The sequence below is a fragment of the Drosophila biarmipes genome, chromosome X, assembly GCF_025231255.1.
Source record: "Drosophila biarmipes strain raj3 chromosome X, RU_DBia_V1.1, whole genome shotgun sequence".
Taxonomy (NCBI): Eukaryota; Metazoa; Arthropoda; class Insecta; order Diptera; family Drosophilidae; genus Drosophila; species Drosophila biarmipes.
This window is the reverse complement of record NC_066611.1, coordinates 15999500-16060447: the sequence shown is the minus strand read 5'-3', so window position 1 is coordinate 16060447 and position 60948 is coordinate 15999500. Positions and strand designations below refer to the sequence as shown.

Here is a 60948-nt window from a genome sequence, read left to right as displayed (position 1 = left end):
TTATATTCAAATAATATATATAAGAATATCCGAGAGAATTACAATCAATTAAAATATTTTTCAATTTATTATCAAATTTTTTCCAACCAAACCAAATATTTTGTTACAATATTAAGGAGCAGATTAAAAAATCTGTAGATATAATATACTAATAGCCTTTGCTTAAAACATAAGACTTCAATAAAAAAGTAAAATAAATAAAGAACCTTTTTAAAATATTTTATATCAATAAAATTATTTATATATAATGTATAATAAAAAATAAGAGTTTTTCAAAAAAAATCAAAAAATAAACCTTACTACATAGGGTTAATTTAAAATAGAAATCAATTGCATTACATATTAAAGTTCGGTAGATATTTTAAATACCCTTTTTTCTCTATCTAAAAATCTCTTAATTTTCAACTTCACCCCAACTTTTTCGCCAAGTGTGCGAAATTCGCAGGACTCTGTGCATTAAGTAAGACACAAATCATAATCGTATGCGTGGTGGGGGGCGGCGGAGCTCCGGGCGAAGGAGTGGCTGGATCTAGGTGCCAGCTGGGCAAGGATCTGTGGCTCGGCCTCGTCCTCGTTTCGCTCCTCGTCCTGTTAGGAAATGCAAAATTTCAAATATGAATTGAACTGATATATTAATGGCCACTTGAGTTGCACTCTCCCCAGGTCCTGGGGACGTTTGTCAGCCGAAAGTAACTGCAGTTTCCTGGGGGAAATTTCGGGCAGGGCTGGGGTGGGTGGTGCTGCTATAAGGTATAACCTGCCCGCTCGGTGTTGGCATTTATAAATCAAAATTTTGGGCCAACAACCTGCAAACAAACGCACACAGACACAGCCACAGCCACAGCCACACAGCGAAGGACATCTTGCATCCTTGTATCTTTGTATCTGTGCTTGTGTAATTGCCAGGACCTGGACTGCATCCTGTTTGGAGGGGAGGTTGGCGAGGTTTTGGGCCCACTTTGGGGGGAGGTGGCACAATTGCAGCAACTTATCTCTCGCCTGCCCATATAAATAATGACAAGCACGACGACAAATAATAACCAAACGCACACAGGACATGCCGCAGGACAATAGGCCGGGGAGAAAAATAGGGTCGAGGCAAGGACGACGACGACGACCACTGTCTGTGAGTGAGTGTGCATAATATGAAAATTTATGTGCGGAAAGGATTGAAAATAAATTTATGAATTATATTGGTTAGAAAATTGCATCTACTCAAGGATATCCTTAATGTCTCCAGGATATGCATGCCAGGGCCCATTGTTTCTGGCCCTATCTGTTACATTCAACAATGTCCTGATTCAATTTATTGTTTGTTTGTTTGATTTGCATTCTGGCCGGAGACACTCGCCAGATTTGTGCCTGCCTATATCAGCCATGGAAATATGCACCACACATCTGCGGAGTCCTGCGTCCTTTATGCCATCTGATCGGCGATAACAGCTGCAATTTGCGCCGAAAGTGCTTTTCGAAGAATCCTAAAAAAAAGAGACACGCAGCCAGGCTTATCGTAAAAAGCCAATAAAAGTGGGCCACCGTCTTCGGTTTGGGGACTTTTATGATTTCCTCCCCCGTTTCTGCCGGCATTAGGTAGTTTATGACTGCGAAACACTGTAAAAAATATAACTAGCTTTATAGAATATTTACAAACTGTATATAATAACTTATGAATATAAAAAACCATCAGGATGTTCCACTAAAAAGTAGATAAATAATTACTACCTGAAGTTATAGATTAATGCCCTAAAAATATCACATATTCAAGCATTTTGGCTGTAAAAATTTATTTTCAATTCCATATACTCGTATATTGGAATAAAATATTATGAGTCAAACTGTTTTCTCTCTCTGTGGCAATTATGTCAAAGTTCAGTCGCACGATTCGATGGTGGATTTGGCGCAAGGTAAAAGGAACTGGTCATAAAACTTTCCCGACACGTTTATGCCTATCTGGATGGTGGCATCTGCAATCCCAATGCCAATCCAAATACATGTCCACATCCTGTGGCAGTTCATCAAATGCCTGGCGACAAGTCACGAGTGCCGCAATCTTGAGTGGCTTACGGCATTAGTTATTGGTCGGGGGTGGTTGATATATCCGCTCTTAAGGGCACATCTATTCATTGCGGCTCTTAGCAAGCTGTCAGAAAATAGGGAATGAGTGCTAAATTATTGAAAAGTTATGTTTTAGAAGGCAGACAGAAATGGAGAGCAAATACAATGGGCATTCAAAGACAACCTCGACCTAGAGGCAAACTGCAGGCCAAACATAGAGGGCTCCAGTGCACAAGTTAATTGCGCTCGTATTGAAATAATATTATTGCAAAGTCAACACCTGAATTAGACATTTAATGCGACGAACCAATTACGCGAGTAATTACAGACCCACTGCCCATACGGATTTAGGTAAACAACCGGGCCCATAAAAGCGGGCCTTTCGAGGCCAATGCCAATCATTCCACATCAAGATGCGCTTCTGTCTGCTTTTCTTTTTGGCCCTGAGCTGCTGTCTGCTGGTAAATGAAAAATTCTAATAAGTATAATAACTATAATATAATATAAATAATATAATATAATATAAATAAAAAATATTTCAATATTCCTAAAGCAATCATCCATGGCTGCAGTTAGCTTGGTGCGCGGCCTGGAGTCCGCCGGTCACCATCGCAACTCCACTGGCTCACCACCGCCGCGTGGTGCTCCTCCACCACCCCGCACCACCACCGCCAGCTCCTCGGGTTAAATGGATACCACAAATCTATATAAATACTGGCTTTTGCCCTTTGACGATCCTTCAAAACGAACTCTATTGTGAATCCTATATCTATGTAGTTCTTCAGCCTTAAAATAAAAAAAAACTATTCCAGCAAAAAAAAATTTGTTTAATTATCTAAAAAATAGTAATAGATATCTGAAATAAATTAAATATAGATTACGTTCAACTTGCTCATTATATTGATTCCAATTTAAAAATTGTATTTATGTAAAATATGTATTTTATTGTAGGTAATAAAAAGACAAAAATATTTACAAAGAGCATCATTCCTTTTTTGCAATTTCCTTATAAAGGTTAATACTTATTATAATATTTCTGGTCAGCGTAGTATCAAATAAATCAATTTATTAGTTATTTACAAAGGGGTTTTTTTTAGACGTTTAAAAAAGCTTTATCTAAGTAAGCAAATATGTAGTAAAAATATTTTTAAGTAATTAAATGGGTTAAAATATATATTAAAATACTGTATAAAGCCCTAAATCTCTTATATTATCGTAATCTGTAGAAATCAAACGAATTTGTCACCCCGGAATCTCACGAAACGAAAGGCGAAAATAGCCCATAAAAGCGCATAAAAGAGCTCAATAAAAAAATATTCATTTAAATTACCGTTCCCAAGTTTTGTGCATTTTATAATGACTCACTATCCGAAATCTTGAAGCCTTTGTGCGGTTTTCATTATTGAATTTCAAACTTCTAAACCGATTTTCCGGGCTTCCCGCCGCACGGCGATTAGCATCGGCATTAATGCGACAAAAGTTCAGCGACAATAAATGAAATTAGGGCTATCTGATGTTGGGGAATACATAGCCCACAGTATGTATCGGATAGGCCAGATCAGCCGGCCCATGGCCAGAGGTGAGGCTGCAATTTGCGATCGCATTTGTTGATACAGCATATCCAATTGTCCGTCGTCATTGTGGCCAATTGAATGGGGCTGCAAGAAGAGCGAACTATAAAAATGAATGGGGCCCCCACGGAGCTCGATCAGTTGTTCGGGGAAGTTCTGCGGCCGAGGATCACGATGAGGCAGTCCATCAAGTACATGTTCGCCCTGCTGATTGCCCTGGAGTGCCTGGCCCTCGGCGACACGGCGCCCATCGGCGAGCATCCGGGTCACGCCGGCTGCATACGGATAACGATCATCAAGCGACCTTTGACCACCAGCACCACCACAACGACGACCACAACCACCACGACCACGACTACCAGAGCCACAACCACAGTGGCCGCTGGCTAGGAGGGAAAGTTACCAAGATATCTTAACATTTTGTTGGTACTTAAGGACTAACTAAGCCAGGTTTCGACAAAGTGTACTTAACCGGTGGTGAAAAAGAAAATCTCTAGGGTAACCATTCCTTTTTTTATGAATAAAAAATAAAACATAATACCCGAACAATAAGATGGTTGCCTAAACTTAACCCTGGGTTAAGTACTGGTTACAAAAAAATACATTTATATCATAAAGTCCTAAGAAACAGACATTTGGATTAACAAACATTCGATTAAATAATACTTTTGAAATAGCTAAAAATACATAATCTCTGGTTAAATAGAAAAGATCATTTTTGGAGGAAAATCTTTAACCTGCACTTTTCTGTCTAACCCCTTGTAATCGCTGTGAGCCACTTTCAAAGGGAAATCATTGCATACTTTGAGGCAGGCACTCAAATTGCAATTCCGGCCACGCCCACTCCCCAAGGTGATGTAAAATGGGCTAAAAGGGCTGTGAAAGGCCACCGCACAATGCACAAACGAAGCTGCCGAATATAATTAAATATTTTATCGCATAAAAGTGCCAAAAATGAAACGACAACAAGAAAATGAGCAGCCGGCATGCGTTTTTCCATCTGGCTCCTCCGACCATTGTGTTTGTGTGCACAGAGGATAATTTCGGAATACTTGAAAGGGATTAAAAGGGGATTTTTATAGTTTTGGAAATAGTAAAGAATGTAAGTTTCTCTTCAATTTAAATATTATATATAATAATATAAGAGGCCACAGATCACAGCCAGAAAAGAACACATAACTCTCCCTTTTAAAAATATATTTTAAATAAATTTCTTAAGATAATAGGGATATATTTCTGAATCTTTATTTAAGCAGCCCCCTTTTTTTCAGTGTTCTTATATATTTGAGTGCGGTGCACAGGTAGAGGCCACCACCGCCCGCGTCTAAGTCGCCCCTTGTAACCCCTTTCATCGCTCTTCTAATTCTGTAAGCTGACATTGTTTTGGCAGGCAAAGATTGGGGGAAACCCCAGAAAGTGGGGCTGGGGGCGGGTCTCCGGGAGAACACATGTTCCCCGCAAACAATAAACCCGCAGCTCAACGCCCCTCCCTTCGACCACTGCATTTCTTGGGTCTCTTTTAGATGAAATCTTTTGGTCAACAACAACGTCGGGGGGCCATTGTTCTCGCCTGCCATTTTGTAGTGGCTGCTTTTTTCGACAATTTCCATATGAATTTTAATTATAATTTTTCTATGCTCATTTTCATGAAAACAATCAAAAATGACTTTTGTGCCTGCCCGAAAAAAGGAGGGGAGTTGGGGGGCCAAGGGTTTTTGGGGTTGCCCCTTGCAAATTGTCACTGGCATTTATATGGCCAGCAGGCATCTGGAAATTGTGAAAATTAGGAAAGGAACTACACACGCGAAGGCTTTGTTGTGCGGAAATCTCAGAGGTGCAAGTGTATTATTTAAGATACACTTACTAATAGTTATATTGGGAAAGTACAGGATGAAATTCGGTAATTCAAAATGTGTTAAAAGACTTAAACACAAAGTTCTTTCGCAGCATTAATTCTAAACTAGGTAATTTATGCAAAAACAAAATAAAAACTAATTATTAAAATTATTTAAAAATAAAAACCACATTTTATTTCATATTTTCCCATACTTCTTATAATATTTAAGCCAAAATCTATATAACCCTTTGACTTTTTGTAAGAAAAAAGGGTATTGGGTGGCAGAATGGGCTGGGGAGTGGGCAAATTATATTCGGGCATAAAAAGCAACTCAAAAGCAACACGGCGACATAAACAAGTTAACAGAGCGGGGAGTAGTTGGCTTTTGTAGTTGGCAGTTTGGCACGTTAGCGCTGCCAGCTTCCGCTTCCTGCCGTGGCCAAAAAACAATCCGCCCATATGACAACTGTCGCTGGCCCCCAGCCCCTTAACCCCTGACCCCTAACCCCTTAACCCCTGAGCCCCTTAACCCTCAGCCCCTGTCACCGGCCATGCATACAGCGTAGTTTTTGAATATGCCGCGAGGTGGCGCACCTGTGCCATCTCCGCCTTTGTCCAGATTTTCAAAAAACGGCCAAAGGGAAAAGCTGAAAACCCACACAGTCCGGAAACTGTCATTATGCATTCTGATGACATTTTCGCCGCTGTCTCTCTTTTGTGCGAAATTATTTTTGCAGTCGGCTAATTAAGAGACACAAATCCAGGGGAGTGGCTAACAAGTTTTACCTGCACCGGCACACCTATATTATGCACATACGTCGTCTTCATCATCGATAAAAGTTGGGGCAAGCAACTATGCCCCATGTGAAGGAGTTGTTGTGAGCCCCGACTGAGGCAAAAACTAATTTCGCAAACATTTGTCAGCTCATTAACAATTCAATTTGCTGCATAAACGACCTAAACATACAAACAGGGCTGGGCTGACCCCGGCAGAATAGTTGGGCTGCAGACTGAGCTGACCACACATGAAAAGCAGTAAATATTCAATTAACGGCGCAGGGCAAGACTAATGTGAAAACGGAACCCTTTGGGTTGGCCACACCCCCTGCGCCCTTTCCGGCCCCCCACCGCCCACCGCCCACCGCCCACTCGACCTTGGCCAGACAGAGTTCAGAGCCCAATCACTTGTGCCTGGCACTTGAAAGCGGAACCCTCACTCGGAGCAGGGGCTCTAGTTTGGAACCTTTTTTCTTTTATTTTTACACTACTTCAGGGGATATGGTATCAAAGGTTGGGTCTTATAAAATATTCAAAGTCCGCCTTTGAGCCCCCTGTATTTTGTAAAGGATTTTCCAATCTATTTAAAATTTTCAAGACTTTGTTTAAAAATTTAAGACGTTCTCCGAACATTTTCTTTATATTTTAAATACCTATCATAACATTTTTAATTGTTTGTATTTTTTTATATTTAAAAAATAGGTTTTTCAGTGGAATTACTATATTTCTCCTATTTATTTCTTATATTTTTACCCATTCTGATCCTTTTTCTTCTCCATTATTTAGAGTATACCCATCGTCTGTTTTATAACCCATATTTTCTTACCCTTATTATTTTTTTTTGTGATTTTCCTAGTATTTGGGCAGCCGGCGCTTTGATTTGCGGGTCGGGTTATATGTGCCCATCCCCGCCCCCTTTCGAGTCCTGGACCATAACTGCGGGCTTTTTTCTAATTACAGAGAAGGCAGCGCAGGAAACTGCTTTGAACCCATCTCGCGGAGGACAAACGGGCGCCCAAATAATTATGAATTGTGTTTTATTTTAAATATTTGCTAAGCTACCGAAAGGAACATTGCCAGGATGATGCCGGTCAGCCCTCTCCGTCTCCATCTGCCCGAGCCGCCGCCTCATCCCCTTCACGTCTTCGTCTCCTGTTTGCTGCCCGGCTTCTGGCCGAGATCTGGAATCTCCGATCGGCGATGACGACGTCGCTCCAGCCAGCGCCTCACGAACGGTGTGAGCAGACGCGTGTCCACGCCATCCAAATCCGATTCGCGGAGCAGGAGACTGGTGACCAGGGCCACCACAATGGTCACCAGGGCGCCGAAGAGGGTGAAGTAGAGATACGAGATGCGGTACAGCTGGAAGGGGGCACTCGGGCTGGAGCTGCAGATAAATATACCAAAATATATTAAAAAAAAAAGTTATAGAAGAAAAACACGCGAATTCTTCAGCTTTATGTTCTAACTATGTTATAAGGAAAGGGGTTTGCTGGACAGTCATTTAACGGACAGAGAACAAAGAAATATTATAGTAAAGGTAACGCGAATTCTTGAGAATAATGTAATAGGCCTTACGTCTTTTAAATACAATAGAGAGGTAGCTAACAAATAAATAAAAGTATCACGCGAATTCTTTAGAAATAGGCATACGAATTTCTAACCTCAAAAGCTTGTTAAATTCCCGCGAATTCTTTAGAATGACGCAAAAGCTCTTTTCTACATTTTAAACTTCAAAAACATTTGTAAATATATTAATTTAAATATCCAAATATAAACAGACTACATACAGACTTTCCATATATTTAGTACTAGAAAACTTCGGAAACCCATGTTAAATCAAGCATTTCTCACCTGAAGTCACCATCCAGCCGCAGACTGGCGAACTCCCTTGGCTCCCCGGCAAACGTGTAGTTGCAGCCCATCGTGGAGTACGGCTTCCTCTTATAGACGAGATCCCCGGTGACCAGATCCCGCTGGGCACTCACGCACATCCAGGCCATCACCAGCAACGAGCTGAAGCCTCCGAGCAGGGCTCCCTTGGAGTTAACCCATGGCAACATGACGCCGGCGGTGAAGATGCCCAAAAGTGGTCCATTGGCCACCGACGAAAGCGTGATGGTCAGCTGCAAAACGGCGCCCAATTTCTCAACGGCAAAAACTAGAGCCACAAAAATAATGCCAAAGACGACGACCACACTGCGCATCACAAAAGCGGTTTGTCCCTCGCTCAGGGGACTCTTCCTGAAGGTCTTCACGAAGTCCTCCAGGACGACGGCGGACAGGGAGTTCAGTCCCGTCGACAGAGAAGACAGAGCCGCACTGAAAACTCCGGCCACGAAGACACCAGGTAGTCCCGGATAGGCGCCCAGGGTTTCCATCACCAGGAGCGGCAACAGCTGATCATTCCTCTGGGCCAACTTGGTCTCCAGCGGATCGCACTGCGCATACGTGGCGTAGATCAGCAGGCCCGTGTAGCCGCAGATCATGAGGAAGGCCAGCACGCCGGCTATGAAGGTCCAGATGGCAATCCGGGCATCGCGGAGCGTTGGCAGCGACAGATACCGCTGTATCATATTCTGGCTGATCGCATTCGACTTGAGCCAGTGGGCTACACCGCCCAAAACCAGGGAGTAGAACGTGTACCGCTCACTCAGATCCCCGCTGAAGTTGGGCCTCTCCAGGCGCGCCGTCTCCTGGGCCCTTTGCCACACAACGCCGGGTCCGCCGATGTCCAGGGTTCCCTTGACCAAAACCAGGGCCATGGCCCCGAACATGATCAGAGTTTGGATGACATCCGTCCAAACCACCGCCTTCAGGCCCCCGATGCAGGTGTAGAAGATGCAGACCACGCACACAATCGGGGTTACTATGTGGATATTCACTCCGGTGGCCTGGTTGAAGGCTATGGCCGGCACGTAGATCACAATGGGTAGCCAAAGGAGCTGGGAAAAATGGAATAGGCATGTCATAAGTCTGGGTTTAGGGAGAAACTTAAATCAATTTTTTAAAATTTTAATTGAATTTATAAAAATAAACATGATTTCTGTTCAAGTATGTTTATAAGACATACATAGCATGGCTTATTATATGGTATATCAACATATTTAGATACCAAACTAACTTACCGAAGCCACTATAAACATGACAGAACCAAAGAGCCTCAAGCTTCTGTTATACCGCTGCTCCAAGTACTACAAAAAATAATCAAAATAATATATAAGATATAAGATATAGTGAAAATCCTAATACAACCCCACCTTATATGTGGATATCAAGTTGAGTTCATGGAAGACTGGCAGGAAGAAGTAGTACATGCAAAAGCCCATGAGCACCAAAGATCCCATGATGTACATGTACTGAGCACCATAAAGGTAGACCTCCGTGGGAGTGCCCAGAAGCGTAATGCCAGATATAAAACTGGAAAATACAATGGCATTATAATATATTATAATAGTGAAATGTAATATAATATAGCCTAATACGATAAGCCCAATTACGCGTGATTTTAATGATATATACATATTCTGTTGTCTAGTTTTAAGACTCATTGAGTGGACTTTCTTCCAGTGTAGCATCGCCTTGACCTTCGCCAAAAACCTCACACCTCACAGCCTCGCTGGGAGATCAAAGTGCGTTTTATACAATTCAATTAGCACCAATGTCGTCGTAATTCCCTGGTTTCCAAGTCAAGTTTCGCCACACATTCTTACCGGCTCTGGGGACTCGGAGACCGTGGCTGGGGGATCGGGAGCTCGGGCATCGGAGATTGGGGCAGTCGCCAACGTGGAAGCCAATTATTAATTATGAAACATTTTGATTTGGTGCGTTGATAGGAGAGAGCCGTGCAAGTATGCTAAAAATAAGCGACCGAAACTGGAGCAAGCTGCGACCTACACTATGTCGGCGCTTTTTAATGGTGGCTTGGATCCAGAGCCACGAGAGCCCGAGTCGAGGAACTTTGATTAATTCCCCCTTATCGCTGGCCATAAAGTACTTAGCAGCGAGAAGAAAGGGGTTTTCCAGCTGGATTATACTATACCCCAAGCAAGTGCCTGAATTTGAAAGAAATTGCTTCTAATTCGGTTTAAGTAGAGCTCTGAGTGTGTAATGAATAGCTTTATAGAGTTTATTTTAGTATTTCTAACTTCCTTATCAGATCATTGTTAGGGTTGGAAAAATGTGATCCAGGCAGGTCTGTATATCAATGATTATTTTGATACAATATAATTGAGGCAGTGTATTCTAAAAACACTTTGTAAATATAAGGGTTTTTAAAAAAAAGTTCGGGAAGCTCTAATAAGCTTAAGTTGTTCAAAATACATTTAAAAATAAAGTTTACAAGAACTGTTAGTCATTATTTTATGGTTATAATTATTATTTTATATTTAAATTTAAAGTTTGGTTATATTTTTGCTATTCAAGGTTCAAGATCTTATACAAAGAGGCTAGTTTTAATAAATTTACAACATTTAGCATGTATTTTTGTAAAATGTTGTGGAGCTGTTAACCCCTTTTTAAACTAAGATACCAGAGTTTAATTTAACATTTTTTTTAAATATCCTATTAATCGAATTTTAAGGCATTACTGCCCAAAAGTGTGCTACACAACATATATCAATAAAATTTTTCAACTTATTATCTGAGTGATTTCTAGCTTTAAAAAATAAGTTTTAATCGCATAATATGTCTTAATATTAATCCCAACTTCTTCTCACCTGGATATCAGCGACATGGTGATGGGGAAGATCTTCATCTGCCTGCCGCCCACCAGGTAGGAGGCCGCGCTGCACGCCGCCTCCTCGGAGCCATGGACCTTCTGCTTCCTGGACTCCCTCCGCAACTGGAGGCAGAAGTATATCCCAATCACGGCGCAAATGGCCAGCATCAGGCAGAAGACGACGTAGTCCAGCCAGCCGAAGCTCTGCAGACTAGACCTCAGCTCCTCCACGTGCATTTTCCCGGCACTTTTCCGCTTTTCCACTCAACTCACAGGCACCAAACAAAACAAAAAATAAACGTAGGAAACAGGAGGAAAGTGGGAAATGCGCACCGATCGCACCGCTCGGAGGCACGCATCAGAGGTGACTGGTGGCTTTCGCCTCGGATTTCAGTTTTTAGATTTCTGATTTCGAGATCTCTGAGGGAAGTGCAATTGTGCTGTTGCCACACAGCAGAGCCACCACCAGCGACTATTATTGTTTTATATTTTTATTAATGATATTATGACACACACACAGGCACTCGACTGCCGGCTTTCGGCGAGATCGTCGTCACTTTTCGCGTGGCGGCTGCGCTGGCGACTGAACCTTTTGCCTGGATCTGGAGCAACAGCTGACCGCCAGCCAAGCAGCTGATTTGAGAAAGAAAAATAAAAACACAACCACCCATCCATTGTCCCCACCACCCACTCGGCTAATTGAGTCAGTGGTTGGGTAGCAAATTGAGTCGCCAGCGGGGCACTTGGGCCAACGCGTTGTCTTTGCCTTGTAGAACCCACATCGAGGGATTCCGGGAGCAAATTGGTTACACATAAACAACAGGTTCTTAAGTATAATAACTTAACTTAATATAATAAATAAAAAAAATCAGGCAAATGTCATTGGAGTTAGCCCAATATCAGCAATTTTTCATTTATTTTTAAGGAAATATATAGAAAAAAAAAAGACAAATTGTCCAAAAAAAAGAGAATATACCTATAAATACAATTTGACAAATATGTTAATAAATTATACTTCGAAATTTTAAAGATATTCTTAAAAAAAACTTAAAATTAAATTACAAAATTACCCATATGATATAACATTTTAAGACACTGTTAATAAAAAATACTTTAGAATTTTTAGAGATATTCTTTTGACGACTCCCAATTTTTAGAACTCTTAAAAATATTTTCCCTGATATTTCTTTTGACTCTTTTGACATATCCTCTGCATTTATTTTTTCACGTGTAGGAGGAATGGGGTGCGACTGTGTAAATTAACTTGATTAGATTTAGCCGGCAATTTGCGACTGCCCCTCCTGCCCTGCACTCCAATTTCCTATGAAACACGATCGGCACTTGGATTGCGGCCTGGGATTTGCTTATGTAAACTGCGGGTGTCAAACAAGCCAAAGACAAAGTAAGATTTTTGAATGCGAAGACGAATTTCTACCCAAAAATATGAGGGGAATGAGTACGTTTATATTGGGCTTTTATTTAACCAAAAGAAAAAAAAGAAATCACATAAAAATAAACTGCAGAGCTGCTAAACGCGATTTAGTAGACCGAGCCAACTGGATTTAACCCAAACCTAGGCTTGAAAATCTTCAGGCCAGCCATTATTGACCTTTCTATCGCCAGGAGTAAAACCTGCAAAAAAAATGATAATAAAGTACATAAGGATATATTGATGTTTATAAGCCTACCAGGCGTAGCTCCACTCATGGCCAGAATCGAACTGGTCAGCTCCTTGATGGTTCGCTCCATTTCCCCGAATTTGGCCAAATCATCGGCCGAGGGAGCAGCCCAGCAGTCCTGGCCCATAAGCAGGACCAGTGTCAGGGCCAGAAAGAAGCAAACTGTGTACTTCATGGCTGGAAATGTAGCCAACTGTGCTGCGGATTTTGGCGGGCTTTCCCCATTTATAGATAAGCTTTAATCAAGATCTTTTCAGGGTCCATTACTGAATTTAAGTGCTCTACTTGCCATGCTTCAATACTTGTCAAATGACCTGTGACGGGAAAATCTGAATACGATTTTATCTTGCCGCAACATGTTGGGCAGCATTCGCATCTCTCTCTGAAAGAATGGTTTGAGATAATCAAACCCATCATTTTTTTTTTGATCAGCTCTAAAAACTTTATAAAAGAAATATTTAATTTTTGAAAAATTATCGCATTTTAGACATGAATTTTTTGGGATTCATTTTTAAGCGTTTCTTCGATAGTAGTTCTTTTTTTGCGAAAAATTACAGCGAAAAGACCGACTGCTTTGGAAAGCTTGCTAAATTTGCTAACGATCTGCATCACTTTGGGGAAAATTTATTTTTTGAAAATTTTTTTCATTTTTTTTGACGGGGTACATCAGAATTTTTTGTGATTCCGATTTTTGCGAAAAATTGACACTTTTTAGTGGTTTTTTGATCGTAGCTTAGCCAAATCGAGGCGTACAGCGAAAAGACCGACTGCTTTGGAAAGCTTGCTAAATTTGCTAACGATCTGCATCACTTTGGGGAAAATTTATTTTTTGAACATTTTTTTCATTTTTTTTGAGGGGGTACATCAGAATTTTTTGGGATTCCGATTTTTGCGAAAAATTGACACTTTTTAGTGGTTTTGTGATCGTAGCTTAGCCAAATCGAGGCGTACAGCGAAAAGACCGACTGCTTTGGAATACTTGCTAAATTTGCTAACGATCTGCATCACTTTGGGGAAAATTTATTTTTTGAACATTTTTTTCATTTTTTTTTGAGGGGGTACATCAGAATTTTTTGAGATTCCGATTTTTGCGAAAAATTGACACTTTTTAGTGGTTTTTTGATCGTAGCTTAGCCAAATCGAGGCGTACAGCGAAAAGACCGACCGCTTTGGAAAGCTTGCTAAATTTGCTAACGATCTGCATCACTTTGGGGAAAATTTATTTTTTGAAAATTTTTTTCATTTTTTTTGAGGGGGTACCTTAGAATTTTTTGGGTCTCAGATTTTTGCAAAAAATTGACACTTTTTAGTGGTTTTTTGATCGTAGCTTAGCCAAATCGAGGCGTACAGCGAAAAGACCGACTGCTTTGGAAAGCTTGCTAAATTTGCTAACGATCTGCATCACTTTGGGGAAAATTTATTTTTTGAAAATTTTTTTCATTTTTTTTGAGGGGGTACATCAGAATTTTTTGGGATTCCGATTTTTGCGAAAAATTGACACTTTTTAGTGGTTTTTTGATCGTAGCTTAGCCAAATCGAGGCGTACAGCGAAAAGACCGACTGCTTTGGAAAGCTTGCTAAATTTGCTAACGATCTGCATCACTTTGGGGAAAATTAATTTTTGAAAATTTTTTTCATTTTTTTTGAGGGGGTACCTTAGAATTTTTTGGGTCTCAGATTTTTGCGAAAAATTGACACTTTTTAGTGGTTTTTTGATCGTAGCTTAGCCAAATCGAGGCGTACAGCGAAAAGACCGACTGCTTTGGAAAGCTTGCTAAATTTGCTAACGATCTGCATCACTTTGGGGAAAATTTATTTTTTGAAATTTTTTTTCATTTTTTTTGAGGGGGTACCTTAGAATTTTTTGGGTCTCAGATTTTTGCGAAAAATTGACACTTTTTAGTGGTTTTGTGATCGTAGCTTAGCCAAATCGAGGCGTACAGCGAAAAGACCGACTGCTTTGGAATACTTGCTAAATTTGCTAACGATCTGCATCACTTTGGGGAAAATTTATTTTTTGAACATTTTTTTCATTTTTTTTGAGGGGGTAATCAGAATTTTTTGTGATTCCGATTTTTGCGAAAAATTGACACTTTTTAGTGGTTTTTTGATCGTAGCTTAGCCAAATCGAGGCGTACAGCTTGCTAAATTTGCTAACGATCTGCATCACTTTGGGGAAAAATAATTTTTTTACCAATTTTTTCATTTTTTATAATTGTATCCAGGGGGTTTATTTGCATTATTTTTCAAGCGAAAAATGCCAGGAAAATATTCTAAGATATGCTTGTTTTAAATTGGTCTGAACCAGTTTAGTTATTTACCTTGTTTTACAGACCAAGAGATATATATATTATATATATTTTTCGAAAAATGCTTTTCAGCTGAAAAAGCCGAAGGAAAAAGGCAGATTCCGTGAGCTTCGGCTTTCAGTTTTCAGCTTCAGCTGTGGCAAAAAGCGTCTGCACTCCAGCGGCAATCGAAGCATAAAATGAGCAGCAAGTGCCACTACACACACAGCTGGAGACACACTCACACAAATGCAGTGGCACCCACACCCACACGCAGGCGAATCAGAATCAAAAATTGTATGCGTTTTGCACCTTGAAAATGCGTTGCAGTTGGAACCCAGTGAGTTTTATTCACGCCCTTCGCCAAATGAGTGCGGAAAATACTCAGAATGCGCTACATTTTCATAGTTGGCTCTGTCGCCATTTAAAATATTCGAAAGGGGAATTTCTGAGGGAAAGTAACGAGAAGTTTTAGACCATAAAAAAGAGATAATTTAATTTCAACTCATTACTCGGTTATAATATTTTCCAACTTTCTCTTTATCAAATTGACAATTATGAAGATTATATTTTAAGGAGTGAGCATAAATAATTTGAAGTTAGGTTTTTTAATCGTGATATCATTTGATAAAGCGCCATTTCAATTCGCCCAAAACTATGTGATTTCTAGATTGTGCATATGCGTGGGTTTATATATCTTTTTTTGTGATTTCACTGGCTGATTTTCCTCTCGCATTTCTTGTTTATTTTATATATGTATTTTTTTGCGCTACAGCGTCAACGGCAAATTAATTAATTCCAGTGGAGCGATTTTTCAAGAAAAAGCCCTTTTCCAACACACATCCTCGCACATAGTATGTGTTTATATATCCGCATCCGACCCCCACTTTTGGTGGGCCACTCAAAACCGTTTCGCAGGTGTTGTAATATTATTTGGAATTATGCTGGAATTTCTTGTTTTCTTTGGCCCCCGTGTGCGATGGTTGCTTTTTTTTCTATTTTTTGCGTCCCTGCTGGTCGGGAAATGCCATGAAAATTATTTGCTTTTTAATTTTGTTTCAAGTTGCATATGTCTCTCTGCACGTGTGTGGGTGTGTACGAGTGTTTGGTTCGTTGTTTATAGCCAACTTTACAGTTGAGAAAGCATTTGTTAAGTGGTTTTAATTAGTTGCCCCGACTTTCCCCACACCCGATTTTTCCTAAGCCTCCCCTGGCCATGTTTGTGATGCTGCCGAATTCCCGCTGAAGTGTGCATTATGATATGCCATAAATAAATAAATACTCGGCTTAGGGTTCCTATTTTTACGCAATTTTTGTAAATAAGTCTTGAAAGTTTAAAGAAATAAAAAATTCAAAATAAAAGATACCAGAAATCCACTAGTATATCTGAGACATAAGATGTAGTATTAAAATACCAGAACTATGTAGTATTATCCCTTTTAGAGTCGAAACTATTTTTTAGAACATTTCTAAGCCCTAATTAGCATCTGCTATGTCATCGAACCCCATTGTATGAGGCCTCTGTATAGCACAGAACTAACCTAATCAATTTTCCTGGATATTAACTCACCTGAACGCAACTTAGGCTGCAGCAATTAGATATGGAAACACACCCTGCCGCAGTGACACTCTACGTATGCAAATGTCCACCCCTGGAAGTCCACCCCCCTTTTCAGCGAGCCACTGTCATTCACACTTCGGTCGTCATCAGTGGGAAAGGCATGTAATGGGTGCTGCCATTTACAATATTTATCAAGTGCGCGAAACACACCCAAAAACCGGGATAGCGATTAGCCGGTGGAACTGAAAATGGAAAGTGTGGAGTGGAGTACTTCGGAACTGGGACCGGGCACTGGGAGCAGGACTCATATATTATGGGCTTTGGCATCGTCATCCGGCCTATGCGTGGCCCCTAATTACATCGCATTGTCATAACAAAATTGAGCGCATTTGACACGCAATTGCCCCACAGTGGGAGGGGCACTGAGAGAAAATGATAAGTTAGTTAAGGAAAGAAATTATTTTATTTCAAAAAATAGAACTCTGGTTTCATTAAATTAAACATTAAGATTATAAGTTTATTTAGTGATGATGTTATATGTAATTAAAAGGTTATACATATCTTTTTCAGGGATCATAAAATGTTTAATTATTATGAAAAAAGGGAATTTTTTTTAAATTGTTATTGGTGATAGAATGTGATTTAATTAAGGCTTATACAAAATATTTTCTATACTGTTTTTTCTTATAAAAAACACGTAATTTCATAGTTTTTGTGTCATAAAAATATTTATTTAACTTAAAGCAATATTTCCTGGACATTTTCTCTCCGTGTCTTCCACGATGACATGTGAGAAATGCCACCGAGGTCGGCCGCCAGGAGTCAGGAGTCAGGGGTCAGGGGTCAAAAGTCGGAGGGACTGTTGCATCAGCCCAACTAGATAAGAATTAATTGTTCAATGGCACGCATTGCACTAAATATTTGAATATATACACCCGTTGGTTGGCTCTTCCCGTTAATCGGATAAAATTCATAATTATTGTTATTACTGTCATTTTTCTAATGACCCGCCCGCGCACCCGAATTGCGTGTACTTTTCTATTAAGATGAGCTATCAAACGCACTTTTCCGACTGCGCTTGACTTGTTTGTTTTAGTTTTTTATTCTTTTTTTTTTGGCCAGGCTTTGAGCAGGAATCCCGATTTGGAGGACTAATGTAACCATAACCATCCCTCGGATCTTCGATGGCCACGCAACGCACGCGTAAATTATGTAATTAAAATTCCGCACCTTAATTCGGGCAATTTATTACACGAGCTTTTGACTAATTGGATAACGATCTTTAACTATGTCCACTAAATACGGGGCACTGTGTGTGCTATAGAGGTCGGCCAGGTGGAGGGCGCTGATGTGCTTATGAGTTCATAGGCGATTGCATTCGCCGATAGAGCCCGCAATTAATTGAATTTTTACCGAAAGTCGCTCTGAAGGTGTGTGGAATCCAGCCGAGTGATTAACTATATGGAAATTTTTGGTTAAAAAGGGGGTAATAGGTAATTTGGAAAGGTTTCCACTGGTCGTTTACCTAATAAATCATTAAATTAATTATCTAGCTAGCTGGTCTCTTGCCTATAACTCGGTAAGGAAAATCTTCTTTTTAATAAAATAAGCAATACAATTTTTGCAATTTTATATTCGGAAAGTGTTTATTAGGGGAATTGGCATGCCAGGCGCAAAAAGTAAGGGATAAATTTCACAATAATATACATGAAGCCAGGAAACCTTTGATTTTCAGATCAATCGAATAGTTCAGGTGGTACTACAAGTTGGTGGAGTTACCAGCAGTTCCATTTCCAGGAGCTGCAGTTCCATTTCCACCACTCGATCCTCCTGATCCACCAGAACCAGATCCATCTGAGCCCTTGTCCTTGCTGGGACACAAAATGAAATCGGGAAAAAAAGTGCAGAAAATGGTTGACGGCCTTTCAAAGAAAAACTGAGGGATGTCCAAAATAAATAATACAATAATTGAGTAAAGCATTTACAAGACGTCTTGAGCACTTACAGCTGAGGTAATGACTTGCGAACTGCAGAAGAAAGCCAGGAAAAGTCCAATAACAGCTAAGGAAATCTTCATTTTGCCTTGGAAGGGTTTAGACTGATTTTGAAAGTTCAGAACTGCGATATTTATGGGGGGAAATTCGTACTTCGCTCTATGGCGATAAAAGTTTTTACTGAAGTCGTGTCCCAATAATTAATGACATTTTTTCTTGGACTCAAAGCTCATTCACGAAGTAAATTAGCTCTTAAATGGTTAAAGATAATAAATAATATATGATAATTAATATTGTATAATAAATAATGTTATATAATAAATAAAATTATATTAACAATTTGTCTTAACAAAGATAAATCCGCCACTAGGATGAAAAGTAAAAGAAAATGTGGTGTCTAAAATATTTAAATAAAAAATTGAATCTCCAAAATAATTCGGCTTTGTTTTCTAATAATCAAAATCATATATTATTAAGTTTGACTTATTATGTTCATTATATTCATTCAAGTTAAAATAAAATATATAAAAAATATATAAGTTTGATTTATAATGTTTTTAATATTCTTCCAAAATATAACTGAACATGGTAACTCGCAGACCTTTTTTCTGCAATTCAACAACTAAACTAATCTAAAATATTGTTTTTTTATCTACAACACTTCAAGAAAAACGTTCCCCTTTTTCTTGTTTTACACTGGCTTTTATTTTACACCTTTTAAAAACCGATCAGAAAAATGTTCCTTAAAGTGATGGTGATTATTAGCATAAGGCAAAAACAAAATCTGGATCCTATTATTTTTAAAACTTTTTACATTCGATTCCCCTGATTATTAAAAGACATACGTTTTCTAATTAAAAAATTTTCCAAACTATTAATAATATGTAATGCAATTATGCGGAGATTTAAGATTTTATTTATAATCGCAAGTGCAAGACTAACTTTCAAAACAACCAAAGTATCTGAAACCCCTTCCTTTGTACATTTAAATACTTTAAAAATTTTGCAATGCTAGGTAAATATATTTAATGGCTGGCATGCCAAAGTGAAAAGGAAAATAAGGTGTTATAAATTCAATTTTCCGGCTTAGTTGATTTGCAGTTGCCCAGGCCGTTTAAGGCACGGTCTCCTAAAAGAGTCCTCCTTGAGAAAGAACTTCAGGAACTGCAAAAGTATGTGTTGAGCCTGCAATGGATTTTTCGATAGAAGTCGAGATATTCTGATTAGCTGAAATCAGGGATGCAAAATCGCAGAGTTTGCAAATTTCTGAAAAAAAGGGTAGAGAACAAAATAATTTTTCTTGATTTTGGAGCTCTGTCAAGAGGTTTTGGTTGCTGAGACCCTAAAAGAACAAAGTATTAGTGTAAGGATATTAAAAATACATTTTCAAGCCCCATCTTACCGAAGACAATTTTGAGCAAAATTCTAGATTGAAGAAGGCCAATGTTTCACAAAACTCGGCGGATTTATTAAATAGCAATTGGATATTACACTAGTTGGAAAAATATAAGCAAATATCGTTGCTTTTTTTAAAGGAATATTTTTAGTCTTAAAGGTTACATACATCTTCGGCCATAGTCGGCGTTTGTAGGACGCAGAAAAGAACCATAAAAAGTCCTGGAATTGCAATGGTGACCTTCATCTTGAGGTTGGACAATGGAAACTAGTTTTAGAAAGCTCTAATGAATGGTATTTATATGAAATATAGGGTTTTCCTTTGTGTATATATTGGTAAAAAGATAAGTATAGTGTTGAAGTCGTGCAGGTTCTTTAAGCATTCTTTTAAGAACTCACGATATAAATCATCTTTATCAAGTAATGAACATTTAATGAAGCTTTAGATATTAAACATTTAAATTTTGAACTCGAAAAGGTATGATGTTAGGGATATTTTTCCCTTCGCATTATAAACTAAAAGTAAAGTCCTCTAGACTCATAACCTCCATTAAGTTGAAGGTAATAAAGCTATCAATTTTTTAATGTTTCTGTAATGTTGATTTGATTTTTAATGTGGTGCTGCCATATTTTGGCGATTAACAGTGGCCAGTGGTCATAATTCACAGCCAAACACGACAGCTGACACTTTTTGTGCCCCAACATCACACACAAATTGCTCACTGTTTTTATTTTATTTGCCTTTTTTTTTGTTTTGGTTTTTCTCATTCACGTTCTGGTCAATAATTCGCACAGCCATTGATGGAAATTAAAACACAAATCAAACGGCAGCAGCGGCGGGCGGCATAAAAAAGCAATTTCCATCATTAAGGCGGGCAATTGAATGAGTCAACAGTGCCGACAGGTGAATCGCAAAGGTGAGAAGTGGGCGGAGGGCTTGACGCCGCGGGCTAAAAATAAAGCCCCCTATACTATAGGCCATAAACAGTAGTAGCCCAGTAGTATAAGGCAGGGTCAGCGGAGCTTTTTCGGTATGCCGCACACGTGGGTCCCCGATTATAATGCCTTTCAGGCGATTTGCTCGGCTCAATTCGCTGGCGTTTTTGCGATTTCAGTTCGTACTCGCCGCTCAACGTAAAATGTTGTGAGGCATTTTACCGCCAACGGAATATCTATATTTTTTACCGATTCCCCCGACTTTGGCCATGGTTTTCCTTCTCAAGCTATTGGCCCTCTTGGCAGTGGCCGCCATTTCTATCCATATGGTAAGTGGAAAATCAATAGGAAAGTGTGTCTTTCTTGTAAAAAATTGGATGAGCCACAAAAGAATAAATACTTTTTGAAAATGCTTACAAACAAAGCAGAAATAAATTCTCGCCCTTTGTAATTTTTTTAAATATATTTATAGTCGTAGAAACACTTTTAAAAAAAATTCAGCAAAAAATATAAATTATATATACCATTAAAAAAAAATTAAAAATATCTATAATTTGTAAAATGAGTTTAAGAAAAAAAATTTATACTATATACCATATTAAAAAACCTTTCCTTTATGCAGACCCTTGCCCTGGAGTTCATGGATGAGGGACACGATGAGGGTCATCATTTCGATGAGGAATCCTCCGCGGAGGTGCCTGGAATTTTAACTGGTTACACCAGAGATACGATCGCACATTTCAATCCCCGAAAGGCAGACGCTGGATTTCGACAATTATGGGAACGTGTTCCCCTTCAAAAAGTGGATGTGATTAAGCGGAGATAGAGGAACTTACTCATAGCTACGTTTACTCACTCAAAGTCATGAACAAAAACCAATTACCTGAAAGGAACACCTAAAAAATAATGTGAATAATTCATTACTATTACTATACTATACTATTTTTTTAATGAAAGTGTAGATTTGTTTAAAAAATTAAACATACTTTAAAAGTGAAACATCTTAAAAAAACACTGACTTATTGATATAAATAAATAATGCAATAAGGGCGACATTAAATAAAAAGTATACAAATAAATGGAAATCTAAACTATTTCAACGCAATGGAATTGTACTTTTAACTGGCAAGGAACAATTCATAAGAAACCATAAATGTGGTAGGAGAACAATTCCCCTCGAGGTTTTTTGGGTCAAACCTTTTTACCCTCGGCCCAGGGGCTAAACCAACCTCCCGCCAATAACCCACCGAACTTTGTGGTTTCCCGCCCCATCAAAAACCAAGGCAACCTTCAGCCCAAGTAGTTCTTAGAAATGTAATAAAAAAAAAGCCGTGGAAAAAAGCGGCCCTTCTAGGCTAAAACTTTTTATTTGCATTTTGTTTTAAGCAATGGAAGGAGACAGGGAAAAAAGTGAGACCAACTCTGTTTCTGTTTCGGGTGTTTTTTATCCACTTTTTTTTTGCTTCTGCTGATTGTTTCTTCTTTGTTTTGTAGAAAAATGCACAAGTTTTATGGTAGCATAAAAGTTTTTGTGGGGAAAACTTTGCACTTGTCTTGCCGAAAGGGTTTTACAATGATGCGCTATATGCGACACGCCCCCCTCGAACTGTCCAAGTGGGCGTGTCGAGCACTTAATATTTCAGGCATATCATTAGGCGAACACAATATCCCCGAAAACTGATTTTGGGGTGCTCTAGAAACTTTTGTTCTTTTTTCCTTTTTCTTTGGGCCCGAATGTGACACTCAGTCAGTCTGCTAAGCATGGCGGTTACTTAACCCCAGAAAGCAACTTTCGGCTGACCACTCCGAATGACTAGCATGCATTATCATTAAAATAAATTATTAGAGTCCAGTGTGGCCACAAACTAAAACGCATTTTGCACGTTTTGTGTGCGAGAATTTTTTACACGATTTTTACAACTTTTTTTGCGGTTGCGCTAAGTACACAAAAGCATTCTGACTGCAAGGAGGGGGAAGTGAGTCCGGGGTTGGTGGGTATAGTGGGTATGGTGTATGGGGTGGTTAAAGATAAAAAGTCAAGTTGAATGCGTTTAGAGTTAGGATGTAGCATTTAGTTAACCCACAAGACGCACACAAGAAATAACTTTGCATACTTTTAGGCGGCGGCAGTGGCAGCAGAAGCTCATGTTAAATACTAATGCAGGAAACGGGCCTCGCCACCATCACCATCAAAAGACAATGAAAACGGGGCGGCAAGTGGAAAGTGCGCTGGTAGCCACGTAATTTCTCAAGTAACCTAACCACGTAAAGCATAAAATATTTGCCTTTGAGTCGGGGGCAAAAGTATGTCCAAGAAGTTGCCCAGTTGCCGCAAAAACAAGTTGCAAGCCGCTCATTTGAATACCCGGCTACGGACTCGGACATGCAAACAACTTTGACCACGCATTTGTTGGAGGCTGTAGATGCAAGTCGTAAACAGGGTACTAGTGGACTGACTTTCTTAATACCCTAGTTTGGGAGATATGAAAATAAAAAAATCAACCAGGAAAAGTTGGTACCTTTTCACTTAGAAACATCATAGTATTAATGGCCAGGACCCGCATTTAGCTACTACCCACATAAGCATCAACATAGTTATAATAGTTTAGACCGTCATATTGTATTTGAAATCCTATTATTAAAAGTATTATATTTAATAGAAAAATAAAAAGTTATTTGGGTAGAAAATGTAGTTATAGTTCTTATATGAATAAAAATATATATAGAGAATGCTCTAGTTACGATGTCTTGGTATTGTAAATAAAAGTGTAGTATTATATTAGCTAGTTTTTAGCATAATAATCAAAACATTCTTTATAAAACATGCAAAAGTCGTCATACCCTCTGGCAAAATCATTAAAAATAGGCAAAAGGAGCCGGACGTAGGTGACGATGCCAAGTCAGGGACACAAGAGCAGCATCCTCGGCAGGAGTCAGCCAGTTGACTGGCCACATGCTTCATGCTGCCAGGCACATGCAATTTGTAAGCCAAAGCGCATAATTTACAACGGGGAGAGCCCCGTCTTCGGGGTCTTGAGACACAGCTAGGAACTCAAACTCAAACCCAGACTCGAGCCCAAAACCGAAAGACCATATCCTCTGGCCCGTTTGCCGTCTTGGCCAATGAAGTGCCGGTTGCGGCCAGTTCCTCTTGGGTCCCCGAAGGAGAATCATTCGAAGTTTTGACCCAAGGAGGCGGCTAACACCGATAGTGGTTGCCCTCAAGAAAAACAGTGCTTAAGTTGGCAAAAGAGCTGTGATTAATAGACCAAAATAAAATAAATATTTGCTTAGTTTATCTCAAAGAGATTTAGTGATTTGGTTTTAATGCGAAATCTTTTCTCAGAGCAATTTGATTCTAAAAAATCAGAAAGGCTTTGAAATTCCTTATTAAGGTGTCTAAAAGTATGCATTAAACAAGTAAAGGTTTATTGTTGGATACTTTTAGATACTTTTTTGGACTTCAATTAATTTAAAAAAGGTTAAGGTAAAATTTTCGAATTCAAGACGAAAAGCTGAAACAAAATCGTAAGACTTAACAAGCAAGTTCTCATTTATGTTTAGTTCTTAAAAACTATCTGGAAATGTAAGTCCTGGACTCGCACTCATTTGCATGCCAGTGAATTGTCCCCCTGTCACAGGACTACTTACCGGGGGCCTATCTACCGACTTAGTTCTTGAGTTTATTCTTTTTCGGGGATTCTGCGACCCTCGTGTTTCGGCGCAGCGAGCTCTCGAGGAGAAGTGGAGGCCAGGATTCGCGTGGGCTTAAGTGTCCTGGCCGAAAGGAGTGGCGAGTCAAGTGGCCATGGTCATAAAAAGACGGGCCCGGCGGTTGTGGAAGTACGAGTAAGCGGTGTCCGCAAGAAAATAACTTGTAGCAAATTAAGTTTGTTAGTAATTAGAACACCACTAAGGACACCTGAGCGCCGGTTGAATTTATACCCGTGCCCGGGCCGAAAGGCAGGACAACACACAACAATTAAACTTGCCGCCTCTAATTCCACCTCCTTTTTCGGTTGCCGAGTCGAGTCCTTCGTCCTGTCTCAGGTAAAAGGTAAAGTAACAAAAGTTCCTCCAAGTCCGAGCCTGCCTTGTCGAAAATTCCTCAACTCGAAAGTTGGCAACTTTGATGTACCAAGAAGAAGACTGGCCGAAGGAGATGCATTTTTTGGGGCGGGAAGAGCAACCGTCAAGTGCATGCCTGGACATCGGCCAGTTGCTCCCTTCCGCTTAACCCATTGAGTGCCAGTAGCCGAAAATGCCAACAGTAATTTCACAGCTTTTTTTTTTTTTTTTTTTTTTTTTTTTTTTTTTTTAATTAACATCTTTATTTAATATAATCCAGGAACAGATCTAATTAAAGCCTTTAACCTAAATGTTTTCTTAAGTAAATAATCTCTTAATTATAAATTATAATTAGTTTTCAACTTGGTATATAGGAGTAGATCAAATTACGACTAGTTTCAAGTAAATAATATATTCATATTAGTCTCTTAGGAGCAGCCCAAAATGTCTTCTTTTGAGCCTGCGAATTGGGATAGCCCCCTGTAATCTCCGGGCTAGACGATTACGGTGGGCAGTTAGACGGTCGTTGTACCTGCTTGAGAAGAACGATATTTGGTCTTCAACAAGACTCAGGTTTAGGTCATTGTGAAGCGTTTGGCCGCTAACGAACCACTCACAGCCAGTGATTTGTCTTAATGTTTTGTTCTGGACGGTTTGGAAACGTTTTCGGTGGGACGCAGCCGCCACTCCCCAAATTTGGATTCCATATCTCCAAGTTGGTGCGATGATTTGTTGATAAATGTGCCGCTTGCATCTTAGAGATAGTTTGCTTTTCTTGTTTAGCATCCAGAATAATTGGTTCCGCTTTAGGTTGCACATTTTGACGACTCTGGCAATATGTTCTCGGAAGGTTAGGCGTTTGTCCAGTGTGAGGCCTAGGTATTTCGCCTTAGTCGCTTGCTCTATGTCCACATTATTAATGTGGACCACCGGAGTTGTTTTTCGGCGTAACGTAAAGCAAACGTTTACGCATTTGCACAGCTTTTTAAGAACACATTTTTTTAAGAAATATATTAATGTGTCTAAAAGTATGCTGCAAAATTTGACGTCCTTTTGGGTCCTTTTTTTATATTGTATTTCTTAAAGTAATATATATTGTAGCTTATTTTTAAGCTCAACATTTTTATTGGATAATAAAGCTTCAGCTATTTTTAAATATGACTTAAAGTATGCTGTACTCAATGTATTTCTAGCTTTAAAATATATTGTTGCATACATTTAAACACTTATCTTTATCACATATTTTTGATAAAAAAAAAAAAAAAAAAAAAAAAAAAAAAAAAAAAAAAAAAAAAAAAAAAAAAAAAAAAAAAAAAAAAAAAAAAAAAAAAAAAAAAAAAAAAAAAGCTTAGGTATAGAAATCTGCTTTAAATTCCACTGACAATAATTTAGAAGACCGATATGTCTATGGGGTTAACCCTGTAAAGCCCACCCTCGCACTCTCGACAAGAACTGTGGCCAAGTGGCAAAAGTTTGGCAGCTTAAGGAGCAGCAGAAAGCAGTTCAGTTGACCCAAGTACACAACGTTTCCCAAGCGAACAGGTACTTTGTGGCGTGCGTGGGACAGGAAAAAGGATCGGAAAGTAGCAGCAGGACCTCCGAGGACAGGACATTAGCAGCAGGGTTTCACAGCAACAAGATAAATACTCATACATATGTATACCATACCACATACTTAAAAATGTTTACGCATTTGGGACGATGCAAATACCACTCATTGCTTAATAATTTAATGTTTTGCTATCAGGGGTATACAAATATAATTTTGTTAGGGCATGATGCATTAGATTTGAAAAACACCAGTCAATCGACTGCCATTTGAGAGTCTTTGCTTCTCTTCCCGAATCGTTAGTTATCTGGACCGATTTTTCCGGTCTAAAAGCACATGCTTGGCCTCGTTGATTTTGGCAGTCAAGTATGGTGAGCCATTGCGATCCGGATGATTGGCCAGGATAACCCGACGATGAGTCTCCCTCATTCGTCTCCAAGGAGCACTCAGACTAGTGCCCAGGATTTGAGATGCTTCGCGGGGCGACATCCGCTCCTGAAGATAAAAAATTGAATATAGTTATAATCTTATCTATGTATATTTTATACTATTTATAAAAAAAAAACAATTTTTTTAGGTTAGGTTTTAGATTAAACCTAAAGAATTCGCGAAATATCTGAAAAAATCTAGAGAATTCGCATTTTTATTTGTTGATAATCAAAATAAACGAAACTTAAGGGTAAGCTTCAACTAAAGAATTCGCGTATATATTTTCTTTAAATTAATTTCAGCTAAGTCCTCAAGAATTCGCGGTTTACCTGAAAGCCGCCGCTGTAAAAGCGTCTGGCGCCAAGGTCTCCAAAGGCTGATTTGAAAAGCTGACCAATCCTGTTCAATGCCTTGGGCATTCTGAGGGCGGAAAGTCCGCAAACTGCCACGCCCACTACCACGCCCATTCCTATCAAATGCAACGAGTTACTAAGGACTTGCGAGAATTTACTAGTTTGCATTTCGAATCTGTATAATGGTCGACCAAATTAAATAAATCTATATAAAAATGTTGAATGTGGAAAATTTAAGAAATGACTGCAGAATCTACAGATACTGGGATACATAAAAGCAAAATCTTTCTTAACTTCCCAAAAACATAAAGGTAAACACTTTCCCTCCGTAGAAGACCAATCAAAATGGCCCCTTTAAACTTTGGAGAGGCAATCAATTTAAGCCTTCTTAAAGTTTCCATAACGCAGACAAAGGCTGGCAGCCCGGCCACACTTTCACTTTATTAACACCAAATTAATTTTGTCTCAGAACGAATACACACATAGAGTATGTGTACAAATGGAGTCCAAAAACCCCCCCAAAACTAGAGTTACACACATGAATACATTTCGTGCACAGTTGAGTGCAGCGATTGAATTTTAAACAAGAACGACAAATGCCGGCAATCAAGTCAAGTCAAGGAGGAAAATGAACTTGGGCAGGCAGCTCCAAGGCGACGGGTGCTATAATCAATATGCAGCAGTCAATAAGAAGGAGCAACAATTACACAGGACCTGGGACCTGGGACCTGGGTCCTGGGACCTGAGACCTGAGAAATTTGGCAATTTTGGAGGGGGCAGTCGTGGGGGCTTTCGGTTTTGCCCCATAGTTTTGCAATGTGCGTCGGTTAAATGATGTGTAATCGTCTTATGTGCACTCGAATGCCTTTTGGCTTCTAATATGGCCGGGCATCAAGGACCCAGGACCACAGGACTTCAGCCCACTCACACACAAAGGACAAGAGGACAACGGGAGCAAAGGAGGACAAAGGCCGGACCCGAGGACCCAAGATCCCCACAGTCCGCACGCACACAAAAGAAAACTTTGCCATAGGCTGACCTCAAAATGCACAACGACACAAACTTTAATTTACAATCAATTCAGGCGTGAATAATAAACCACAAGAAACCAAACAGGGAGTTCCACCCGAGACGAGAAGTGAAAGTGTTGCCCTTTGTCCTCTCGAAAATTTAGTTACAACACACAACACCAAAAGTTTGCCAAGTTTTCGAGGCAAACAAACAAAACTCTCGGGCAGCTCGCACTTCACATCCACCCGAAAACCGCAACACTTCCGCCTGCCGAGCATCCTGTCCCTGGGACAGGAAGTGCCTGCCAAGTGCTCCTCGGCTATCAATATTGTTTTCCTATTAAATTGATCATTGGTCAGTCAACAATTGCGGCGAGGTCCTTTGTCCCTTTGACCACCACACGACTGTCTGGCCTTTGCCCAGCACTGACCAAAAAACAAGGGAAAGAACAGGGTGGGAGTCCTACCATAAAATTTTTTAAGAAAAAATTGAATATACATATCAAACATGAGAGACTAAAAACTATTCAAAAATAAAATATATGAAAAATAATATTTCAGGTTTGAAAATTGTATATTAATTATTAAATATATTACAAAGCTGTAAATGATTTTTATTTGGCACAGTGTAAGTGAAAGTAAATTTAAAAATTGTAGAAAAAATTGAGCTTCGGTTACTTTTTTATTGAATTTTCTTGTTTGGATGCTTAAAACTTTAAATGGTTTTTAGGAATATGTATTGGTATTAATATGCCATATTACGTGCTTTTGGGTAAAACAATAAATCTAATACAAAATTAAATATATAATAATTATGACTAACAATTATTATTTTAAAAATTCGTATATTTAACTAATATTAAGCACCTTTTCAAATATTACCATTACATTTCCTACATCTAGTTTTTCAAAACCATTTAAACTACATTTTAAATTTATGGCTAATCCCTATGTTTAGTATTTACCTGTTAACTTACAATTAATTTGCGGTGAATTGTAATTTCTTGGTGCACCTAGAATGGAGAACTGCAGGCCAAAAACCAGCTATTTGCGGCATCCATCCAATGTCAATCAATTGCCGAGTCGCCGAGGAGGTGGGCTCCTCAAGAGGGCAAACCAAAACAGTTGCCTACTTACAGGCGCCAGGAGGGGAGGGCAGACACCAGGATATAAGGACATCAGGACATCAGGGCATCGGGCGGAGCAGTCAATCAGTCAGTTCCTGGTTCGCTGATCTGTGAGCTTGTGAGCTGGTGAGCCTGGGAGCCCTGTGATGCCGCTGATTCCTGTGATTCCCCCGACTCCCCCGACTCCTGGCAGCCCTGTGAGCTGCTCTATTTGCTTCAACACCCACTGCAAATTAAATTCATTAGTCAACTTCCGGCTGGGAGATCGGGAAATGGGAACGGGACGTGTTGCCATGTGCTGGCTGCTGTCAATTCAGACGGATTTGAAGTCAACTCAATTTGAAATCAATAGTGTGTGAATAATCCTTTCACACCGACAACGACGCACATGGCTTGTGTGCATCTAATATTCCCTCCCCCTTTTCGGGGCCGGGGCAGAAATTGCATCTGGTGCCTGGGATTGTCTAGTCTGGGTGGTTGGCTAAATGGCTGGATGGATGGCTGACTGGCTGGCTGGCTGGCTGACTGGCTGACTGAGTGACTAACTGGCTGCCTCTCTGGCGGGCACTTGAAAACGTTTTTGCATTGATTGCACTTCATATCAGCCATCCAATCCAGTCAGTGATTCGTTCATTCATTCATTCATTCACTCGTTCAAGCAGGCCGTTTATTCATGCCACTCGCATATGTTGCATCGTCATTTTTTGGGCGGAGAACGGCAAAGCCCGAGCCCAAGTAGACATGGCAACCAAAAAAGGCAAGCCATTAAGCGATGACGACGATGAAAGTATTTAAGCAATTCAATGGCATTTCAAAAACACCGCACTGCAAAAAAAGTGTGAGAAATTAAACTTCAGTAAAAAAATATCACTAAATAAAAGTGGATGATATGACCTCAGATGTTGCAAAAAATAAAAATTTAAGCTTGAATCTGTTTACGTTTTATTGTTTATTGATTGTTTATTTAAAGAATTATTTATAAATCTTATGTTAATGATTTATAAACTCAGAATAAAATAATTAATATATTATGACATAGATAAAAATCGCTAAGTCAAGGAAAAAATTATGGTTTTAATAATTTATGTACTTAAAATATAATACAAAATATAATATGACATAAATCAAAAATCTATAAATCAATGAAGAATTTTCATTAAACTTTAATAGTAGCATAACCATATACTAAGAGAACTTTGGCTTTAATTGTAGATAATTTAAAAAATAATACTTTAAGAATTTATATAGCAAAGTTAATCTAGTATTCTGTTCATTTTTTAGGAGCTCTTCTCCTTTTTAAAAAAGGATTACCATATGCCCAAACATTTTCACAATTAATTAAACTTAGGCGCATTTTTCCGAGTGATCCACCACCTGCACCACCCACAGCTGCAGCTGCACCACTTCATCCCAGTCGAGTGGCAAGCAATGAGCTATGCTATGTGCAATTCAAGTGCCACATCTGCAACTGCAACTGGAAATGCAACTGCCACTGCAGCGACTGCCTTCCGATTCCGATTCACGGGGGAAGCCCCAAAAATTTCGTCTGCCTTGGGACCCCGGGCAGATCGAGAGGCATTCCCATTTCCATTCCCATGTGGCACCACTTGCTATCTGTTTGTGTCCGTAATTGTGCATAATTGAGTTGAGGCCTCCGCTTCCAGAGGTTTTTTGTTGGCCGGGCAAATGGGCTGAAGGGATCAGGAAAGGGGGGTAAAGTACCCGGTGTGGGTTTTCCAAAATATTGCAGGCAGTTTAATTGGATTTAAATAGAGGTGTCTGGCCTTTGGAAAATATATACGCTTAAATTTATCAAGAATATCAAGAAAATCAGGAAAATCGCTATAAATTTAAAGGTGCTGAGAAGTATGCAACAATAGATTTTGAAAGAACTCAATTCCAACGGTGAACTTGTAGTTTTTATTGCATACTTTTAGACATTCCCAAATGTGGTTTTAGAACCCCTAAGCTTCTCTAGCAACTCCCCGTGAAAAAAGTATTTTTCCAGCTCAATTTGATCTCAGAACCCAATTACTTTTCGGCCAAGATGACACCCCTCGAAAATTCAGTTACCGTTCGGCATTCGTTTGAATAGCACACAATCCATTCGATTTTTGAATAGAAAAACACAGCAGTTTGTAAGCAAGAAAGCGCTGGCGATGGATGTGGACTTCGCTGTGGAAATGGGAGGCGCTCGTCGGGCGCTCCAGCGAACGCTGATCAGTTGCTGCGAACAGCTGCTGGAGATGGCCCTGACTTTGACCTATGAAAGTGGTCAATTCCTGCGCCGTCTGTGGGCTCGCAAGCCCCTGGAGTACCCGCCGAGTGGTCAAGAGGCCAGTGGCGATGGCTGGGTGTTCGGTAACCGGCAGTATCGTAGCCAAAATCCCAGGATGTTCGTTCACCAGCCGAAGGCAGCTCCTCCAGTGTCCTGGAATTCGGGTGGCGAGGGTGACTTCCTGCGGAGCGAGGACAAGGTCGACCGTCCACTTCCGCGACTCGTGAGCGTGGCCTGCGGTTTTGCAAAGGACTCGGCCGAGTATCCCCAGTATAGTCGTGGCAAGTTCGGCGAGGATGCCTGGTTCATGTCCTCCAACGCGCAGGCCTATGTGCTGGGCGTGGCCGATGGCGTGGGCGGCTGGCGCAATTATGGCATTGATCCCGGTGAGTTCAGCATGTTCCTCATGCGCTCCTGCGAGAGATTCTCGCGGGCCCAGGACTTTGTGCCGGAGCGACCGGACCTGCTGCTGGGACGGGGCTATTGCGAGCTCCTGGAGCATAGGTGCCGCATTGTGGGCAGCTGCACGGCCTGCATCCTATCCCTCAATAGGGCGAATAGCACCCTGTACACCGCCAACATCGGCGACAGTGGCTTCATGGTGGTGCGATCTGGTGCGGTGATCTGCAGGTCCCTGGAGCAGCAGCACCACTTCAACACGCCCTATCAGTTGTCCTCTGCGCCGCCGGGTCACGAGGACAATGTCCTGTCCGATGGCCCCGAATCGGCGGATACCATCAAATTGCGCGTCGAACTGGGCGACGTCATCCTCCTGGCCACCGACGGCGTGTACGATAATGTGCCCGAGGCCTTCCTCGTCGAGGCTCTGACGGAAATGTCCGGGATCTCGGACCCGGTGCGCCTTCAAATGGCCGCCAATGCGCTGGCCCTGATGGCCCGCACCCTGAGCTACAATCCGAATCATGATTCTCCGTTTAGCCAGAATGCCCGGAAACTCAACATAGAGGCGTCCGGTGGGAAGCCAGACGATATCACGGTGCTGCTGGCCTCGGTTGTCTAACATCTGGCCAACGAAGAATCTGGAAAACGGGCCTTGAGCTGGGGGGAATCACAGGGATGGGTGAAAGGACTGTTGGTCCCTGGCAGAATTTACTAACAAATGAGCGAGCACATTTGTTGGTAACAACTGTTTGGAAAAGCTGGTCTTAGGCCAGCAAACATTCACTGGCAATAGTTCTTCTCCTATCCCTTGGAACTGCCCCTTTTCCGACACTTTTTTCATCACTCCTCGTTTTTAACAAACAGTTCCAGGCAATGCCATGTAAAAAAATATTTCAAAATTGTTTTAAGTGTAATAAAATTACAGTTTTTGTTAAATTTTCTAGCTATACTAAATTCCTATTAAGTTCATAGATAATCCATAAATGACATCTTTTTAACCTCTTCTTTGTAGCATTTTCTGTTCTTCCCCACAAAAACAAAGTGTTCAATGAGTCCCAAACAAGTTGGGAAACAGAAATCTGTGGAAAATGTCAAGTGAGTGCCGTGGCCCTAATAAACCTAATCAAATTTTTACCATCTACGTGCACTCCCTGCACCGTCGTCCTTTTCGCTCCTCGTTGGTCCTGCCAATGTGTGACGTGACATACGATATTTGAGTTTGGAGTTTTGTGGCTTTTAAGTTGATTTTTTTTTTCAGCTCTTAGCCCCCGCTTTTGTGTCTGCCATCTATGAGGTGTTAATGCTTTGTAAAGTTTGCAGAAAAACCAAGCAGGAAAAAACAAAGAACTCAAAGGCAGGAACCAAAGTTGAAGAATTCCGGGCGGGAGTTGGCTGCGGGATGGGACACAAAAACCTTGCCATCAAACAATAAAAAATAACAGCAAAAAATAAAGGAGCAAAGAAATTCCCAACCACAAAGCATTTTTATGAGTTTCGTGTGTGTGTGTGTGTATGTCCGTCTCTTTCTCATCCCTCGCATGCTGTCTCTTTCCATTGCTCCAGGACTCACTTACCGCTGCACTTTTTTATCCTAAGTGGCTTTTACTTAGTAAGGCCAAAAAACTTGGCACTAACTTTGTGGAAAAGCGAACATTTTGAGATACTGCGAGTGGCAAACGGGAATTGCAGATTATCCCAAGTTGGATAAGCAATTCGGATTTACCAATGCCTTTATAAGAAAACCAGTAGAATAGGTTCTATAAAACTTTAAAATTGATACATATATTTCTATTGATTTTTACGATTTTAAATCATTTAAAAAATGTATTATTCATATCCCATCGCTTGTGATATCTTCCAGATACTTTGGTATCCTTTGCCCCGAAACTTTGTCAACCCCAAAAATAAACGAAAACTTTCTGCCCCAAAAGCCGAGGCAGATGTGAGGGGCCCAAAGGAGATGGAGTTGAAATAGTTTTATTTCAATTAACAAGAGAAATTCGATGAGTTTATTTGTTGTGCGTGCTGGAAATGTGAAAATGCGGAAAAGTGGAGGACTGGAGGACTGGCTCGGCGTTTTATGCGACACAAGATAAGAGCGATGGCGACGGCCAAGAATTTAATGCCCCTTTCGGTCGAGTGTGTGTGCGATAATGTTGACAGATAATAAACTGGGAAAATTACAAAATTACAATCAAACAGGGCCAGGGGATGGGCGATGTGAAGGCCATGGGAAAAGCGAGGGAAAAGCGTAACCCATATGAGTGGGGACATTTGCAAAATTGTCGCACTGGGAAGGGGTTTTTTTCGGGGCGCACTTTATAGAGGGGACCCGGGGGCAGCCCCTGGAAGAATAATGCTGCTAATGGCGGACCATTGTCGAGCGGAAATGCCGGGTGTCCTCGCTCCTCGGTTTTAACGGCCCCAGAATTTCGCACCCATTCTACGACGAACGTAAATTTGCCGCCACAAAACTATTCAATTGAAAGTTATTTACGTTTATTGTTTTATGCCAGCCTTTTTATATGGCTCGAAAGGGATGGCCCTTTAATTAATAAAATGTTTTCGAGAGTGGGCTTACACTATCTTCAATCTTTCACTGCTAACAAAAATATTCTGCAACAATCAAATATTTTTTGTTCCATCTTTAAGCCATTGTATCTTTAATCCTGGACAATTAGACTTCGGTTTGATTTATGGCCGAATGCCATTAAGTGCTCTGCCAAGGCCATCGATTCGTCGAGCCTTCGTCTTCCTCTCCAACTCCAACTTCAACTCCAACTCCACTGCCATTTCCCTTGCCCCATTCCCCGCCAGAAATCCAAGTTACGAGTCTGGCCAAATCTATACTTCCGTTGTTAATCATTGGCATCACTTAATGGCCCCTTCCGACTTCCTTTCGAGGAATGCAATCAGCTAGACAAGCGCATGGATCCAGTTCCATTTTCGTAGCCATTTCCCTTCCACTCGAGGGCTCTTCCTTTTTGGGGGAAAACAGCGAACACGCCCTTCAATTACAAATCACGGGATATTCACGGGATATTCGCAGGACTCGCCTGCCCAGATAATCTGCCAAAGGACTTCCGACCGGTGCGTGGAAAAGCAAAGAAACGGCCAAAAATAGAGATATACGTATTTCTGTGTATATACTGTGAGGACTGGCACGGCACTCTGCTACTGAAATCGCAATGATATACGGCCGTGAAATCGAATCGCAACCGGACGGGGGACCAGTGCACAAAAGGCTTTAAGCTCCAGCTCCATCTCCAGCTCCAGGATCCCCGATACCCGATTCCCGACTCCCGATCCTTGGGCCGCTCGACGAAATCAACAGACTATGGCCACGGCCCGCCAGACTCGAAGGACTCGCAGTTGGCGTCGCCATTGTGCAGTCAAGGCACTGGAAAAATACGTATTATAAAATATTTAGGTCTTAAATTGTTATATATCAAGGAATAGTAGAGTATGTAGATCTTAAATAATGAAGTGGTGTTCTATAACAAAGAATAATAAAATATACATAATTAAATATTTAGATCCTAAATTATGAAATGCTATTTTATACCATATGATAATAAAATATTTAAAAATATGGAAATATAATATTTACATCTTAAATAGTGAAATGGTAATATATATCAAAGAATAATTATGTATTAAGATCTTAAATACTGAAATACTAATGAAGTTATATTATATAGCATAGTAAAACCATAACACCATAATAAAATATATAACAGAATATTTAGAGCTTAAATTATGAACTGGTATTATGTGCCAATGAATAATAAAATCTATTACACAATATTAAGAGCATAAATCATGAAATGAAATACAATTATTACCATAAAATAAAATATCAAGGAATAGCAAAATATTTAGATCTTAAGTCATGAAATGTTATTTTACACCATAGAATAATAAAGCATTTAACAAAGTATTATGATCTTAAATATTGAAATGGTATTATACATAATACAAGGAATAATAAAATATTTAGATCTTAAATAATGAACTGGTTTGTATATACATATTATTACAAAATCTTATGATCCCAACTAATAGTCTGGTACTAGTAATTATGTATTACAAGGTAAGGTTTTTTATGACAGTGTATTATTTTTAAATAAATATTTTTTCTATCCCACTAGTTAAGATCGTGTAAGAAAATATTTACACTCTTTATGTTTACAGAAGATTTAACATTTCTTAGCAAATGAAGCATTAAACCTTATCTGTGCTTTTTTAAATATTTATAACCCCAACATTTTTAATTAAAATTAATATTATATAATAATAATATTTTCACTTGCTGATAGCTCAAAATCCTTTCATTTTACGACATAAAGAAATACAATTTTTTTTTTATAGTATGGCTAATATTTTTAAAGAGAGTAAAATATTTAAAAATAGTGAATAATAAAATTATAATATATTTTTAGATGACACCTTTATAGATTTTATGAAGCATGTTTTAGATTTTAATGATCAAAGAGTAAACCTTATTATTTATGCTTTTTCTGCCAGTGCTCGGATTTCTTGGCCGGCGCAGGCAGAAAGAATTTATGGCTCCTTGAGGCCGTGTAGCGTGTCCGAAGGACTCAGCGGGTTGCATGTTCCCCGGCCCACCCTCCGCTGCCCCTTTCGGAAGGTCCTGCGAACGGAGAGCCCGGCGCGCCTCGTCCTTTGGCCGTTTAGGCGTTGGCATTGCGTTTTCGACGGCCGTGTTGAAATTGACAGCAAAATAATTGCTTGATTATTTATGAGACGCGACTGTCGGCCAGACAGACGGCCACTCGCAAAGCGTTTTCTTCCAACGAAGGTGGGCAAACGCAACAGGATTTTGTGGTGCGATTGCTGGGGCATCCAGTAGGCCTGCAACTGATTCTTATCCAAATAGTTATTCAAGAAATTCAAATTGTGGTAATTAAAAATGGTCAAACACATGCTGGCCGAGGCACTTGACATATGGGCTAACCAAAGCGCCGTAGCCCAGGCCCTGGCCCAAAGCAGCAGCAGAAACAGCATCCGAATCAGCATCAGAATCCTCATCCGCATCCAAATCAGGAGCAGAGCCCCGGACCGGAGGACCGGTGACGTGGCCTGGGCGAAAAGGAGCCGTAGCAGTAGCAGGAGCAGGAGCTTTGGCTTCGCCTGCGGCTGGCTGTTATTATTTTTGTCACTGACAAAGCAAATCACCAGAAACCAACAAAGGGTCCCAGGTCCACCTCCTTTCGCAGCCCCACAATCCCCAATCTCTGACCGCCGAGAGCCCGCAGCCCTGAGACCCCTTGGCCCACAGAACCGGAGGCGTAACAAACGATGCCGCAGAAAAACCTCGTAGGCCCGGGCTCAGTTTCAGGCCCCTAAAAATCCCAGGACCCCTGTACAGGCACTGGCAGAAAAAGGGGTACATATGTAATAAAAATTCTCGTAATTTAAATTAGAATTTTTAAAGTTAAAAATGTAAAATTAAGTTGTCTTACCTTTCCAAATAGTAATAAGACAAGCCTAAATAATAAAATAAAATAAATTAAAAATAGTATACAATAAATAAAACAAACAAAAATTAAATTTGTATTAAAAAACATTTACTATTTGAATGGTGAAATTCCTATTAATATTTTTTTAACTTTCTAAAAAGGTGTCTAATATATAAAGGATATTTTTCCCAACCTAAACTATCATCATTATATATATATATCATTTTTGCTGATACTTAAGTTGATACAATTTTCCATGTTTCCATAATAAATTTAAAATTTAATCCAATAATATTTTTATACAAAATTCTATAAATTTTAATATAGAAAAGGATTGCTGAACATCAAAGTTTAAGAAATAATTCGGATTATCCAAGGTCTATTAATATCTTGTTTTTAAATTAGCTCTATGAACCTAGGATAAGGTCACACTGACAGTTAACATTTTTTAACATTAACATACATTTTTTAGTAACTTTCAATAAATAAGAATACATATTAATGCCATAAAAACTGTATCTTTTTTAACAAATATATGTGTTCTTTAATATATAATAATATGTTATGAAAAATCCTTTCTTTTTCTTTTTAATTTCCTGTGATCTGCAACTTTTCTCCCAGTGCATCCTTCAGGGTCTGCCAACTGCGGGGCAATTTTCCTGTTGAATTATGAGGATATTTGTTTCGTCATGAAAGATTGGCCCCGCTACCGGTACCAGTGGCAGTAGCAGTGCCGGCTTCCACTGCCCCCCATCCTAATCCCTTCGCCAGCCCAACGGGGCCAACTGTACATTTCTTTCTCTTCCCGGGCTTTCATCTTCTTGCGAGGAGCGGGCCCGTTCCCACGTATCCCTCCCCGAAAAGTGGGCGGCAGCTGGAGTTGGGGCTGCGGATGGGGTTTTCAATTTGCATTGCCTGGTGGACCCAAGCCGGGGTGGTGGCCACAGAAACAGAGCTGGAGGAGAATCGTCAACTTTGCCTTCGTCGTGAGCTTACCAAATGCACTGCAAGTGAAATGCACTCTACTGACTTTTGGGGTCGGCGGGGTTCGTGAACCATGACCCGGGCGGGAGAGAGGGCGGGGAAGGGGGCGGGGGGAGTGGGGAGTGGGGTCGGTCCACAGGCACACATGTAACACATGAGTCTTAGGCAGGACCCATGGCCTGGACGATTGCATCTACAATTCATAGAAATTTCAAACGATGCGTAAACGAAAACGGAAAATGCAGCCCAGGCCAACGTCTGAGGAGGATGATTGTCCGTAGGAAAAGCGAGGGATGCGCAGGCAGAGTGGGGTGGAAAAGGCAGGAGGAAAAGGCGGGAGGAAAAGGCAGTAGGAAAAGTAGTAGTGCCCAGCATTTGGGGAGATGGCTGGGCATCCATTGCAGCCAGTTGAAAGTAAACGAATTGTGGCCATGGTCAAAAATTGCGTTTACTGTTGCGTTTCTGAAATGCATGTGAAAACAGGAGGGGTGTGAAAGGCGGTGGGCCGGCATGGGTTAAGGGTTAAGAAGCAGGCATCCAAAATCCGACTTTGGTTGATGATGAGTGTCGTTATCGTTTTGCGGAGTTTTGTTTTGTTTGCTTTGGCCCGACCCTTAACCCATCCACTCAGCTGGCCTGAGGCCTGAGGCCTTAACCCCCCACTGCCCCCTGGCCCGCCGGCCCCCCGGCCGCCCTGGTGGGATATTCTAACTGCAAGTTGAATTTGCATTTCGATATGTGGCACTGGTCCAGTGGCAGTAGTAGTAGCCACTGCTACAGCCCACAAAACAATCAAGAAAAGCAATTGGTGCACTCCGTTTTTCGGCTTGGCCGATGGCCCGGCGGCTGCCGGGGGTTAAGAGCGGACCTGAACAGAGCCGGAAAGGCATCGTAGTCGGACGATGATGTAGCTGCACGGATTGATTTACGTTCGAAAAGATTTCTCAACTGTGCAAAACTCAACTTGGGCCCTCCCCCTGCCCCAAGTTTTTCTATATGTTTTCTCGGGCCTTTCGGCTTTTCGCCCACTTTCCCATCACCCAACTGTGGCCCCAAAAAGCGACTACCGAGATTTATCAAAAGGTAATTTATATATGTGGGTGTGTAATTTATATATGCAACTATGCAACTGGCCAGGGCCCCGAATCCGAATCCGTATCCGAATGCGAATCCAAATCCAAATCCAAGCTGTTTGCCCTGCTGTCTGTTTGGCTTTCGGTCGCACTCACATCCCTTGCTGAGGTCCCTTTGGTGCATTTTGCATTCTGTGTTTTGCATTTTATGTACGCAACATTTTTAAGAGTATTTCGTTGAGAATAAATCGCCTGCCCAAGCATGACATATGACCGAAAAGCTTTGAGTTGAGAGTGCCGGAGAAATGGAAGTGAAAGAGCTGGGGGGCAGGGGACTTGGGTTAAGTAAATACTTTTCAGATGCCATCTCGGGGCGATGTCCCCGGGCACTGGGCACTGGGCACTCAGATTGCCAGGGCACAGCCTAAGAAATTGGATATCAATTGCGAGTCACCCGAAAACATGCCTACTTCCAGGTGGATTTAAAATGTGAGTTCCCCAAGGCAGCAGTCTGCATTTCAAAAATATAATTACTAATCTATATACATAAATGTATTAAAATCTAAAAAAAATGTATTAAATCTAGTCATTTCTTGTGCTAAAAATATGTACTAAAAATCTTATAAAATAATTCTTTACATTAATTAAATCTAGTAATTTTTGAGGTAGTTGTATAAATTTCTAGTCTAGACAAACAGTTTTTTAAAAATATAAAATCTTAGAAAAATAAATCCCATTACAACATTTAGCCTTTAAATCCATTGAGGAAAAATGCAATGGCAATTATCTTCACCGGCCAAAAAAATATCCATTCAGCCCGCACATTAAATTGATACTCGATATGCTTTTATTTCCCCCTGACCGCGCCCAAACCTGCGAAATGCTCAAAGTAAATGCATAAATTCAATTTACCGAAAGCAAAAAAATTGCATAATTTAACGCTGACACTCCCTGAAATTCCCCAAAGGACAATGCCGCATATCTATGTGCATTCTGATGGCGGTGGTCAGTGCGAAGATGGGGGATATTGTGTAAAAAATTGCAAATCGAATTGGGAGCCAAACGAGTCTCGAGCCATGGGTGGGGGAAAAGCCGGGAAGGGGGGTCAACATACCGAAACGTCAGGAGCACTACGACGACAGTTACACGCCTAAGCCCTCGACAGGACCAAGGATCGAGGACCGAGGTCCAAGGTCCGAGGGCCCTGCCGATGGTATGAACATTGTTGACATTTGCCAAACCTACTTTAATCACTTTTTAACCCCATTTGATACAGTGTCAACATGCATGGGGCGGCTCATAAAATGGACAACCCCCGGCCCACAGAACATCCTGGCGATTTTCGCGACGTGGGGAAAAAGAGCAGCCGGAGTGGCGAAAAAATGCCAATGACAAACGCAGAAAGAAACCAAAACCTACAAAAGCAAACAGCCATGGGCGAAAAAAGTGTGTCCAGCCAACGGGGGGTTAACCCGTCAAAGGCCAGGGGTCCAAAAAATTGACTTATTTGGAGGTACTACAAAATATATCAATTGTTTTTATTAGTTAGTTAGTACATTTTTTTGTAAACTAAACTTTTTTAAAATCTCTAATAAAATAAAAAGGTTTTATGATACCCATATATCGAAAATATTCAAAGACCATTGCGAAATAAACGAATAATTAAGATTAACTCAAGTCAAATCTTAACAAAAAAAATCCAAAATATTCAGATAAATGCCCTCAATAAGTATTCCTCTTGCACGGATTTTTTCCCCGCCATTTCCAATGGGTTAAGCCCCGTCTGACAGGGGTTAAGGGCAGCTCTGCTGGCCGTGCCATGACCCGTTGGCCCAGCTGCCAAAGCAATTGATTTACTGCACTTTGTTTGCCAAAAATTAATTGAGTTGATGACAAGTGCAATTGATTTATGCGGGACTCAAATGAGTGCGGACACAAATGGATGGATGGATGGATGGGACAGACACATAAAAGAGTCCCCGAAGGGCCGAGGCAGAGGGTTAACGGCCCAGGAGTCGGGGGTTAATGTAATGGGTTTCGCTGCCCAGTGGCAGCACATGCGGGCCCCCCTTCTTCTGGATTGACACTATCCAACACTTCCGATAGCCCACCGGGCATGCATATCACCCACATTCGGCGACAGGTGTTGGCTGCCAAAAATTCCCAAAAACCAAAAACAAAAAACCGAAACTAAAACAAAATTCTGGCAAAGATTTTGCGACAACAAAATGGAAAAACAGAAAGGTAAAAACTCTACCTGATCCTGGATTTTGGTTCGTGTTTTGTCACGGAAGCGTGCCGTGCACACATGTCCTCGGCAAAAGCCCGGCAAAACCGGTTACCGGGTTTTAGGCCCGAAAAATGCACGGGGAAATGGCGGAAAATTGGGAAAACGCCGAGGTGGGGCGGACGCAACGGAAATAAGCGCCGAGCGGATGCCAACAAACGAAGCAAATGATTCATTTCCGATGATGCGACAGCGACCTGCGACCTGCGTCCTGCGTCCTTGCCGGGCGGATCTGCCCCGCCCCCTGCAGACCACCCACCGCCCCCATTCGCCCTCCGTCCTCCGCCTGTCGTCTGCCCACCAAAAATTTGCATGAAATGTGAAATCAAACGGCTCGCGACTCGCTAGAAATAAAATGAAACAGTTGCAGAAGAACACTTTGGGAAAACTCCCTGGTAGTCCAAGAATTTCCATTTCCAATTCCATTTTTAATATTTTATGGTATTATAATCATATGGAACAAACAATTGGAATTATGAAATTCTAAATTAATCGAATTTTTCTATATTTAATTGTACCATTCTTTTAATTCCTTACACACTAAATATCTTTAAATATTAAATATATATATAAATCCTATTTTTATGTGAATAAAATACATAATTGCTTATTAAAATATAATAGTTTTTATTTTCATAATATTGTAAATTAGAAAAAATTTTAAAATTGAGCCATTATTTTTGTTAAGCTCAGAAAACATTTTATTTGACATGTAGTAAGTAACATTTATATAATAATTATTACTTTAAATACTATTTTGTGTACTTACAAATTACATTTTTTATTTATTTATTAAACAAAAATAAAAATTAGCATATTAAGAAATTATATAAGCATCCAAAATGTTTGACAGGATTAAAGTACACTATAGCTATGAAAACTAGCAGTGCCCCCCTACTCATTATAAGTTTTATTTTAAAACTCAACAAATATTCAATAGTTTTTATCAAATAAAATAAAGTTCAGAAATAATCCTTATTTTTGATCATTTTTAATAAACAAATACTATATATTGCTATATTGCTCTAGTTAAATAAATTTATATTTTATATTATTTTTTTTGTTTGCTTATTGAATTCAATAGAACATAGTCGTATTTCCTCTATAGAGTCTCAGATTTCGACCCCCGTTTTCTTACAGTGCCAATAGAGGGGCGTGGCTGGGGCAGGGGGACGGTGGCTCACTAGCAGGCGTCGCTGGTGTCACGTTCTCATTCACGTGCAGGTTGACGGACGCCCGTTGCCGTATTTTATGGCTCCCCGTCTGGATCCGAGTCCAAGTCCGAGTCCGCGTCCGCGTCCGACTCCCGGTCCCAGAAGCTCGGCGGCGCAGTGTGTGTTATTGATATGCTAACGGTAAATGCGGCCCATTTTTGGGCGGGGGCGGTGGGTGGCAAAGGGGGAGTGGCCGGCCAGAAGGGAGCTGGCGGTGGGTGGTGTGAGGGGGCTTCCGAGGACAACCTCTGCATTTGACGGCTGTGCGGAAGTGGTTAAAACCAAGGGGCGGCAGCGGCCAGAAAGGAGGCGGCAACATATGTCGCGGGCGACGTGTGAAAATTTTAGCCAAAAATATTCGCACTCCACACAAACTGGCCATTTATTAAAAGGGCGGCCGAAAAACGGGCAAGGGGGCCACAGCCCAGAGTCCGGCAAGGACGACATATTGGAAATCAAAATGTTGACAAGCAGCAGGGACAACATTTTTCAATTAAACCGATGACAAAACAAAACGCCCAAGCTGCCAAAGTGGGTGGGTTGAACCTATGACGATGCAGCTGCAACTGAGGGTGCAACCAAAAATCCAGATTTAATGTGGATTTTTTGATGAATTTTTCAAAGATTTAGCTGTTTTCTTATACTACGATTAATTCAGAATTTTATTTTTAAATTTTTGACAGGGTAATTATTTGATAAACCTGAAATTGTATTAGAAATAGGTGTATACCGTCTAGAATTTTTGTTTCCTAAATCTTTAACAGACAATAAAATCAATTTGCAGTTTCAAAACTTTAATAAAACTAAATTGAATCAGTGTACTTGAGGTGGATTTTGGTTTAAGTATATTATTGATTGTAGTAGGTTTAAATTTTAGCCAGGGTTTTTATTTTATTGAGCTATAAATTTATTAGAAAAGGTCATTAATTTTAAAATACTTCCAATTTATCTTACCAAATTAATTAAAAAAAATGAATTAAATGTTCCTTAAGTAGATTTCGATTTGAATTGATTCCTAGCCTTAAATGGCAAGCAGAAAAAATTAAAATTACAATTAAAATATGGACTATTTGGCTGCCCAACATCAAACTTCATTCAATTAGGCGGCCAACCTTCCGCCTTCAATAGCCAACTTCCTGCTAATTGTTTCAAATTATCAATTCAAATCACGTTAGCACTTCTACATCGGCCGGCGAAGAGCGGAAAAAAATTATCATGCAGCACGCTTAAATGGCTTTTCAATTAGATTATGTCATTCAAGTGCCAGCGACGACGCTTTTCCACTTCTCCCCGCCTCCCCACCCACCCTCTGGGCCACATTAAACGTATCAATTTCCGTTAAGGAATTTTCCCCGAAAATAACAAGGAGAAAAAACAAGGGAAACCCTCCCGAAAACAACGGCAAACAACTTGAGTTCATTAATTTTGTGCGAGGAGCAACAATTAGCACGAAACCGAATCGAGGGGGTGGCGATGGGTGGATTGGTGTTTTTTTCGGGAAATGGGGAGCATCGCCCAAAAACCAAAGGAAAAAAGAAATACAATATTAAACAATATGCTTGCCCAGTCTCCAAGCCTCCCCCCTGCACCACAAAACGTGACGCTGCTAATTAAGTTGACGCATTTGCCGCCTCGCTGGCTCGGCTTTTCCCACTTTCCCGCTTTTCCTCGCCTTTCTCTGCCTCGCGGACTTTTTTGTCTAGTGGGCGGCGGTGTTTTCCCGCTTTTCCAGGAGGGGCGGCGCCGTCTTGTGGTGAGCTTAAGAAATTTGCATGGTTGATTTGGTGTTCAACTAGGAAAATGGTCCCGGGGTGCCTGCCGAAAAGCGGACTTTCCAGGGGGCAAGGGTAAAGGTGGGGCTTTTAAGGAGCCCCAGGTCAAAAAAGCAGTGGGTGGGAGCAACAGGCTATTGCGTGGAGGGAGTAAGGAAAAGGGGTGTCATCAAAACGAAGAATAATAAGGCATTTGGGGTTCGCAAATAACAACAAGATTCCAGTAGATAACACTTCAGCACCTAATCAATGGGTGGATTATAAAAAGTACAGACCTACAGAGCTCTGCTAACCATCCCCATCACTTTGGAAAATATTTAATTTTTGAAAATTTGTTCATGTTTTTTTGGAATTCCTATTTTTGCGAAAAATGCTCAGTTTTTTTAGTCGTAGTTTGGCCAAAACAAGGCGTACAGCGAAAGGACCCACTGTTTTGGACAGCTGGCGACCTCTGCTATCGATCCATATCACTTTGGGGAAAATTTATTTTTTGAACATTTTTTTCATTTTTTGTAGGGGGTGGATCAGGATTTTTTGGAATTTCGATTTTTGCGAAAAATGCTCCTTTTTTAGTGGTTTTTTGGTCGTAGTTTGGCCAAAACAAGGCGTACAGCGAAAGGACCCACTGTTTTGGACAGCTGGCGACCTCTGCTATCGATCCATATCACTTTGGGGAAAATTTATTTTTTGAAAATTTTTTTCATTTTTTGTAGGGGGTGGATCAGGATTTTTTGGAATTTCGATTTTTGCGAAAAATGCTCCTTTTTTAGTGGTTTTTTGGTCGTAGTTTGGCCAAAACAAGGCGTACAGCGAAAGGACCCACTGTTTTGGACAGCTGGCGACCTCTGCTATCGATTCCCATCACTTTGGGAAAAATTTAATTTTTGAAAAAATTTTTCATTTTTTGTAGGGGGTAGATCAGGATTTTTTGGAATTTCGATTTTTGCGAAAAATGCTCCTTTTTTAGTGGTTTTTTGGTCGTAGTTTGACCAAAACAAGGCGTACAGCGAAAGGACCCACTGTTTTGGACAGCTGGCGACCTCTGCTATCGATCCATATCACTTTGGGGAAAATTTATTTTTTGAACATTTTTTTCATTTTTTGTAGGGGGTGGATCAGGATTTTTTGGAATTTCGATTTTTGCGAAAAATGCTCCTTTTTTAGTGGTTTTTTGGTCGTAGTTTGACCAAAACAAGGCATACAGCGAAAGGACCCACTGTTTTGGACAGCTGGCGACCTCTGCTATCGATCCATATCACTTTGGGGAAAATTTATTTTTTGAACATTTTTTTCATTTTTTGTAGGGGGTGGATCAGGATTTTTTGGAATTTCGATTTTTGCGAAAAATGCTCCTTTTTTAGTGGTTTTTTGGTCGTAGTTTGGCCAAAACAAGGCGTACAGCGAAAGGACCCACTGTTTTGGACAGCTGGCGACCTCTGCTATCGATCCCCATCACTTTGGGGAAAATTTATTTTTTGAACATTTTTTTCATTTTTTGGAGGGGGTGGATCAGGAAAATGAGATTCCAACTGTAGTACAAACTACTCTTCTATAACTCAAACCATAGAACCCAACAGTCAGGAAAATCAACCAAGGTGCACTCGATAGAAATAATTGAATTCAATGTTGGATTTTTCTCTTTAAAATTTTGTTTTATCCAACCTTTTCTTCCTTTCCTCCTATTATAATTGTTGTGGAAGAGTCAAGTGGCAGAGAGGAGTTTTTTGATTGTTCTTCTCTGGCTGCCGATCGGCTTTTGTGGACCGCACATCAAACGGAACTGGGCGTTGCACAGGGGTTAAGGCCGTGCTGTTGGGTGTTAAGAACTGGGGCGGGTGGCGAGCACAAAGACATCGAGTCCACTTGTGGGCGTGTACGGGCAGAAGTACTCAAGTGCACACGGGCTTTGATTTCTTTTCGCATATAATTAGTTTAGTCAGAAGTTGAAACCAACTGACGGCTGGCTGCCTTGTGTTTTGCCTGCTTTTCCTGGGCTTCCCCCCGCTTAACCCTTGGCCAGCCCACTTTGCCAAGTCCAGAAATATGTTGCATTCAAACAGGCGCAGCCCAAGTCTCACCTGAGTTTCGGGCCAAAACTTATTTAGCACCCCGCCTTCGTTTTCGGGAACCCCCAGCTTGTTTTTTCAACTGTCATTTTGACAGCTGCTTCAGCTTCTGATGTTACTTTTTACCTGTAACCTGCAAGCAGTGCAACTTCTTGTTCTCAACTTTATTTCTTCTTTTTTTTCCGAGTGCCAAGAGTCTGCAGGACGAAGACCTGGCAAATCAGCTGTTCCCTATCACAAAAAAGGGGAAAAAAGAGCCCCAAAGGCTTCTAGCTAGCCTGGGTGGGGTGGGACTCAAGGGTTAGGGATCATACATATGTACATGCAGCTGTCAAAGCCCAGCCACCAAACTTTCCAAACTTTCGAGGGAACTTGGAAAGATATTCAAGTGGAATGGGAAATAGATATAGTACCCGCTATGCCACATTTTATTTCTCTTTAATACAGAAATAAAAATGCCTTTAACAAACACTCCAAAAATGACCAGCTACATGAGATCCAAACAGCTTTTTAAACTTTCCGCTTGGTTTCCGTACCTTATAAATATTCTATAAATACCAATAAAAGTGCTGGATAAAGTTTAGCCAACAAAAAAGGAAACGAAAGTAGCCGCAAAAAACAAAAGCAGAAAAACTTAAAAATCTCATCGACAGCAAAGTGGAAAGCAACAACTTGGGCCGGAAGTGGCTCAACAATTTTCAACACGTTTTCCCCCAACCCACAGCCAGGAAAATCATAAAATTTTAACGAACCTATTGAAAGTTTACACATTGCTGCTTGATTTCACTGGGCCAATGGGGCTAGGGCTAAGGCTAAGGTCCGGAAAGTGTGAAAAGCACCATCGAACGGCAAAGATTTTCACACTTAGACATTAAGGAAATTTATGAACAAACATACACACACGCAGGGACGCAACAGTGATGCCGTTTTGGCCACTTTCTTGGGGTCATTTTCGGATGTTACTGCTGCTAAAATCGCTCTCAACCAATTTTTACTTATATAATTTTTTTAAAATAAACAGTAGAAACTTTATTTCTAAGTCTAAATTAGTAGTACCTTATTACAAAACGCGAATTCTTTAGTATATTTGTTCCTATCTAGCTAGTTAGCTGTTTTATGGTTGAACTTTCAAAATCAATATAACAAAGCGCGAATTCTTTAGAATTTTCTAATTATTTTTTCAAATACGATTAACTTATTTTTTAGCCAGTTCAGGGTTTTTTTCACGTAATTTTTGAAGTACCAAAAGTACCAAGGGCGAATTCTTCAGTGTTTTTTTTTATTATTTTTAGGCTTTAGTAATTTTTATATCCATTTTAGCTTACCTATGGCCCACCAATAATATTTATTTTTATTTAACCCTTAGCATACAGAATTGTTTAATGCTTTTTAGCTAAATTGAGGTCCGCCAATAATACTTATTGAAATGGTCAAACGGTGGCATCCCTGGGACGCACATGCGCCGAAAAGTGTGCTACAGGAAAATTAAACTTACCTATGTAAACAAGCCCAAGAAAAGGTATCCTGTGGGTGTGAGTTCCTGTGTGGCTGAGGCGGAAGTTATGTTCAAACTTAATTTAAGGTTCAATAGCGTAACCAAAGAAAACCACACGAAACTTTGGCTGCAAAGACGACGCCGGCGACGACGATGAACGAGTTCCGTGTAACATAAAATCTTGTGGTTTATTAGATTTTAATAATTCACACGATTCGAGTGTGTGTGTGTGTTTATGTGCGGAAGACACATGACAGCCCCACAAAATAGGGGGGGGGGGGACGGAGGGGCACCGAGGGGTTAAGACCGAGAGCGAGCGAGAGTTACTGTGCATTTGAAGTCAACAAAAACCTAACTTTTATCTACCGCTCGTCTCAACTTTGTATCGCATCAGGCACCACCCGAAAACCCACCACCCACCACCCACCGCCGAAGAACACCCAAAGGTGTGTTTGTCTTAGCAGCAAAATAACAACAAAGACAACGACAAATTTGTGGCATATCAGCGGTGTGTCGTGTGGGTTCTTGTGTCCGTAAGATTTTCGGCTGGCGCGGCACTAGTGGGTTAAGCCGGTGGTGCAGGTGCATACTTAAGAGTGTGTCCAAAGCGCCACTAAAGGGAATTGATTTGGCCAGGACTTGGCTAAAGATTGCATAATAAGTCGACAAGGTCTGCCATTAGTTTGGAAGTTGTTCTGCCGCATAAAAAACTTGAGTATTAAAAAGCAGCTTAAAAAGGTGAACTATTAAGTTAGGAACAAGTTTAAGAAGATAACTTTATGAGCATAATTCTAGGTAAGAAGGTTTATATATCAAAGAGTTCCATGATTTTTAACGCATATTATTAGGAAAAGATATTTAGGTAACATTAAGAAATATTTTACACCTGAATTTTTGAGTCTACGGTGACTTTTAATTGAAAAAATAGTTTTAAGAATATAGTTTTAAGAATATATAATTTTAAATTAAAGTGTGTAAAACCCAGAGCAAATCCTTATTTTGATTTTAATACAGCTTTGCTATTTAAAATCTATCTTATTTTTTCAAAGTTATAGATATATAAATAAAAGTATATGTAACATTTTTTTTTTAAATTTTTCTGCAAGGCAATATAATCTGCTAAAAGTCTCTATAAGGAACTCTTGATTTTAGTCCAATAAATCAGCTTTTCTTTACTTCTTCCAGAACTAATAAAGCGAGGACATGTCAGTGTTCATCAACAACATTTCACCTGCTTAACCCCTAATCTAATCCACTCCAAGCACTCGGCGACATGCACTTTTTCCCGTTGGTCCTTCCGTTTTTTGGTGACCTTCTGGGTCGGCATTCCAGCTCTTAGCCCCCTCCACCCAATCGATGGATTAACCCTCTGAGGCCGCAGAGGAGGGCATACGAGTTAACCCCATGCTATGCCATGCCTGGCATTCCTCGGCTCTATCTACCTGGCGAAAGTTGGCAACTTTGGCTGCTCCCCGCTTAGCCGGCACATCGCTCATGGGCCAAAAGAGCTTGTTGGCCCAAGTCAAGTGCCAGGACATCGGCAACAACAAAAAAGCAGGACAGAGGGGGCTGGGGGTTAAAATGCATGGCAGGAAGGACAGGAATCACAGGGAGCACAAGGAGCTGAAACAAGGTTTCCGCTTCCGGCGGACTCTATAAATTTTTGCCAGCTACCTGAGAGTATGCAAAAGATGATGATGCTACGGAGTAAAAAACAAAAAGGAAGAGCAGGCCAGAATAAATCAGTGAAAAATGTGCAACTTATGATCCAGTGTTCCCACAAGAATTGCCAACTTTGCGCAGGCCAGGCAAGATGCTTTCAGCTTTTTCTTTGTTGTCTCGGGAACTGAATGTCGAAGACATCATCGAAGCTATGTGCCCAGAAAAAGAGTTTGCATAGTTGAGTTGACCTTTTTTTTTTGCTGCCTGCCTCTGCAGTCCATAAATAGTTTATAAACTATGCTGGAGCCAAAGGATGCAGCTTGGGGGCTCTGGACTACTATGAGGGAAATCACTTGTAAGAGGATAATTGCATTTCACACCAATTAATTTCATTCAGGAAGTAGGGAAAAAAAACAGCCAGCAAGTGGAAGCCAATGAAAAACAAACAGAAATCGAAAAACCGGGCAGCGACAGAATCAATTTGAATTTCAAATTAACAGAAAGCGGGGGAAGGAGATCGGGGTCACCACTCGAGAAGGACAGCCTAAGATTTGCGACTTTGCCATGGGGGTTGTATGTTCACATTATCCCGATGCCAATGGGCATCAAATGTCGTCTAGAATGAAGCCTCCCTTTATTCCTCCTTGGCGAAATACAAATTGAATTTTCCATTTAAAGACAATGGGCTGGCAAATTTGTATGCACCACAGGATGGGGTAGCAATGCCATTGTCGTCATTTGTTATTTTGTCGAAAAATGAAAATATTATTCCCAGTGGGCAGCGAACTTCAGTCTCTCTTGGCGCGAGAACTTTCAACAGCACAGACATCACGCGGATATCATAAAAAGTTGGTTCGACAAGGGTTAAAAATTATAAAAACATGGCTGAACCTAGAAATAATACTATTCACTGTATTAAAATATTTTTATAAAATACTGAATATTACAAATAAAAATATTTGTATTTTTAAATAACAAAATACCTAACCTAAATATTTCCAACCTCTTAAAATTATAGGGAAAACTGCGCTTTGCCCCTCCCCGGAATTTCCAATCAAAACCAGTCTGGTTTTTTCGCCCCCAGACGCTGGCTTCCATCTTTCCATTTAACAGAAATTAATTTATTACATCAATATTTATGTTTCACTTAAATTATAATGCGTGAATGCAGTCAGCCCTCTGTCTAAACTTTTATAATATTTTTTTTCCGTTCTGTTCTGCTCAGCTCTCCACCATTTCTGGCCGCCGCAAAGCAAACACAAAGGGGGGACCCTTTTGTCTGGCTCTCTGGCGCAGACTTTTTCGAGAAATCGCAATCAGCCATAATAAATATTAAAAAATAGCGCATAAAGTCAAACATTTTGGGGGCCGCTGTCCGGATCGTTGATGGAAACTTTTCTAATAAAATAGTGAGCGTGGCAGCAATTGCAATTCTGTGAAATTCTGCAATTGCACAACTTTTCGGGCATATTCAAAAACCATTTTCGCCTATCAGAAAGTGTTTCAACAAATATTGACAGACCAGAAAGCGGTGGGCGGTGGGGCGGTGGGGCGTTGGGGGAAAATGGTTTGGAAAATAGGTGGGGTTGGGGGCCGAATGGCTGCCATAATTAACAGTTAATATTGCAGAAGCGGCAAACAAAGTTTGTTTCGGTTGTTTCTATTTCTGCTATTTGACTAGAACGCCCCCCTGCCGTCGCGCCCCTCCAAAAAAAAGGGGGCGTCTGCCGTTTAATAAGCTCACAGTTTGTGTTTGTGTTTTCCAACACTGCAAACACATATGAGGAAAATCTGCTCCATGCCAGCGAAACTCAAACAGAGGGGCCGGAAAATGGAGGGCGGAAAAACACTTGAGCCCCTCCTCCATCAGCTTCCTTGGCCTTTTTTATGCCGGCACGCTTTTTGCTCATTTTTTGGTGTCAATGAACAGTTTTAACATATTAGCAAAGTTTCTTAAAGTACACATAAATATGTTTGATGTGTGAGAGCGCCAAGGAAGAGGGGGAAAAATTGGTATGGGAAAGCCCCGGGAAAAGGGCTGCCATCTGGGGTACGGGGAAAAGCGGGACACACAAGTGCAAAGGCAAACGGAATATTATGTAAGATGCCGGGGCCAAAGTGGCGGATGAGTATCGCATTTTCAAGTGCCCCGGGTGGAAAAAAAAAGGAAAATACAGAACGCGGATGACGACGAATGCCCCAGCAGGCTGCATTGAAAAACGCGGATTTTCCACAATTTTCATACGATTTTTATGCCGCTCAGGGGAGCCATATTCCATCAGATTATTGTAAAAGGCTTTAAACGCCAAGAAAAATATTTATTGGCTGTATACTAAAATTATGTGCTTTGTATATCGAGAAAAATCATAAAATCATATAGAGGCTATTATTAAATATTTTTTAAATAGTCTCTTTAATTGCAATCTTAAAATTTTCAACATACGTTTAAAGAAGGTGCAATCTAAAAATGGTGCTATGTCAAAAATGATATGTCATGAAGAATAATAAAAACAAATTTAATTAATTGTTAAATTATCTTCAAGTTAAATTGTAATCTTAGAACTTTTATTATTTTTGTTAAAGATATTTTAATTTTAATCCAAAAATTGTATTTTCTGGAAGATGATATTCATTTGATTAGCAAAAGAAAATAATAAATATTTGTTTTAAAGCCCCGAAAAATTATACAAATAATTAAAGAAATATTTAAATTACGCTTAAAGACACTTTAATTAAAATCTAAAATTAGTATGATTTTCTGCAAGTTCTTAAAGCCTCCAGGCACTCAAATCCCCAGTGGATTTTAGGTGGCTACACATACCCAAACCAAGCCGAAATTCGACTTACAAATCAACTCAATAAAAACAATTTTCGATATTAAATTATCATTTTGCCCATCGCCGCTGTGGATTGTCGGAAAACTTTCTCCTTGCCACTAGCCTCCCCTCCAATTTCCCCACACACACAATTATATCTGTACAGATGTATATACCTATGTGTGTATATTTTCCACCACTACAACTACAACAAAAGGATGTCGTGTCGTGCCGCGTCGCTTAATCATGTCAATGATTTATACCGCTTTCAAGGAGCGCACCAAAACTCGAACTTGTCGACGCCAACTTCCCCAGCCCACCCCACTTTCCCCACCCTCTTTTCCAAGCATTTTCCTCAAGGTGAGCGAGGGGGTGGCAAGGGTGGCGGGCGGCGGCCACTGAATGACTTGCCAGACAAAAGCGTAGTAACTAGCTTAGGAACCGGAGTTTGGGGCCAGGTCAGAACATAAGTTTTCCAGCTACTTATATGCCGCCATAGCCGAGGCGAAATTTATCTCACGAAAAATGATTTGGCTCATTATCAACAGGAGCTAAAGTGCAGTCAGTACACGGAAAAAAATGTTTAAAAAAAAAACCATGGCTTAGAAGGTCTAAAAATCAACTAACCTTTCAATTGGATTATAAAAACAAGATGGTAAAAATAATAATAATATAGATTATTATTTATCGTGGGTTGATATTAATTTCAACATGGAAATCGTTTATGATTTAAAGATATATATATTTCCAAAAATATAAAACTAAATTAAATAAAAAACCCTTTGCCAAAATGGTTAAAAAATCAAAAACCTTTAAGCTAATGAATCCATAAGTTGGGAAAAGTAAGTTTTAAAACCAATATCTTATAGATTATTATTTTTCATGGGCTGATAATGGCAAACCATTTTTATTTAAACATGAAATGTACTTATTTTTTGAAGATATATATATATATATTTCTAAAACATTTATTTTATTTTTGAAGAGCTCCACTAAGTTGGAAAAAATATGAGAAAGTTTCAAGACGAATATCTAATAAATTATTATTTTTCATAGGCTGATAAAGGAAAACCATCTTAATTTTAACATAAAAACCCCTTATTTTATCAAGATATATTTTTAAAAAATACTTTTTTATATTTCCAGTGCTCCCAACACCAGAGATACATTTATAGACAAAGGAAGAGCCAGGCCTCCGGAGTGAGGGACATCGAATAAACGCATAAATCAACAACAAAAACAGAAAAAATGATTTATTTTTCTTGGCTGCCTCTTCAGCTGCTGCTTCCTCCTTCACTCCACGGAAAGCATCCCCCCGGCCTCTAAAATATTTCCTTTTTTCCGGGACGGGGTTGGACCCGTTGTGTGATTGCTTCTAATAAGTAAAGTGGGATAATGCCAGGCATTGCTGGAGAGCAGAAGAGGCTGTGTCGAAGGGGAAGTACCATAATCAGTGGGGAAAATCGGGTAAAACGAGGAAAATAAATAATCGAGGTGGGGGCAGGGGCGGCAAGGTGTGCATGCCCACCAATAATAAAGTAATCAAAGTGATATGGTGTTGATGCCACGAGTGTGGAGCAGGAAATGCTGGGGAGTTCATATGGGGGACAGGATAAAAGGAAGCCCCGAACAATGTGTTGTTATTGTTGCCAGGATTATGCCATTAAGACATGAGGCAATCGAATTATGGTCCTGGCCTGCAAGTGAAATTGAATAAGGAGCCCCCGGCCGGAGGAGGAGTCACTGGGAAAATCCAGCTGAACAATGGCACAAAGGAGCAGGCATTTAAGGGGCCAATCTGGCCGAGGGATCTGTCCTGTAATTATTATTGGCAGGGGTAAATACGGTTGGGAAAGTTTTTTAAAAATAAAAATAATAATTTCTCAGCTTCATTTGGGGGAGGGAAATAATTAGTTCTTAATGCCATATATCTAATTTAATTAAATCTATCATAATAAAAAAAATTTAAAAAAGATTTAACAAGCTATCTTCTTTAAAAAATACTTTAAGACATCTAGGACAATGTTTTTATAAAACAAAATCTAATTCATAGCTTGGTATTAAATGGCAAATTGTATAATACTTTAAAATTAATTTCAAAAAAATATTTTACATATATACAAAGTTAAATACAATATTAAACAAGCATTCACATCAAAATTTATTGATAAACAAAGTAAATGAAAAAATGGAAACTGCCTTAATATGTCTCAAATAAACATATTTTTTTTTAGCTTTTATGCTACACAAAATTTAAAAAATTCTTGTAATGCAAGTTTTTGTTTAATTGAAATAAGCAAACAATTCCGATTGAGTATTCGCAAATGCAATTATCATTCCTCTTCCTTTGGACTTCTCGCAGGACGAACTTTGCGCTACATGTGTTTGGTGTCTCTGCGCCAAGGCCCCATAAATAGTTGCTTAATTACCATCTCAAGTGCCAAGTGCACTCACCTGGCCGGGGAAAATAGCCCATTCCCCCGTATATTTTCTATTTACCCCTGGCAGCGGCAAAAAACTTCTTGCACAAAGAAAACCCAAACACACAAAACAGTTTGGAAGAAGTTGAGGCAAAAGCCGAAGACAAAGTATAAAACATATGCCAAAACACCGATTGCAATTAATCTTGTGCATGTTTCAGCGCTTTCCCCCCCCCCCCCCCCCCCCATTCCCCCCAGAATTTTCCACCGGAGGTAAACTGTATTGGTAAACAACAAAACGGAAAACTTGCGCTGCATTTGGTTTTCGGTTTTCAGTTGCTACCACCACACTTTTTCCACCAGGGTTGCCACCTGCAAAAAGGAAGCAAGCAATTTAATGTGGTTGTGTTCGGGTGCTGTGATCTATTGTTGGCAAAGCAAACTTTGCAGCATACTTCAAGGCGCCACCCACATAAGCTGTGATTCCCGGGATATAGCCAAGGATGTGTGTGAGTGTGCTATAGACATTTGTGAGGTATCCCTTAAATACCAATTTATGGCACAAGCAGATAAAGTCCCAAATCTGCACTTAATCTTTTGCATTGTTTAATTTCGACTCATTGAGTTGGAGCTCCAAAAATGCCCCACACTTTCCCTCCGGATTTCTCTATTTCCCGGAAAGTGTATGTGTGTGTGAGTGTGGGGGGGCGGGTTCGTGTGGGCGTGGCCATATGAATGGGCATTGTTCTGGGAGGAGTGGCGGCGTACTTAAGTTGCCTGGGAAATAAATCGTTGTCGACGTCTACAATGTGCTACACAGAAAATAGTAGTAAGGCTCACAGATCAGAGATCTATGTACTTCTGTTTTAATTGAAAAATATTTATTAATTAAATAGCTTAAAAAATAGTTTACCTATTAATTTGAATGCTTAGCAAAAAGGTGACCTCACTGGCAACTCTTCATTTTAATCTTATATTATTTTAAGCCAAATAAAATGTGGTTTACTTCTAAAAGTTTTGGGATTAATTAGTACATTAATACACTTAAATTCTTCTTCTTAACGCTTGTAATTTTATTTTTTATAATAATTCATAGATATAAATGATCTTACAAAATCCTCAACTTTACTAATTGGTATATATAGGTTGCTAAAAATTTAAAATATAGATATATTTAATTATTTTTTTTCCCTGTGCTCGGGAAAATCAAAGGGAAATGAGGTGAGGGCTTTCCCTCCAGAGGACGGGGTCTTCTTGGTTTGCTTGGGTGTAATATTCGATGCTTCATTGCAACCACGGCAACAACAAAAACACATCCTTGCTCAACAGGCGCAACAGTCGTCCTTCCTTCCTTCCTTCCAGCAATCCCCCCATCCTTAACCCCTGTTCGCCCTCGTGCTCGATTTTGCGGTTTCCCTGGGTGGCGACCGGAGGAGGAGAAGGGGTCTGAGTTTGGGGCTCCTGAATCCGGGTCTCTTGGTCCAACGCAAGTTGTTCGCTAGTGAAAACTTACAACTTGCGCGTTATTTCCTGCCACACACACACACACACTTACCCATACACTTACACTTACACTCTCTTTGAGGGGTTCGTTTCACCCCCTTCTAACCGCAGTGGCCACCGTACTTAAGGTGTTAACGCAAAAGCTTGACTCATAAAATATTGAAAAAGCCGCAAAAACTTTGCACCAAAAAAGCTTGGGAAATACACATAGGTAATACAGAGGAAAATGGTAGGGGATCAAGGGAAATAGGAGGCCAATTGTGGCGGATTGTCGGAACCCCAAATTGAACGGTTAAGTGGCGGATCCTGTGCAACTTTCTTGTATTTCTTAAGCGGTTTGCTTTCTTATAGTGGCAGTCTGTTTTTAAAATGAAAAAAAAAAATGTAAGAAGAACAAGATGGTCACTATGCGTTACTAGTGCGAGGGAGATGGAGATCTGCATACAGAAAATAGGCTGTTTTCGAGACGCCACACTTTATTTGCTATAACTTTTTAAGGAATGTTTCGGTTCAAAAAATTGTTTGGCATATGGAAAGGTATTGATTATCAGAACAAAACCCAATTTAAACATGCTCAAAATTAAAAAAAAAACCACCCAAAACAAGCCTACGAAAAATAATATTTAAAATGTGACAAAAGAATTTTTCTCTTAGCCTGTAACGTCAACACTTAATAGTTCTACGATAAAAAAAATGTGGAAATAACGAGCCGTTCTTAATTTGGAAGCAATATTCCTGGGTTTCGGGCTCTCCAAGCTTCGATCAGCCATGACCACTGATCGCCTGATCCTGCTGCAGTTCAGCATGCACTGTTTCAAGATCATCTTCATGTACTGCATCTGTGTCAATGTCCTGGAGCATTTCGTCCAGCGTGTCCAGGAGAACTGAGCGGGAAAATGTTGGGGGCCAGAAAACGGGAGAAATAAAAATTAAGCGGCGCTTACTTCAAAAGTTTTCTAGAGTTTTATTTTCAGTCCCTCTGCAATCCGACAGAAATAACGTAAAATTCTACCAAAATATTTTCAGTTTTATTTTCATCTCCAGTCGAGTTGAAAATCGATGCGATTTACGTAAATTACATATAATTTTTAATAGGTTTTTCATCAGGCATAAATTATATCCAGCAAGCAGAGGCAAACGGAAATTTAAATTACCTGCAACGTAATTACACAAAAGAATATGCCAATAAAAATGACTTATGTATCAATTTCCTTTACGACACAATCCCAGACGAAATGGGGAGGACGATGCTCCTGCTGATGATGATGCTGATGACGATGATAATAAAAGGCAGCGTAGCACAAAGCGAAAAATTTTCAATTTTATTTTTATTGCCTTATTGTGTATCAAATATTTACAATTATTTGCCCTGCCAAGTGCCAGGAAAATGAGCCGAAAAGGGCAGAACGAGGAAACGCGGAAAACGTTCGCTGGAATGGGGCTGATAAATTCAAATAAAATTGTTGGCGCCGCATTGTAACCAAGGTGAAAATGATGAGACTTTCCAGGGAAAACTTGCACACCAACACACGTATACAAAACTACAGACGTGAAAAAGTTTTCGATCAAAAACGCGCCAGGGAAATTACTCTACTCGCCCCCTCTCTTTCTAGCCGGTTGGTGCCGTCTCCCTCGCTCGTTGGCGGCATTAAAATTTTATTTTAATGTCATCGAGACGTTGATTTACAGCCACCAGATTCTCGGTCTGTGCTTTTGTGTGTGCGGCGGGCGAAATATAATTTTAATAATATTTTATTGCTTCGAAAAGTGGTAATAGCGCGGAAAATGCCAAAGCCGGAGCAAATTTTTCCGCACAAGGAAGCTTGGAAATGAGGAAAATATTCTTCAGAACTTGAAAAAAAATTGTATATAAATTATTTTTCCACTTATTAAAGGGTATAAACATATTGGCACAACTTAAAAAATATTTACCATTTAATTCATTGAGAAATAATATTTTAAAATAACATTTCAATACAATAATATACCTAATATACCTATAATATACCTATACCTGTTCTTTCCCTGTTCTCCAGATTAAAGCACTTAAAATGGAAATACAATTTCGAGTTTATTTTCCTTAGGGTTTCATTTGCCCTCATTTTCCTTCGTCCCTGCCAACTGTTTGTTTCTGTTGCCATTTTCGCCGGCGGAGGAAACCTTGCCAATTGGACGGGTTTCCATCAATTGGAAACACATTTGCCGTGAGCTTTTCCGCAGTTTCCCGCTCCACTTCCGTCTGCCTTTGCTATCTGGTTCATTTAACAACAATTATAATGGTTTCCACTTTTCGCATTACTTTCAACGGTTGTCTACTTGGGTTTTCCCCGGCTTTCTGTTTCTTATACTTACGCTTATTATTTTATGATCTTTTTTCTCTGCCCTTTGTGGGGCAATCGAAGAGCTTGTAAAACTTAATGAAATGAAACCTTAGGAAAAGCCAACCGGAAAAGGTAACCGAAGAGATTGGCTTGGCACTTTTCTGCTTTTCCGAATCTATTTTAAGTAATATTTATGTGACTTCAACTCCCCACTCTCTTCACCAATTAATTTTTATTTATGTCTGTGTATACATATTTGTTTTTTTTTCCCATTTTTGGTTCGCTTTTCCCTTATCAAACAAACAGTTGGCAACATGATAAATGCCCTTCACCCTAAACCCCCTCTTCTCTTTGGTAATTTAATATTTTTCATTTTTTTTCCGAAACTTGGGGCTGCTAAAAAATGACAATTTTTAATTATCAAATGCGTTTAATGATAAAAATTGTCTAACGGGGGTGTGGCAGCCACTTTCCCAGCTTTTAATTTATGATTTATTTGTGTGGGTGGCGGGGCGCCCATAATAATTAATATTGCACACAAGAAAATGCCAGAAAATATACAAAAAAAAAAGAAGCGAAGTGAACCTAAGAGAAAACAACAAACAGTACGCGGGCAAAGGCGTCGAAAACAATTCCCCCGGGGGGGGTGGGAAATTTTTCATAAATCTTGAAGGCGGAGACAGTAAGTGCAATGTCATTGAGGCAAAAAAAAAAGCGTAAAGGGGTAGTAGGGGGAATAGGAAACAAAACCCAAACGGGCCCAGGCCAACCCCCTTGCAACCCCGCCCCTGAAGCCACATGTCGTCTTGAGCCTGCCGCGAACACAAAATTAAAAGTATTTCTCGAATTATTGTTAATGATGATTAAAAATATGTGTACCTGCGGAAATGAAACGGCAAGAAGGTGTGGATTGTAAAGGGAGTACACTTGGCCCCAAAGCGAGCACATGCCGCCGTCTCCAGCTCCATCTCAGCCTGACTGGATCCGGGTTCACCTGACTCTGACGTCTCCGACGCGGAGAAGGGAGCCCCTTCTTGAGGAAAATAATGTGATAAATATATGTATGCTTGGGGCTACACAACTCAAGAAACGGGTTAATAAAATATTTATACGTAAATTATAATTTATAAATTATAATAAAATAACTTTATTTAAAATGTGTTATAAGAAAATGCGATTTTCTTAAACAAAAATCCATTTTAATTCTTCTAAATGAAGTTCATCCCCTTTAAGGTAATCAAAAGTAAGGAATAAATTTATTTTAAGTTTTTTTTCCAATCCTAAAAACTTGCCAAATAGTCCCTTTCCCATAATTTTGTCTTAACATTTCTTATTAAATAAATAATATTTAAAAGGACGAACCGAACAAAAAACTAACTTACTTATAAAAAACCCAATAAAATTATCAGAAAAGTTCTAAAAATCCCTAAAAAATATAACTCTCCTACCTATTTCCTATTTTCACTCAAGCTAAAGTATCTTCGACATATACCTGCAAAGCGAAATGAGCATTTTTCTGGGAAGGGGAGTAGCTTTCCGTGGGAGGCACAGGGTTGAATGCGGCGTGTGGCGGCACTCGATAACATAATTATCTGTCATAATCAGTAGGCGTTGAAATGTGCAATTTAAAGAGCAATTTAATGCGCGCCAGCAGCCAAAAACAACAACACCGATACGGCTACAGCTACAGATACGGTCGTGGCCACATAGATACAAGTGCGGATACGGTTATGGATGGCGGATACAACTACACTTACAGCTGCAGATGCAAACACAAATCACCAGGCAGTTGCAGTTGCACAAAAGCGCAGGGGCGTCGCTGC

The 60948-nt window shown here is 40.1% G+C and overlaps 10 protein-coding genes across 10 annotated transcripts; 5 read left to right on the top strand and 5 right to left on the bottom strand.

Moving 5' to 3' along the window:
* Window positions 1-2433: 2433 nt before the first annotated feature.
* Window positions 2434-2877, top strand: LOC108022009 (uncharacterized). The gene is made up of 2 exons (XM_017090849.2): window positions 2434-2516; window positions 2609-2877. Exons 1-2 carry the CDS (start codon window positions 2469-2471, stop codon window positions 2741-2743), a joined length of 183 nt encoding a protein of 60 aa, XP_016946338.1. The 5' UTR covers window positions 2434-2468; the 3' UTR covers window positions 2744-2877.
* Window positions 2878-3773: 896 nt separating this feature from the next.
* LOC108021987 (uncharacterized) lies at window positions 3774-4103 on the top strand. Its single transcript, XM_017090827.3, has one exon. It carries the CDS (start codon window positions 3801-3803, stop codon window positions 4014-4016), a length of 216 nt encoding a protein of 71 aa, XP_016946316.1. The 5' UTR covers window positions 3774-3800; the 3' UTR covers window positions 4017-4103.
* Window positions 4104-7244: 3141 nt separating this feature from the next.
* Window positions 7245-11345, bottom strand: LOC108022033 (sodium-coupled monocarboxylate transporter 1). The gene is made up of 5 exons (XM_017090879.3): window positions 10959-11345; window positions 9501-9660; window positions 9369-9434; window positions 8095-9185; window positions 7245-7627 (listed from the first exon to the last, which is right to left on the bottom strand). The coding sequence occupies exons 1-5, from the start codon at window positions 11195-11197 to the stop codon at window positions 7378-7380; spliced, it is 1806 nt and encodes a 601-aa protein (XP_016946368.1). The 5' UTR covers window positions 11198-11345; the 3' UTR covers window positions 7245-7377.
* Window positions 11346-12417: 1072 nt separating this feature from the next.
* On the bottom strand, window positions 12418-12947 carry LOC108022011 (uncharacterized). The gene is made up of 2 exons (XM_017090850.3): window positions 12649-12947; window positions 12418-12592 (listed from the first exon to the last, which is right to left on the bottom strand). The coding sequence occupies exons 1-2, from the start codon at window positions 12812-12814 to the stop codon at window positions 12534-12536; spliced, it is 225 nt and encodes a 74-aa protein (XP_016946339.1). The 5' UTR covers window positions 12815-12947; the 3' UTR covers window positions 12418-12533.
* A 5159-nt stretch (window positions 12948-18106) lies between these two features.
* Window positions 18107-18605, bottom strand: LOC108021988 (uncharacterized). Its single transcript, XM_017090828.3, has 2 exons — window positions 18494-18605; window positions 18107-18424 (listed from the first exon to the last, which is right to left on the bottom strand). The coding sequence occupies exons 1-2, from the start codon at window positions 18563-18565 to the stop codon at window positions 18248-18250; spliced, it is 249 nt and encodes an 82-aa protein (XP_016946317.1). The 5' UTR covers window positions 18566-18605; the 3' UTR covers window positions 18107-18247.
* Window positions 18606-19483: 878 nt separating this feature from the next.
* Window positions 19484-20153, bottom strand: LOC108022007 (uncharacterized). The gene is made up of 3 exons (XM_017090847.3): window positions 20047-20153; window positions 19885-19974; window positions 19484-19824 (listed from the first exon to the last, which is right to left on the bottom strand). The coding sequence occupies exons 1-3, from the start codon at window positions 20122-20124 to the stop codon at window positions 19612-19614; spliced, it is 381 nt and encodes a 126-aa protein (XP_016946336.1). The 5' UTR covers window positions 20125-20153; the 3' UTR covers window positions 19484-19611.
* Window positions 20154-20987: 834 nt separating this feature from the next.
* Window positions 20988-21918, top strand: LOC108022002 (uncharacterized). The gene is made up of 2 exons (XM_017090840.3): window positions 20988-21142; window positions 21436-21918. The coding sequence occupies exons 1-2, from the start codon at window positions 21083-21085 to the stop codon at window positions 21637-21639; spliced, it is 264 nt and encodes an 87-aa protein (XP_016946329.1). The 5' UTR covers window positions 20988-21082; the 3' UTR covers window positions 21640-21918.
* A 4671-nt stretch (window positions 21919-26589) lies between these two features.
* LOC108021989 (uncharacterized) lies at window positions 26590-27456 on the bottom strand. The gene is made up of 2 exons (XM_050887735.1): window positions 27189-27456; window positions 26590-26925 (listed from the first exon to the last, which is right to left on the bottom strand). Exons 1-2 carry the CDS (start codon window positions 27378-27380, stop codon window positions 26734-26736), a joined length of 384 nt encoding a protein of 127 aa, XP_050743692.1. The 5' UTR covers window positions 27381-27456; the 3' UTR covers window positions 26590-26733.
* Window positions 27457-31404: 3948 nt separating this feature from the next.
* Window positions 31405-32983, top strand: LOC108021992 (protein phosphatase PTC7 homolog). The gene has a single exon (XM_017090832.3). The coding sequence runs from the start codon at window positions 31509-31511 to the stop codon at window positions 32646-32648; it is 1140 nt and encodes a 379-aa protein (XP_016946321.1). The 5' UTR covers window positions 31405-31508; the 3' UTR covers window positions 32649-32983.
* Window positions 32984-57432: 24449 nt separating this feature from the next.
* On the top strand, window positions 57433-57755 carry LOC108022012 (uncharacterized). Its single transcript, XM_017090851.3, has one exon. It carries the CDS (start codon window positions 57573-57575, stop codon window positions 57690-57692), a length of 120 nt encoding a protein of 39 aa, XP_016946340.1. The 5' UTR covers window positions 57433-57572; the 3' UTR covers window positions 57693-57755.
* Window positions 57756-60948: the final 3193 nt, after the last annotated feature.

What these genes read in the sequence shown, in the direction of transcription:
- LOC108022009 (XM_017090849.2), top strand. Translation starts at nt 2,469, where the DNA reads ATGCGCTTCTGTCTGCTTTTCTTTTTGGCCCTGAGCTGCTGTCTGCTG. An exon ending in CCCTGAGCTGCTGTCTGCTG is followed by an intron (nt 2,517 to 2,608) that starts GTAAATGAAAAA and finishes ATATTCCTAAAG; the next exon opens with CAATCATCCATGGCTGCAGT.
- LOC108021987 (XM_017090827.3), top strand. Translation starts at nt 3,801, where the DNA reads ATGAGGCAGTCCATCAAGTACATGTTCGCCCTGCTGATTGCCCTGGAG.
- LOC108022033 (XM_017090879.3), bottom strand. Translation starts at nt 11,197, where the DNA reads ATGCACGTGGAGGAGCTGAGGTCTAGTCTGCAGAGCTTCGGCTGGCTG. An exon ending in ACCATGTCGCTGATATCCAG is followed by an intron (nt 9,661 to 10,958) that starts GTGAGAAGAAGT and finishes TGTATTTTCCAG; the next exon opens with TTTTATATCTGGCATTACGC. An exon ending in ACTTGATATCCACATATAAG is followed by an intron (nt 9,435 to 9,500) that starts GTGGGGTTGTAT and finishes TATTTTTTGTAG; the next exon opens with TACTTGGAGCAGCGGTATAA.
- LOC108022011 (XM_017090850.3), bottom strand. Translation starts at nt 12,814, where the DNA reads ATGAAGTACACAGTTTGCTTCTTTCTGGCCCTGACACTGGTCCTGCTT. An exon ending in CATGAGTGGAGCTACGCCTG is followed by an intron (nt 12,593 to 12,648) that starts GTAGGCTTATAA and finishes TTTTTTTTGCAG; the next exon opens with GTTTTACTCCTGGCGATAGA.
- LOC108021988 (XM_017090828.3), bottom strand. Translation starts at nt 18,565, where the DNA reads ATGAAGATTTCCTTAGCTGTTATTGGACTTTTCCTGGCTTTCTTCTGC. An exon ending in CGCAAGTCATTACCTCAGCT is followed by an intron (nt 18,425 to 18,493) that starts GTAAGTGCTCAA and finishes GACATCCCTCAG; the next exon opens with TTTTTCTTTGAAAGGCCGTC.
- LOC108022007 (XM_017090847.3), bottom strand. Translation starts at nt 20,124, where the DNA reads ATGAAGGTCACCATTGCAATTCCAGGACTTTTTATGGTTCTTTTCTGC. An exon ending in CGCCGACTATGGCCGAAGAT is followed by an intron (nt 19,975 to 20,046) that starts GTATGTAACCTT and finishes TTTTCCAACTAG; the next exon opens with TGTAATATCCAATTGCTATT. An exon ending in TTTGCTCAAAATTGTCTTCG is followed by an intron (nt 19,825 to 19,884) that starts GTAAGATGGGGC and finishes TTGTTCTTTTAG; the next exon opens with GGTCTCAGCAACCAAAACCT.
- LOC108022002 (XM_017090840.3), top strand. Translation starts at nt 21,083, where the DNA reads ATGGTTTTCCTTCTCAAGCTATTGGCCCTCTTGGCAGTGGCCGCCATT. An exon ending in CCGCCATTTCTATCCATATG is followed by an intron (nt 21,143 to 21,435) that starts GTAAGTGGAAAA and finishes TCCTTTATGCAG; the next exon opens with ACCCTTGCCCTGGAGTTCAT.
- LOC108021989 (XM_050887735.1), bottom strand. Translation starts at nt 27,380, where the DNA reads ATGCAAACTAGTAAATTCTCGCAAGTCCTTAGTAACTCGTTGCATTTG. An exon ending in TTTACAGCGGCGGCTTTCAG is followed by an intron (nt 26,926 to 27,188) that starts GTAAACCGCGAA and finishes TTTTATCTTCAG; the next exon opens with GAGCGGATGTCGCCCCGCGA.
- LOC108021992 (XM_017090832.3), top strand. Translation starts at nt 31,509, where the DNA reads ATGGATGTGGACTTCGCTGTGGAAATGGGAGGCGCTCGTCGGGCGCTC.
- LOC108022012 (XM_017090851.3), top strand. Translation starts at nt 57,573, where the DNA reads ATGACCACTGATCGCCTGATCCTGCTGCAGTTCAGCATGCACTGTTTC.